At 56.2% G+C, this 52023-nt stretch overlaps 2 protein-coding genes across 4 annotated transcripts; one reads left to right on the forward strand and one right to left on the reverse strand.

The window, feature by feature from the left end:
* The first annotated feature begins 17709 nt into the window (after nt 1-17709).
* SCYL1 (SCY1 like pseudokinase 1) lies at nt 17710-28973 on the forward strand. Of its 2 annotated transcripts, none has more exons than XM_030331885.1 (18): nt 17710-17873; nt 18224-18364; nt 18556-18678; nt 18758-18984; nt 19326-19416; nt 19493-19648; nt 21996-22154; nt 23019-23126; nt 23899-24012; nt 25504-25659; nt 26208-26396; nt 26519-26594; nt 26874-27038; nt 27278-27420; nt 28067-28135; nt 28232-28441; nt 28530-28584; nt 28710-28973. In XM_030331885.1, exons 1-18 carry the CDS (start codon nt 17763-17765, stop codon nt 28832-28834), a joined length of 2418 nt encoding a protein of 805 aa, XP_030187745.1. In that variant the 5' UTR covers nt 17710-17762; the 3' UTR covers nt 28835-28973. The 2 variants fall into 2 exon arrangements, with proteins under 2 accessions (XP_030187745.1, XP_030187744.1); XM_030331884.1 differs by having other exon boundaries at nt 17711-17873; nt 28064-28135.
* Nucleotides 28946-46389, reverse strand: LTBP3 (latent transforming growth factor beta binding protein 3). 2 transcript variants are annotated; one of them, XM_030331882.1, is made up of 28 exons: nt 46062-46389; nt 42731-43060; nt 42395-42597; nt 42108-42213; nt 41795-41887; nt 41497-41619; nt 40835-40993; nt 40563-40748; nt 39969-39985; nt 39822-39894; nt 39546-39644; nt 37582-37707; nt 37361-37492; nt 37110-37238; nt 36749-36871; nt 36388-36510; nt 33350-33472; nt 32984-33103; nt 31981-32109; nt 31508-31675; nt 31247-31330; nt 30855-30983; nt 30613-30750; nt 30375-30515; nt 30063-30224; nt 29895-29975; nt 29659-29787; nt 28946-29493 (listed from the first exon to the last, which is right to left on the reverse strand). In XM_030331882.1, exons 1-28 carry the CDS (start codon nt 46387-46389, stop codon nt 29342-29344), a joined length of 3906 nt encoding a protein of 1301 aa, XP_030187742.1. In that variant the 3' UTR covers nt 28946-29341. The 2 variants fall into 2 exon arrangements, with proteins under 2 accessions (XP_030187742.1, XP_030187741.1); XM_030331881.1 differs by having other exon boundaries at nt 29659-29790.
* Between the last annotated feature and the right edge of the window lie 5634 nt (nt 46390-52023).

A 52023-nucleotide genomic window follows, 5' to 3' on the forward strand; every position in this document is an offset into this window, starting at 1 on the left:
TGAATTGGGCAGCTGGGGAAGTTCATGAAGATCCATTGGATTCACAGTGTAGGGCTTGGGGAAGGAAAGTACAGGACTGGGGGTTGGTCTAGCCCACTGGCTGACTTAGAAACTTTGGGAACTTTGAAAAATGACTTAAAGTTGTTTGGATATGGTAGTGTGTGGTTCTCTTTTGGAATTTTTTTCAGGTGATTTAATATAACTTAATACTACTGTAGGAGCTTCAGAGCAAAGGAAGTGGCTTAATGATCCTGAAGGGATTTCTTCTGATGGTAGCTTTTATATTCTCAAGTAAGATTCTATTTTCAGTTGTGTATAAGCAAGTTTTTTTCTTAGTGTAGGAAAAGTATTTTTCTTTTGTATGACTGCAAACAAGATGCTAAGGTATGCTTCAAAATTGCTGTAAATTGTGTATTTTAATCATAACTGATACAGAGGGTGGGTCTTTGTGGATGAGGGAGGGGAAACCTTTTTTTTTCTGTAGACTTTTTTCAGATAACTTCTTCTGAGTCATAACCAGCCTGGCAATATGATGGCCTAGATGGAGAGGGAACAGCTCCTTGGTGAATGATAAGTAAAGGCAGAAAAGATTCTATTTCATACCTCCATTGGGGAAAAAGCATAACCTTGAGATCCTTACTACTGATGAACGCATGGTCTGCATATGCAAAAAAAAAAAAAAAAATTAACCAAATGAAACTACCAATTTAAAGTTAATGGAAACTACCATTTAAAAGTTCTGGCCTATCAAGCTATACCCACACACAAAAATGAATTGATGAGAAATAATATAATGAATTGATGAGAAATGCAACGAAGATCAAGTGTCCATCTCAAAATGCTGCTTTTACAAAAGCAGAATAAAGAAATGAAATGAAAATAATACTACATTAATCGTGGAATAAAAGAAGCTGAAATAATTCAGAGTGGGATCAAGTGGATTGAGAGGAGGAGGCTGTGCTGTTTGCCAATCTTTCGTTTGCCTCAGACAGGTTTCTCTTCATTATCAGAAGAGTTGCTTCATTTCATCTGGGAGCAGAAAACAGCAGGCAGCTGTGAACAGATAAGTTTAACTTGCACCTGCAGTATTGCATGTTAGGGATAAGTGCTTATTTTAAATAAGGGCTGTGGATGTCTTGAGTATTGAACATGGCCGTTTTTCCTGATCCCTTCCCTAGGGGATTCCAGGATTGTGAGGAATTTTCCCATCTAGCCTTTGTAAAGTTAGACAGGACTTGTACCTGTGGGCTTCCATGATGGGATCGCACACCTCACTCAGGCAAGTAATTCCTAAAAGCCTTGAGGGTGGTGCCTTTATATAATAAGGCGGCGTTTGATAAAACTAAGAAAACTTGTTTAGCATTGAATCGCTTAAATCCTACAAAAGGATAGCATAATGTGTTAAGAATCGGATGCTGTTAATCTTGCTAAAATTTAATTGTGTTGTGATGTACGTTGTGCAGAAAACATAAAATCGTTCAAAATAAAACCATTTTAATATAGAGAATGTATGCTTTTAGAAAGCTGTCTCCTCATTTAAATAAAGTATTGTTTGTTTGTAGTTAGTGTTGGGCAATCTTGGGGGGATTCTTCTCTAATCTTTCAGAAACTTTGTCTGCGAAACACACTTTAATGGACAAGATCAGGAATTGAGCGGAAGAACGAATTTAACTTTAAGGCAGGAAAAACATTTTATCCTTCGTAAAGTGATGAGCATTTAATAATTCCAGGCACATGGCAATAGAGGCCCTCTAAATAAGGAATAAATACCTCTTAGACAGGTGGGAGAGTATGATCAGAATAACAGGTAACTACACCAACACTGTTTCTAGAAAGTCAGGGGTCTATAAATTGACAGTGGTAGAGTAATACAATACTGTCCAGATTCCAGAGTTTGCATGTTAACTTTTAAATGCTTATAATCATCTCATCTGGTGTTAGCCAACATTTATACAACTGGCCTTTCATATAGGTATGGGGGGGGGCATGTGGGTTTTTAAAGAATTTTCCTTTGCAGAGGCTTCATTTCATCCTTCATGAAGCTGTTCAGGATTTTGACTTGCATATAAGCGCTTGGCTCTGCCTTCTGTTCTCCTAGTGAGTGTGTGAGACCTTGCAGTGTATCCGCATAATACTCAAGTAAATTTTTTTTCCCCTGTTTTGGAGGGAAGGGAGGAGGGGGTGGGGCTTACTTGTTTTAGCTTTTTTTTTACAGACCACACAGAGAATGCAGTTGTCTTGACCTCAGGTCTGTCTGTTCTGTTGGCAAGTAATGCAGTACTGTTCTGATCTGCTGCTATTAGAATGCATTGTGAAACGACTGGAGTATGATTAAAAGTTGTGTTCCCCCCCAATGCTTGGAGTAGTGATTGTTGAAGGAAAATCCAGCTGAGTGATAAAGGCTGAGTGTTGAGGAAATTTCTGCAGCTTTAAGCATTCGTGTTTGTGATTGAAGTCAAGTACCTTTTGCTGTGCTTCTTTAGGTAAAATGCTTTTTGTTCACTTCTGGTAGGGGGCGGTGGGGAGGGCACTGAAGCCTTTAGTCTTTTCCAGATGCAACCTTAAAATCAGTGACAAGAAATAAATTCCAAACAAGCAACAGTCTTCAAGAAATGTAACTGGCAAGTGGAAATGTTTATCAGTTCAGTGGTCTTAGTGCATTGTCTTTGTGTGGGTTTCTCTCTCCCCTCCCTTGGTCTTAATTCTTATACGCAGGAACATTCAAAACAGCAGACGTATGCGAAGGGCCAGAGAAGCCAGACCAGTAAGGAAAAAAAAATAGCTTATTTACTTTAAATAAACATTCCATTTAAAATGTGGGGATTGGGAACCACTAGTTCTTTCAGATGGTATTCTTCAGACATGTAGAAGGAGCTTCCAGTTGAATTCACCAGTGGACAAAATGAGGACAACAGGTGAACAAGCTTTTTTCTATATTTACGTACCAAGTCGGATCCATGATGAGTAAATAATTTAGTGTTAAATAGTTTCAGCTTTATGCTGGAATGAATAGCATGTGAGCAAGCTGTTTGTTGGCCTGGGGGTGGAGGGGTGAGGTGGGCGCTAAGCCTTTTTTTAAGATTTTTCAGGTATCCTTCCCTAAAGGCACCGAAGGCTTAAAGTAGGACAACCATGGAGCCTTCCTGTGGCAAGAGAGACAACAATGCGCTCTTATACTAAGGTCAATAAAAACGGTGTCGGCCTCATAACCCCATCTTCTGTTAGAAACGAGGACTCGCCTCCACGCCCTTGGCAGACATGCACTGAGGCTCTTTTTGGAGAATGGAGCATCTAAAGGAATGCTTTGAGTACCTTGTATACTCTTGGGCCTGTCTGACCTTTGATTGTGCTGCTTTTACAGCAGCTCTTTAAAAAGCCCAAACGTCCAGTGACGGTTGAAGGGGAGGGAAAGGGGAAAGCGGGCAACCACTTTTCCCTAGCTTTTCCAGAAGCCTGTTAAAAAGCAAGGTCTCCCCACAAGTGACTTCTCTGCCACATCGCCACTCCCTGCCTTTGGCCTAGCGCAGACCCTTCACCCCTCACCTCGATGCCGCCAGTAGCTTGGATCCTTCAGGCCATGATCCATAATCGGTTTCAAGGTAACAGTGGTGCTGAGCTGTTCCTTCCGGTGGGTTGCACTACTAGAAGAGGCCATTAATTTGCCTGCAAATAGTTAACGTTATTAAAACCACAACTAAAAGCTCAAAGATAATTTTAAATCTATAACCCCATTATCCAGTGATTAAAACACTTAAACCAGTGAATGGAGAATAATGTTTTAAGACTGTCATGTTGGGTGGGAGAATCTACCTTGTAAACTGAAGAAGCATCGGCGTTTTAGTCTCGAGGACTGTTGGGTGGGATTGCAAAAATTCTCTGCTAAGACTTTTTCAGGTGAACATAACAGACTTGGCCAAGCTAGCATCTTAGCTGAAGCAGATTCTCCAGTGTTCTTCAGTAGGGTTGTAAAGGTTTTTCTTTTCCTGAGAAAACAAGTTTTGTTTTCTCAGGTTTTGCTTTTTGGCCTTTTCCTAGCTTAAAAAAAAAAAAAAGCAAAAGATGCTGGTGGTTGGCACTCCTGGTTTCCAGGACAGGGTTCAAATCCCTGCGGCGTCTTTGCTTGACTCTGACCTCTGTCTTCAGAACTCTTTCCGTTTTCCTTCTCTCTAGTTCTAGGCTTTTGGGGTTGGGGAAGGTGGGAGAGACTTTGTTAAACTCGTCAGAAACCAAAATCAGTTCGTGTTTGTGTGGGATCCTTATGATAACTTGTCTCTGATTTTCAGGTAGTCCCCGTGCATCTAGTACATGAAGAAACCTCACTATTGAAAGCTGAAAATTTCTTACTAATAAAAATAAAAAGGAAAACTTTTAATATGTGTGATTCTTCTGTCTATGAACCAAACTTCTGTGCGTGAGCAGCTGAGAGAAGATGGGGCGTTTTGTGGGGGTTTGTCCACCTTGTTACTGGCTCGTGTGAAAGATAAGCATAATCTTCGAGTAGGGGAGTGACTTGGGGGAAGTGGTAGAGAGTCCACCACCTAAAAGGACCCAGTAACGTCCCCACAGAAGCAGCAGCAGCTTCGTCCTGCAGCAGTTGGGGAGCTGGGCCAGTTGGGGAGCTGGGCCCGGCCCGGGTGTAGAGAAACAGCTGGGAGTGAGGAAGGAGAGCTCTCAGTTGCTTCAGTGAAATAACACTTGCAGGCCTAGGGGCGCTTTGTGCGTTTAATAAGAAGTAGCTCTGTGGCCATCTGTTACTCCTGATAACACCCTTAATCAGTTGTTGGTGCCCCCAGACAAGTTGGTCACGGAGTCCCCTTGTTTTGTGGAACGGCCTGGATAGGTGGTCTTCAGGTCTTCCCTTTTCAGTTAAAGTGAAAATACTGAAATACCACCTTCCCCAGCCCCCCAATGAAATACCCTCATGGTGTTAACCTGGCTGCTAAGTCCCTTCCACTCCCAACTGACCTATTGCCTGAAGGGGTGGGAGAGGCTCATTCCACCCAGCCAAGCCTAGGAGAGTGGGGGACCCTGGTCTACAGAAGATGCTACACCCAGCCGAGGCCTCCCATCCTGGTTCACCTGATGGCCACAGATCAGTCCAGTGGAGGGGCCTCAGTGAACTGAATTTTTTTTTTGCTACGTTACAACTCTGGAAGATGTTACTCGTGTTAAAAATGGAAAAGCAGGCTTTGGGTCGCTTTGCCAACCAATGTGGCAGGGCTGGGATTTGACCCCTGGTCAGTCTCAAGGCTGACTCTGTTGCTGTTATTTCCGTGCGTATGTCACTGTCCGCAGCAGACCAACCTCCAAGCCACCCAGCCCGTGCAGGCCCTGGGCACAGGGACTTCCTCTTCCCTTGAAGTGATCTCGTAAGAGGCAGATGGCAGGGAGAAGCAGAACCATGGTCTCCTGGACTTGATTGCCTATTCTGAATGGACGCCGTCTTAGGGTCTTTTGGAGAAAGGTCTTCGTTTTTTCCAGAGTTGGAAGCCTCCCCGGAAAGACTTCATTGCAAAGTAGTAAGAGAGAGAGAGAGAGAGAGAGGCCTGTATTCACTAGGGGCTACACGGTTCCTGGTGCCGAGCATGCTTAGGGTTGGCCAGGACTGGAAAGGTAAAGGCCAGACACAGAGTCAGGGACAGGAAGGTACAAAAGTAGGCCTGAAGCCACTGCTACCCTCTGAGTACGAAAGGGGAATGGAGAGCAGGCCAACATAAAGTTCCCCCAAAGATTACGTCCAACTTAAGAGGCTAGGTCTTGATATTATAGACAAACCCTAGGCATTTACACAACCCTCCAGCTAGACAACGTGCTCTCCTACCATGTTTTTTTTGTTTTGCATTTCATCACCCTGATCCTCCCGGGTGTCTTTAAAACAAACCTGAATTCAAGCGGTAGCTCCACATTTCCTGGCCTCACCAAGCTTCCCCTCAGGCCTCCCAGTCCCAGCCCAGTTGCTATGGATCCAGGCTGCAGATTTCCGACTTCAGTATAGGGACGACGGCTAGGAGAGTGAGGGGACTTGGGGGGATGGGACAGGGCGTGGGGGAGAGCTGTGCGAGTGTCTCTCCCGGTTGTTGATTCGGAAACCCACAAAGTCCAGGAGATGTGGGTCAAGTCCTGGCTCCTGGCCCTGGCAGGTTGGCAAACATGGGGTGTCACTTGCCCTCTCCGGGCCTTTGTTTTCCCACCAGTTAAATGGGGTTAAATAAAATGGGTTAATGCCCTGTCTGCCTGCCTGCTGTGGTAAGGACTACACAAATTTGATGGAACTGGAAATGAGTGGGCTTTTGCTTCCCTCTAGTGGGTGAATGCGGCATTGCATGCACTGTCCTTGGAATGCTTCATAACCCGATTGAATGTTCAATGAACATTTTCACTGCTAAGTAGTATTCCATTGCGTGGCTATTTGAGTTATTACCACTTTGTTGAAGTTAGGAATAAAGCTTCTATAAACATTTGCGTACAAGTATTTGTGGATAGGGGCGCCTGGGTGGCTCAGTCGGTTAAGCGTCCGACTTCAGCTCAGGTCATGATCTCACGGTCTGTGAGTTCGAGCCCCGTGTCAGGCTCTGTGCTGACAGCTCAGAGCCTGGAGCCTGTTTCCGATTCTGTGTCTCCCTCTCTCTCTGCCCCTCCCCTGTTCACGCTCTGTCTCTCTCTGTCTCAAAAATAAATAAACGTTAAAAAAAATTTTTTTTTTAAATATTTGTGGATATATGCTTTCCTTTTTCTTGGTATGTTGCATAGGTGTATGCACGGTTTTCATGAAATTTCCAAACTGTTTTCCAAAGTGGTTGTACCATTTTGCATTCCCACCAACAGTGTGTGAGAGGTCTTATTATTCTTCATCCTCGTAATCCTTTGGTATCGTCTCATCTTTAAATTTTAGCCATTTTAGTGAATATATAGTGGTTGCTCATTGCTTGTTTTGTTTGTTTTAGTTCCATTATAGTTCACATACAGTGTTATATTCATTTCAGGTGAACAATATAGTGATTCCACAATTCTATACATTACTCAGTGCTTGTCATGGTAAGCATACTCTTTTAACCCCTTTCACGTATTTCATCCGTCCCCTACCCCCCTCCCTCTGATAACCATCAGTTTGTTCTCTGTAGTTAAGAATCTGGTTTGTCTCTTTTCTTTGTTTTGTTTCTTAAGTTTCACATATGAATGAAATTTGACTGGCTTATTTCACTTAGCAGTATACTCTTTAGATCTATCCATGTTGCTGCAAATGGCAGGATTTCATTTTTTCATTTTTTCTTTTTTAAGTTTATTTGAGAGAGAAAAGAGAGGGTGTGGGAGGGGCAGAGACAGAGAGGGAGAGAGAGAATCTCAGGCTCTGCACTGTCAGCAAGGAACCTGATGCGGGGCTCAAACTCACCAACCATGACATCATGACCTGAGCCCAAATCAAGAGTCAGACGCTTAACCTATGGAGCTATCCACATGTCCCAGGATTTCATTTTTTCAATTGTTGTTTTAAATTGGGTTTTATATGGGGCGCCTGGGTGGCTTAGTCGGCTAAGCGTCCGACTTCAGATCAGGTCATAATCTCACAGTCCGTGAGTTCGAGTCCCTCGTCGGGCTCTGTGCTGACAGCTCAGAGCCTGGAGCCTGCTTCAGATTCTGTGTCTCCCTCTCTGCCCCTCCTCTGCTCACGCTCTGTCTCTGTCTCTCCAAAATAAATAAAAGTGTGACAAAAAATAAATTGGGTTTTATAATCGCTAATGATGTTAAGCATCTTTTCATTGTGCTTACTCACCATTTATACACATTTTTTTGTTAAGTGTTTATTCATTTTTTTTTTGCCAGTGTAGTTGTTGGGATGTTTATCTTTTTATTGTTGAGTTGTAAGACCTTTTACAAGTACGAGATACGAGTCCTTTGTCCATGTATATTTTGAATATATTTCACCCAGTATGTGCCTGGCCTTTTCATTTTTTTGTAACTGTCTTTGAAGAGTAGAAGTTTTAAACCTGGCTGTTTTTTTAAATGTTTATTTATTTATTTTGACAGAGAGATAGAGGGTTAGCAGTGGAGGGGCAGAGAGAGGGGGACAGAGAATCCCAAGCAGGCTCCACACTGTTAGCACAGAGCCCGACGTAGGGCTCGAGCTCGGGGACGGTGAGATCGTGACCTGAGCCGAAATCAAAAGTCAGACACTCGACCGAGTGAGCCACCCAGGCACCCCACTACATTTTTTTTCCTAACGTTTATTTATTTTTGAGAGAAAGAGCACGAGCCAGAGCCAGGGAGGGGCAGAGAGAGAGGGGGACAGAGGATCTGCGGTGGGTTCTGCACGCTGACAACAGCGAGACCCGTGACCCGAGCTGAAGTCAAACACTCAACTGACTGAGCCTCCCAGGCGCCCCAGAAGTTTTAAATCTTGAATGAACCATTGACGTACGGAATAACATAAAGGAATTTAAAAATAACTGTTGAGAGAGAGAAGCCAGTTTTTGAAAAGTACACGCAGTCTGGCTCCATTTCTAAACAATTCTCAAAAGATAAAAACTAACCTGAAATAACAGCAGATTAGAAGTCACAAAGGGGCGGGCGCCTGGGTGGCCCAGTCGGTCGAGTGTCTGACTTCAGCTCTGGTCATGATCTTACAGTTCATGAGCCTGAGCCCTCCTGACTCAAGCCCCGCGTAGGGCTCTGCCCTGACAGCTCAGAGCCTGGAGCCTGTTTTGGATTCTCTGTCTCCCTCTCTCTCTCTCTCTCTCTCTGTCCCTCCCCTGCTTGCGCTCAATCTCCCCCCCCCATCTCAAAAATAAACATTAAAAAAAGAAGGAGTTACAAAGGGACACAAAGAAAGTTTGAAGATGATGAACGTGCTTGTTGCCTTGACCATAGCGTTGGTTTCGTAGACGCGCACTGATGTCAAAATTCATCAAATTGTACGCCTCAAACGGTTTGATTATTGTCCATCAATAAAGCTGCACTTCTTGGGGGGTGGGGGGCAGGGCCGGCAGCGGAGAAGAGGAAGAAGCTGGAAGCCGATGGTTAAGGTCCTAGAACACCAGAGAGGCTAGGGCGCTGGCCCGGGGAGCAGGTGGTGAAACCTGATTCTGGCCACAACGTCAGTGAGGAAAGACCCGAGGTCTGGGGACCGGGGACGTTGAGGCAACGAGATACTTAGGCTGGGACCGAGGGAGAGAATGGCTGTGAGGAAGGCCTTTGGTTTCCGGTTTCGGGGCTGGGGGGTGGGGTGCAGGGGACAAGGTGACTGCCTTCCGCGAGACAGCCGGAGGGGGGCAGGCAGGAGCGCTTGAGAGGTTCCCGGGCAGGTGACGACAGTGAGGTGAGCGTTGGATTCGCATCCGAAAGGCCCGTGGGATGGCCGAGCGGACGCGTTCGGGGTGATCAGATCGGATGCACTTGGGGTGCTCAGAAATAGGCCGCGGTGAGATCCGCCGGCTCCCAGGGACCACCCAGATGGTGGCCCGGAGGGAAAGGAAGAGGTTCGGCTGCGGACTCGGGAGGTGCGCGGGCGGGGAAGGCCTCCCTGGGGCATGATCGGACCTCACCTTCTGTCCCTCCGCCAGAAGCTTCGACGTGTGACGCCTCCCCCTCGGAGAGTCTCAAACCCCCATTTCAGCTCTGGGCTGGACACGCCCACGTGGGTGCCCCCCTCCCTGCACAAGGGCCTCCTTGCCTGCTCCCGTGTCTCCCTCTGGCGTCTCCAGCCACGTCCCCGCAGGCCCAACCTGTCCCCTCCCTCTCTCTCTCTCTCCCTCTCTCTCTCTGAATTAAATAAACATTAAAAAAATAAACAAACAAACAAACAAATAAATAAAGTTGTCCTGGTCTCCGAGCCTCCTGGAGCCCTGTGTTCTGGTCCCCCGCGCCCTCCCCGCCCCCGCGCCCTGCCTCGGCACTGGCTGTGTGACCTGATGCCAGGCTGTGGTTCACCCCGCCACCCTGTCACGTCCTGCACTAGTCCTGCCCATTCACTCCTAACAGAAACACACACGCTACCGACAGTCAGTAGCTGGCATCTGAAGCCTGGCAGCTTGCACACACCCATTCACACTCTCTGCGCACGCTCGCCAGCCAACTGTGGCCCCCGGCCGGCGACGGAGCAGGCACAGGCCCCGGGCTCAGGGAGCCCGCGCCGTCAGCTCTGACTCGAGCCCAGGTACAAGCTGAGGTGCCCAGGGGTCAGGAAAAGGGCCTCATGGGCCCGGTGGGAGGTAGGCCTCCTGGAGGAGAAAGCCTCTGAGTTAAGCCTCGATGAAATGTTGGGGCTCACGCATGCGAGGACAGGAGGAAAATCACCCCGAGGCAGGAGGCCGGAGGCTGGCTGGCTGTGGGGTCATCCCCTCGACTCCAGACGGTCCTCTGGGCTGACCTGCTCCACACCCCCCTCCGCTGTGGGTCCTTCCAGCTCCCCACCCTCCCCCACCTCCACCTTCTCCTGATTCCTTTGTCTCTCTTTCCGCTGCTTCGACACGTGTACTATTTCTAATCTTTTGTTATCCCCTTGCATTTGGAAGCAGGGCACTTAACAGCACCGCTAACGGCCCGGGCTCTGTACCCGCCCCCCCAACAGAAGAATCCCAGCCACCCCTGCCTCTTGGCCACCTTGTTTTTCCGTCTCCCCACGTGCATGCTAATCGGCTGTCCCTTATGGGTAGGGATTATTATTTCACCTGACCGACTCCTGTGCCAGTGTCTCTGGCTTTCTCGAATCCTGTTCCGCCCTTCTGGGCCCAAGGCCCTCCTTCCTAACGCCCTTCTGGAAATTCTTCCAGCAAGGGTTTCTGAGGGGTCGCTATTCGGCGTCTACGTGAGAGAGATCTATTTGGCTCTCTCTTTTCATTCCTGACTCTCTACCCCCCAACACAGTCTCTGCACTGCCCACGGCCCCCAGTCAGGCCCGACCAGGCTGCCCTCACCAGACACGCCCCAGCCCCTTCTGACTGTACTCTAGATGATTCTTTTATTCCTTCTGGTCCTTTCCCGGAGGACCTTGCCTGATCTGCCCGCTTCCTGACCTGATCTTGCTCATCTCAAACCCAGCGCTCTTTCCAAGTCTCCCCACAGGAATCACCTATCGGGAAAGATTCTTGTCTACAGGCAAGCGTCATCAGATAAGCCAAAAGCAGAGAAGTGGGCCCGTTGTCGCACACCCGGGTCTGCTCTGGGTACACGTGCGGGTCTTCTGGGTTGGGTGAGACGCCGCACGGTGGACGTGCTGGGCGAAGATTCCGCCGTATTTTGGCTTTACTCTTTGAGGCAGGTGGCATGTCTTATTTTTTTTTTAAGGTTTATTTATTTATTTTGGGAGTGGGGGAGGGACAGAGAGAGAGGGAGACACAGAATCCGAAGCAGGCTCCAGGCTCCGAGCCGTCAGCACAGAGCCCGACGTGGGGCTCGAACTCACAGACCGCGAGATCATGACCTGAGCGGAAGTGGGACACGTAACCGACTGAGCCACCCAGGCGCCCCAGGAGTGTGTTGTTTTTAATTTCCACAGATTTGTTTCCCAAATTTCTTGTTATGATTGATTTCTAATTTCGTTCACCTGTGTTCAGAGAACATACTTTGTATTATTTCTGTGCTTTTAAATTTATGGAGGCCATTTTTTGCCTTAGCACGTGGTTTATCTTGAACACCACTCCATGTGTATTTGAGAAGAATGTATATTCTGCTTAGATGGGTCTCTTTCGTTTTCAAGGACTTTTGTAATTACATTGGGCCCACCTGGATAATCTAGGATACTCAAGGTTAGCTGATTTTTTTTTTAATTTTTTTTTTTAACGTTTATTTTTGAGACAGAGAGAGACAGAGCATGAACAGGGGAGGGGCAGAGAGAGAGGGAGACACAGAATCTGAAACAGGCTCCAGGCTCTGAGCCGTCAGCCCAGAGCCCGACGCGGTGCTCGAACTCACGGACCGTGAGATCATGACCCGAGCCGAAGTCAGACACTTAACCGGCCGAGCCACCCAGGCGCCCCTCAAGGTTAGCTGATTAATGAACTTAATTCTCTCTGCAGCATTAATTTCCCCTTTTTCATGTAATATTCACAGGGTTTGAGGACTAGGATACGGACATTAGGAGGGGGAGAGGGTGGGGTCATTATGCTGCTTAACACAACAGGCGAGAACCACGAGCAGCTTCCTTTTTGGGTATCGTGTTTGCCGAAACCAAAAACAAAAACCCACGTAACCATTTCGGGGAATGGCAATAGTAAGGACGCAAAGTAACTTTTGCCTTGAAGTTATTCTCATGTTTTTTGCAGACAGTGGAGTGTCTCCTTTAATTCTCAGTATTCAGACTTAGGACAAAGCACAAGTCAAATCCTTTCTAAAATTAAAATTTGATTACTGTCGCACAAGAGCCATTATTGTTTCACAGCAGCTTTTCTGTTTCGTGACCTAGATATAAAATAAGTAGAAAGAACACAAGCGACAGGTTCTTCATATGGGAAAATGTCAAGAATGAAAGCACGAGTCATTGGCAAGAAGCTCCTGCGACCTCACGGCGGGTTGAACGACAAATATTTTCCCCTGAAGTCTTTGGATCCCTGTTAGCTAAGCTTAAAGTTTCTCTTTTATTGGAGGGACAGATACCCCTATAGGCAAAAGCCAGAAGAAGGACTTTCCGAAGCACACATACGTAATATCAACATTTATTATGTATATGTGTGTATGTATACGTGTATACATATGTAAATATATAATTTTCTGTTTATAAAAGCACCTCACGCCCATAAAAACTTCAAAGATCACATCACAGAAATATTATGTTGAGCTGTATAAAATTTCCAATATTTCACTATTTTTTGTTCTTTTTTTTTATGTTTTTATTTATTTTTGAGAGAGAAAGAGAGAGCAGGGGAGGGGCAGAGAGAGGGAGACAGATGATCCGAAGTGGGCTCTGTGCTGAGAGCGGAGAGCCCCTTGTGGGGCTCAGACTCACCAACCTTGAGATCATGGCCTGAGCCAAAGTTGGACGCTTAACCAGCTGTGCTACCCAGACGCCCCACCTTCGCTATTTTTTTGACCTACACGATCAGCGATTTCATACTGCTCAACATAATAATATAGCAAGGAGAATTCCCTGTAATCTCCGTGCCCTGGAGGGAACCTCTGGCATTTGGTGTGTATCTTTCCAGGCTGGAGAGTATGTCTGTGCATGTTCACGGTTGGCGGGGTTATTACCACAATGCCATAACATGAATAACATCGCAACCTGCTTTCTAAACACTTTGTAGAGCAAAGCAAATCCTAGGGCCGCTGCTGCTGCTTCCCTTCTCTGGTGCCTCCGTTTCCTTATCTGCGAAAATGGAACTAATGGTTCTGTGCCGGGTGTTTATTGCTTCTGGGCTCCAAATTCATCATGTTTGTCCGCTCTGTGGAAATGGGTCTGGGCCCTTTATTTTCCTTTGCCAGATGGAACAATGCTGAGTTTTGCCACCAGAGGGCGCCAGCAGCCGTTTCTTGAGGAAGAGGCTTTACTTCCTGGTGGTGATGCGGCAGGGCTAACTTCTCCAGCTCAGCTCCTGCCACGGGGACAGCTTTTCCAGCAGCCGGCTCCTTCAGCAGAGGCAGCCAGAACCGCTGCTTCCCCTAGCACCCCACTCCCACCCTGGGAGTAGTGGAGGGCCTCTTCCCCAGCACCCTAAAGGATGGCTTTCCAGTAAGTTCCATGGGGCCTGTGCTGTGCTTCAGCAACTTCACTTATCCAATGAGCCACGGCCCGGCCATTCCGTCTCCAACGAGGTCTGGATCTCAGACCTGGGGCTGGATGGGAGCCCTTCTGGCTAGGGGAGGAAGTGCTCTGTCTCAGCCCTGGGGATGAGGGCTGCTCCTTACATCTGCTAGTCTGGTCGTGTTTAGAGTTCCTTTTACTTTTTAAAAGAGTTTTAATGTTTATTTATTTTTGACACAGAGAGAGGCAGAGCATGAGCAGGGGAGGGGCAGAGAGAGAGAGGGAGACACAGAATCCGAAGCAGGCTCCAGGCTCTGAGCTTTCGCACAGAACCCGATGCGGGGCTCGAACTCACAGACTGAGAGATCATGATCTGAGCCGAAGTCGGATGCTCAACCGACTGAGCCACCCAGGCGCCCGAGTTCCCTTTACTTCTTACTAGCCGATCCCTTGTTACTCCAATCCCCTGTTCTAGTTAATAATTCTTTATATTAAACTTTCCCTGTTCAAATTACTTTGTGGTTTCCCTCAGCCTGAACCCGATCGCACGTATTGTTATGAGGATTGGAAGGAGGGAGAGGGCTGAGCTCAGTGTGTAACACGCAGGGAGGACTCAGAAAACAGCGGTTACGTCATCATCATCGTCGTCCCTGTCATTGTCATTATCGCGTCTCCACTTCAATACCTACAGAGTAGCCTCTGCCTTATTGGCCATGGCCATGGTTCCGTAGTACGGATGGAGTGTGGAATCCCTCAACTCCTGATGGACATTGGGATTATTCCACTCTTCCGTTATTACGAACAGCCCTATGATCCACAGAAGAGCTGTCCGCCCCTGAACACTCAGCCTACATATGCTTTGCACTGAAGCAATTACATATAGTGACTCCACTTCTCACAACGCGCTATTCTATTCGCTTCCAAAACTTGAGTGGCTTAAAACAACACACATTTATTACCTTACAGTTCTGGATGTCAGGAATCCGAAATGAAGGTGTTGGCAGGGCCGTGTCCCTTCTGAGGGCTGCCGGGGAGACTCTGTCTCTCCCAGCTTCTAGAGGCTGCCTGCATTCTGTGGCTGATGGCTACCCACTCCCCCCACCTTGGCTCCACCCTCTTGTCCCCACCCCCACCCAGGCACACCTCCTACTACTCACTGTGATCCTCCTGCCTCCCACTTAGAAGGACCCCTGTGACAACATCAGGCCCATGCGGATGATCCAGGATAAACGCCCCATCTCAAGATCCTTGACTTGATCCCAACAGTGACGTCCCTTTTCCCGCATAAGGTAACATAGTCACAGGGTCCAGGGATTAAGAGGTGGACACCTGTGAGCGGGCTTCATTCAGCCTACCTCACCCATGGAGTAAATACTATTACTCTACCCATTTTACAGATGGAAAAGCTGAGGCACAAAGAGAGTAGGTAACTTGCCCAAGGTCACACAGCTCAGAAGCAGGAGAGCTGGGGTACAGGCAGTCTGGCTCCATAATCCAGGTTTTCTCAACTACACAACTTTGCATAAATCATTGCATACTAGAATGAGGGTTTGTGTCGCATACATTTCTAGAAGCAGAATTACTGGGGCACAGTGTAACAGGTGTTGCCACGTTGTCCTTCACCACAGCCGTGTCACTTAATTCGCCCCAGCAGCTCCTAAAAGCCAGAAGTTCTCCTCAACCCGACTCTAGAAGCTTTGAAGGCAGACTATCGCTTGAGTACACAAAACCAAAGGATTTTTACAACTTCGTATCAACTGAGTAACTGAAAAATGTTTCTCTTTAATGAAAGGAGAGGAATATTACTCTCCCAATAATAAACAAAAAATTACAGTGGGAACAAAGAACCCTCAGCTTCGTGGAGAAAATAAAAATAATTTGTTACCTTGACGTATCGCAGGACCAAAAATACTGTCCTAACATTGACTGTGATTCCAGCTTTATTTCCCTCTGCTCCGCCTTGTCAGAGGCATCGTGTTTGAGGGTTTAATTTGCCTGCTTTGGTGGAGTTTTTGTGTTTCCTCTCCAGTGTCATCTTCCGAAGGTCTCTGGTTAATAAATCACTTCCATCCTTGAGCCTTTCCCATTTCTCTCTTCTTATGTTGTATTCAAGCCACAAGTCTTGTCGACAACTTCCTTTCCCAGGCCTTCCGTTTCCCTTGGTGGCGTGCTATTTATCTGGGGCCAAGTACGTCTCCTAACCACAGTGGCGAACGCTTAGTTACTTTTCTAGTCTCCATTCTCTAGATGAGGAAAAGGCACGGAGTGGTTTGTTCAAGACCCCATAAAATGGGATTTAACCCACGACATCCACCCCGAGGTTCTTCTTGCTTGACCTCTTACTGTAGCTCCTCTGGAGCAGCTGGCCTTCTGGTGGTCTGCAGAACCCATGCCTACCTGCCCCAGGACGTCTACAGGTCGCCGGACACTCGCAGGGCTGCTCGGACTTGTCCTGGCTGGCGAGGGAGGCAGCCAGCAGCCCAGAGCGCAGGCTGCCATTTCCTACTGCGTCGGCTTTCAGAGTTTCAGGGTGCTCATCTGCACGTGAGAACACCAGTCCCCCCTCACAGGGCAGTGATGGGCAACCGGCGTTACCCCCATTTTATAGGTGATGACACGGAGGCTCACGACGTGAGGGCAGGGCGGGCACAAGGTGAGAACTTGGGAAAGGGACACCGTCTCCTTCCTAAGATGCCAGCGTCCCTGTGCTGAGTTGCACTGAAGAAGCAGGGTTCGTTAACAGAGAATTTGTAGGGACCTTCCCTTTTCTGATTCTTCATTTGTAACTAAGCTTTCTGGTGTAGCCCTGCCCAGCCTGTTCCAGACTTGGCCCCTACCTCCCTGCTGTCTTTCCGTGCACTAGGGACACCCAGATCTCCCCCAGCCCAGGGGTCTTCCCTTTCTGCACCTGTTACATCTCCAGGCGAGGCCCCTTGCATTGCACAGACCAAACATTTGCCAAGAGAATGTGCCGCGGACTACATGCCATCACGTGAACCCTGTGTTCTTAAAGGCCCTTCACCCATGCCTCCAAAGTGTCACCGCTCCATCATTTCACACCCCAAACACACAGCTCAGGCTCTGGCTCACCTCTCCAGTACGATAAAGTTCTAGACTCTCCACTCTGGCATTCGAGACCTCTGCTGGCTCCCCTCCAGTGATAGTAAGCCCCCTACCTCCTAATAGTGCAAATTCCATATTTACAATGTTGTCTTGTCTTCCTGTAGAAGGTACACAGGAAGATCTCCAGTTGTTATTTCTATTCTGCTCTGAGCACCCAACACCCTGTCCAACCCTCCTTCTGCATGACTGTCCTTCCAGGTACTTGGAGAAGAAAAGGGAGACAATGAGACTCTTCTGAGTGGCACTGGGGAGCTGGGAAAAGGCATTGGCTTTGTAGACCAGAGAGCCAGGTCTGATGGCAGCAGCCCCTCCTGGCCCTCTGGCCTCTTCTGGACTTGCTGGGCTGTTCCTTCTCCACTCTTCTCTCCTCCCGGGGTTACAGCTTCTTCCCTCCCTGCTACAGGGTTCCTGGGCCTCCCCTGGACCTTTGCTTCACTCCACACCCCCCTCCCTCCATCGATTCTCAGGAGCTCTGTCTCCTTGTGCTTCTCCCCTGGTCACTAGGCCATTCCACAAACACTGATGCCTCACTGTATACTGGAGCCCCCCACTGGCTGGTGGGAGACAGCATCTGGCTTGGGGATATCGCTCCTCCTCCATGCCTTTTCTCCATCCCGTTCCTTCCCAAGTTCTCATCCCCATAATAACGCTGGGAGGTGGACTCTACTACCACCCACATTTTAGATATAAGGACACAGAGGCTCAGATTTGCGTGATCTGCCAGGGCCGCGCACCTAGTAACCGGCGGCGCCTGGCCACTGAGCGTTTGGCCCGGCTGCTCTAGAGCTGGTCTCCGCGCAGCTTAGGCCCCGCCCGCCCCGTCCCATGCCACGCCCCGTGCCCGCCCCACACCACGCCCCTTTATATGCTCCGCCCACCGCTCAGGCCCCGCCCTCGCCCCGCCCCGCCCGGCTCGGCCGCCAGAGGACCCGGAGCTGAGGCGCCCCGGCCTGCGGCGGCGGCGGGGACGATGTGGTTCTTTGCCCGGGACCCGGTCCGGGACTTCCCGTTCGAGCTCAGCCCGGACCCCCCCGAGGGCGGCCCGCCTGGGCCCTGGGTCCTGCACCGCGGCCGCAAGAAGGTGAGCGCGGCCCCGCTCCGCAGGCCGCGGCCGACCTCGGCCTCGCCTAGTCAGCGCCGCCGGCCCCGCCGCGTCGCGCCCCGCCTGACGTGGCTGCGGAGCCTCCGGGGCAACCGGCCGGGGGAGGGGGACGGGCAGTGCCGACGTGGCGGGCGGAAGGACCGAGGGACGACCGGCGGACGGAACCGGGGTCACGTGGGCCCGGCTCAGTCCCTAAAGGCTGACCTGGGGAGATGACCCGGCGGCGGCCCTTTTCTCCCGCCACTTGTCAGCTCGGGGGCCCATCTCCGAACTGGAGTGGTCGCCTGGGCCCGGCCCACATCCCTGAGGTCCCTCTGTCCTACCCCCAGGCCACAGGCAGCCCGGTGTCCATCTTCGTGTACGACGTGAAGCCCGGTGCCGAAGAGCAGACCCAGGTGGCCAAAGCTGCCTTCAAGCGCCTCAAAACTCTCCGGCACCCCAACATTCTGGCCTACATCGATGGGCTGGAGGTACCTGCTGCCCAGGCTGTCCCATCCGTGCCCCTCACTTTCTCCCAGGCTCCCAGCCTTGTCTTCTGCCTTCCTGCCCCTCAACTTCCACCCCTCCTGCCTCTGCACCCCTAGATTTGATTTCCCCTTCTCCACCTCTCTCCCTGTGCCTCTCATCTCCCCTTCCTCTCCGGCCATGTCCCCTTCTTCAGACAGACAAGTGCCTCCATGTAGTGACAGAGGCAGTGACCCCACTGGGAATGTACCTCAAGGAGCGAGCGGAGGCCGGTGGCCTGAAGGATCTGGAGCTCTCCTGGGGGCTACACCAGATTGTGGTGAGGTGGGGGACAGTGGTGATGAGGGCAGGGTGGGGGACTCCAGTTGCTGGAGTGCGATGGCTCCTTCTGCCCCCAGAAAGCCCTCAGCTTCCTGGTCAATGACTGCAGCCTCATTCACAACAACGTCTGCATGGCCGCTGTGTTCGTGGACCGGGCCGGCGAGTGGAAGCTGGGGGGCCTGGACTACATGTACTCTGCCCAGGGCAATGGCGGGGGACCCCCCCGGAAGGGGGTCCCTGAACTTGAGCAGTATGACCCCCCGGAGCTGGCTGATGGCAGTGGCAGAGCAGTCAGAGAGAAATGGTGGGTGACTGGGGGCGGCGTGCCCCAACCTGCCCTATTCTGGAAGCTCCAGCAGCCTCGGGACCCCTCAACCAGCTGGCACTTCCCTGTCGCCCGCTGCCCAGCTGGGGAGGGACCTAGGGTCCTCAGGGAGGTAGGGCAGGAGAAACAAAGACGTATGAGCTGGGGTGGATGTCCTTGCTTTTCTGAGCCTCAGCCTCTTTATCTGTCAAATGGGACTAATGAGCCCTGCTTCTCAGGGCTGATGGGATGATCAGCTTAGTGTCTGGTGCCCAAGGCGGGTTGGAGGTCTGTGCTAGCAGGTGGCAGGGCCTTGAGCGGCTCTGGTCACACTGCCTCAGGTCAGCCGACATGTGGCGCTTGGGCTGCCTCATCTGGGAAGTCTTCAACGGGCCCCTACCTCGGGCAGCCGCCCTGCGCAACCCTGGAAAGGTGAGTGTCCGACCCAATTCCAGCCCCTGTCTGCCAGCCAACCAGCCCTGCCCTGACACTGGCCCTTCTCCTGCAGATCCCCAAATCGCTGGTGCCCCATTACTGCGAGCTAGTTGGAGCCAACCCCAAAGTGCGTCCCAACCCAGCCCGCTTCCTGCAGAACTGCCGGGCGCCCGGTGGCTTCATGAACAACCGCTTTGTGGAGACCAACCTCTTTTTGGAGGAGATTCAGGTGAGCCCCCCACCCCGCCCTGGGCTTTGGTCCTGTGTCCTTCATCCCAGTCCTCCCTCCTCACTTTGTGGGTTTCCTTATAATTAGACCCTGGGGGACAAGCATGGACTAGGGAGCCAGGCTCTCTGGGTCTGAACCCTGGCTCCAGCTCTCATTTACTGTGACTTGTCAGACGCTCTTTCTACACTAGTACCTGCTTCAGAGGAACTCGGTGAGGATTCAGTGAGTGGGAAGCACATAATATAATGTCTGCCACACAGTAGGTACTTAGTGACTGCCCCTGGCACTCCAGTAACTCCCCCTGTACATACTGGCCTTGGCCCTGATGGGTGCCATGCCTGGTGCTGCGCTGTGCTATGGGCAGCGGGGCCAGGAGGAAGAGTCAGACCCAGATCCCTGCCCTCAAGGATCTAGCAGGGAGTAAATGGACCAGGTCCCAACCCTTAGGGACTCTCACTGGGAGAGAGGGACAGAAAATCATAAATGAGGAAATGTGTGCTCCCAGGATAGGGACAAGTACCAGGAAGGAGAATAGTGGGTCAGGGTGCTCAGGGAGAGGTTCTCTCAGGGGTGACATTTGAACTGAGACCCGAAGAGTGGGAAGGTGGGAGCCATGGCGATGGGAATTGGGGAGGAGTGTTCCAGGCAGAGGGAACACCGAATGGAAAGATGTGAGGAAGGACTCCTTGGCTTAATCTCCTTGAACTTGAGTTTCCATATCTGTGTAATGGGGATAATGATAGTTTCTGCTGGCCTGTAGGTTGTTGTAGGGAATGCGGGGGGGAGGCTCGGCCCTGGATACCTGCTCTGACCCAGCTGAGTGTGGGGCACACGGAAAGGTGACTGAGAATCTGGAGGGGGAGAGGAGTGAGACACTTACCTGACCTTGATGGAGCTGGTCGGGCAGGGAGGGCCTTCAGAGCAGGAGAACCTGAGCGTCATCCTGAGGGAAAAGCGCTAGAGGTTCTGGGCCCTGTGCCTCCTGGGCAGGTGGGGGCAGCAGGGACTTTGTCACCTGGAGTCCTCACGTCTCTGACTCTGCCAGGCCACCCTTCTTACAATGTGCTCCATAGGAAATGGGCTGTTTCTGGCCAAGCCCAAGGAGAATGTGGGAGGGCAGGGCCTTGGGGCCCCTCTTCCTGTCATTGGGCTGGCCAGTGGAGAGCGCCCAGCTATGCGACCTTGAATGCGGTTCGGTCTTCTCTAGGCGTTGGCGCCCCATGAACCTGACTGTCAGAGCACCAGGTCTGCCTCCCACGCTCGACTGAGGTACTCAAGTGCTAACCAGGTCCTCCTCATTCCCAGCCAGAGGTCAGCTCTTCTGGGCCAGGCATCTGCTTGGGGAATGAGGGCACAGTAGAAAACACAGGAACTTTGGAAGCATATAGAACTAGGGTATAATCCCTAGCCAGTCACTCTCGGCTGGTGACCTCGAGCCTCAGCCTCCTTGCATATACATGAGGGAATGACAACATCTCTTCACAGGGTGCAGCACAGGGTAGGTGACAGCCCACGGAGTCAAACTCTTCCCTGTCTGCTGCTTAGCTGTGTGACTTTTGACAGATTCCTTGACCTCTCTGTGCCTTAGCTTTCTTGTTGGATTAAATGTGGATTAAGTTGGCACCTATCCGGTAAAGTTGTGGGGGATCATTTAACCTGTGTAAAGGTTTTAGTATGTAACTCTGCCTGGCATAGTCCTCAGGAGATGTGAGTTACGGGGATTGTGGCCTCAGAGGCAGATTAGGGGGACCACTGAGCTGACGGCCTGGCCTGTCTGGCTCAGTGGGAGGACCAGGTCTCGGGGTTAACTATACCTGATCCCTGCCTTCCGCACAGCTTGCCACGAATACCACCCTGGCCAGGGTCACGTGGATGGACTAAGCCCCCTCCCCTCTCTGAGCCTTAGTTTTCTCATTGGTGTGCTGGGGTTAATGGCACTCACACCTTGGGTTGTTGTTTGTGAGGAGTAGAGGTGATGCCAACAAAGGTCTGATGGCCCAAGTGGCTGCTTTCCCAGCAACAGGTCAGGGGTAGTGACGAGAATGACAGTCACTGACTAGGCGCCCACGGTGCGCCAGGCACTGTGCTCGCAGCTTTCACGTGCATTTTCCGGTTGAATCTGCAGAACAACTCAGTATAGTTATTATCCCGCTTCACAGCTGGAGGAACTTGCCCAAGGTCACATGGTTGCTAAATGAGGGAGTTGGGATTTGAACCCAGCCAGTGGGGCTCCAGAGCCCGTAGAGTTCAATTCTCTTTCAGGCTGGGGGCGACCCTCTGTCCCGGCCCATAGCTGAGGCTGATCTAGGCTGATCTCCTCCCCGTATCCTGTCCTTGATACCCCCAGATCAAAGAGCCGGCTGAGAAGCAAAAGTTCTTCCAAGAGCTGAGCAAGAGCCTGGACTCTTTCCCCGAGGATTTCTGCCGGCACAAGGTGCTGCCCCAGCTGCTGACCGCCTTCGAGTTTGGCAATGCAGGAGCCGTTGTGCTCACACCCCTGTTCAAGGTGAGCAAGGCCCGTGGGGCCCAGGGACTGGCCGGGTGGGTCTGAATGGCAAAGGAGAGGGCTCTGGGGGAGGGGCAGTCCGGTCAGGGAAGATCCACACACATGAGGGACTTCTTGCTGATGTCCCCTTGGTCCAGCAATCCAGGACCACTTGATCAGCTGTCAGGGAGGCTGGGTGGACTCCTTGTCCTTGAGGAGGCGAAACCCTGGGCCTCTAAAATTCTTTTTCCAAAGACCCTTTGCTTGAGAGCCCACAGACCTTCTTCCATTTCCCCAACACAGTGCCCTTGGTCTCACGTGTGCACTGTGTTTCCAAGGCCCAGGAGACCACCTGCTCACCACCCCACTTTCCCTCTTCCCTCCTGACCACTGGCACTCAGTTCTCTTGACTTCTAGGGGCTGGATCCTCCCCCCACTCCCTTAGACCCCAGCCCACCCTTACCTGGGCACCTGCTCTTCCCCACTCTGCCCACCCTGGGAGAACACTTTCTCCCGAAGGGGCTTGGCATGGGGCAAGAGGGAAGACAGCAAGCAAATCCTTATGGCTGGGAGCCTCCAGAAATCATAGGCAGAATTCTGTGTGTATGAGTGTGCATGTGGTACATTGGTGCCTGATTATAGGGAGGGGCACAGAGCTTTCATTAGTCTCCTAAGAGGGGCCTGGACTCGAAAAGTTAAGGGCAGGGCTGCCTGAGATGGAGTATGGGCAGAGGGGCTGCTGAAGAAGTGCCTGACGCCCTCTACCATCACCCCGTTCCCACCCTGGGAGATCAGCAGGGAGTCCAAGGAAGGTAAATGAGCCCAGTAAAGTCACCCGGCTTCTGTGCATATAGCCGAGCCCCCTCTTCCTGCTTTTTCCCAAAGGTGGGCAAGTTCCTCAACGCTGAGGAGTATCAGCAGAAGATCATCCCTGTTGTGGTCAAGATGTTCTCATCCACTGACCGGGCCATGCGTATCCGCCTCCTACAGCAGGTAGGGGCTGTGGTCAGACCCTATACCCCTCCACCCCACCCAGACCCCACCTTGGCTGCTGGGGAGACCCTTGTCTCACTTCCAGCCCCAGGCTGGTGGCCCGAGCCCCTGCCCTGGCACCCCAGAAACCTTTCCCCAAACACGCACAGATGAGGGACTGGTAAGACTAGGCTCTCAGGAAGTTGAGACCATCACAAGGTTCATCGGCACCTTTGGGAAGGCACAGCCTGCCCAGACTGCAGGGCCCCAGCTGTCCGCCTCCCCCAGTCTCTTGGCTTGATCACTTTAGCTGTTCATAGAGTGGGGATAGTGTCTCCCCTGCCAATCCCTGGGCAGCTGGGAGCATCAGACAGGATCCTTGGGATCAAGGGTGGGGGCCTCTTATGAGCCAGCAAGTACCTAGAGGCTCCCAGGTATCATTCCCTCCCCAGCTGCCAAACACGTGAGCCTACCTCACGCCACTTTCTGGCTGGGGTTTATAACCCCTTTTATAGAAGAGACAGTAGAGGCTCTGAGAAGGGATGTGATGCAGGACCGGAGGCCAGGCCCTCCAGCTGCCAGTCCTTGGTTCTTCCCAGCACCCTCCTGGCCTCTCTTCATCACTCTGCGCGGTCCGAAGGCCGGAGATAGGCCAGATGCGAGGTAGGGGGCTCAGGAGATGCACCTGGCTAGCCGGTGCCTGCCAGGTGGAAAAACAAAGCCACGAGATGAGCTGGTGGCTGTGATCAGGGTTGGGGGTGCTGACTGTGTTCTCCCCCTCACTGGGCCACAGATGGAACAGTTTATCCAATACCTCGATGAGCCAACAGTCAACACCCAGATCTTTCCCCACGTTGTGCACGGTTTCCTGGACACCAACCCTGCCATCCGGGAGCAGACAGTCAAGGTGGGCATGCCCTGGTTTTGAAGGCTCAGAGAGGGCTCACTTGAGAGCACAGCGGCCTTGGTTTTGGCCTATGGGTCTGAGCAGGTTAAGGGAGGAGTAGGCACGACCCTGCATGTAGGGCCGGGCTCTGGGAGCAGCTCAGCAGCTGGTGAGGGAAGCAGGTTGGGATCGGCTTATAGTCCTCCGTTCAGCAGACACTGGCTGAGCACCTCTCGTGCCTGGCTGGCCCTGTGCCCCATGCTGGGATGCACTATGTCTCATGGAGCATCTTTTTGAGGTGACAGGGAGTGGGCTTGGCAGACAGTACACAGAATTAGGAAAGGTGCATTATGTTAGAAAGTGACAGTGTGAAGAGAAGGGTTTGCAGTTTTAAAAACAGCGATCAGGGAAGAATTTGCTAAGGAGGTATCATTTAAGGAAAGGAGGCTTGGGATCAAGGTAGGTGGAGATCTGGAGGAAACGGGTTCCCTGCAGAAGGAACATGTGCAGAGGTCCTGAGGCCAGTGTAGAAGTAGCAGTAAGAGGTTTAGCATGGCTGAAGGGGCGTGGTTGTGAGAGGTGGAGTCTGAGAGGTAATGGTGGCTCAGATCTGAGAGGTGGCAGTGGGGGACAGACGGGGCCACATTCCGAAGGTGGGGCCGACAGTATGTGCTGATGGATGGCTGCAGAGCCAAGTGTGGCTCCGAGGTTTCTGGCCTGGGCACCTGGAAGGTTAAGTTGCCATTTACTGAGAAACTGGGAGCCTCAGGTTTGCGGGAGGAGGTTGGTCTAGTTAGGCAGGTACAGATGTCTATTCAGCCGCTGGTTATATATGTGTGAAGTTCAGAGAAGAAGTCTGGGCCGGAGCTGCTCATCTGGGCTTTGTCAGCTAACAAGGGCATTCAAAGCCACGAAAGGGGTAAGGTCGCCTAGGGTGATGTGGAAAGAGAAGAGGCCTGGTGAGCACCTGTGGGGGTCTGAACCGTAAGATCTCGGCCACAGGAGACCGAGAAGGAGCAGCTGATGAGGTCGGAGGAGAGTGAGGAGAGGGCAGGGTCCTGGAGGACCAGAGATGGCAGTTTCAAGGAGGAAGGAGAACTCAGGAGTGTCAGAGCTACTGAGGGGTCACAGCTGGTTTGGACGGAGAATCGGCCACTGGATTTAGCAACACAAAGGTCCCTGGTCACCTCCTGGAGCCAGTTGGTAGAGAGTGGGTGGGGGGCGGTGTTTCTGTAGAAGCGTGAGTAGAGTGCACGCAAGAGAGAACGGAGGGAGAAGGACGGGAGACAGGGGTGTGCACAAACTTCAGAGGTTTTGCTGTAAAGGGGACAGAGAAGCGTCCCCTTCCACGGCATTCTGGGTAGGGGCCAGGACCAGGTTGGGGGGTAGGTTTGGGAGGTTCCCTCAGCACCCAGTGCCACTATTGGCCCACCCACCCTCCCCGGAAGCCACCTCTGCATGTGGTCTTTTGGCCGGCTGTGGCCCACAGTTTCCACACTCCTGCACCCACAGTCCATGCTGCTCCTGGCCCCAAAGCTGAACGAGGCCAACCTCAATGTGGAGCTGATGAAGCACTTCGCGCGGCTGCAGGCCAAGGATGAGCAGGGCCCCATCCGCTGCAATACCACCGTCTGCCTGGGCAAAATCGGTTCCTACCTCAGTGCCAGTGTGAGTGCCCTACATGGATCCTGGGGGTTCTCTCACTGTCCCCGGGGCCACAGTGTCCTCCAGGGCCAGGCCTCCTTGTGCAGGGGCTGCCATCCTCCCAGAGACCTAGGCCCTGGGTGCTCCCAGCCCAGATGTGAGAGGGTAGATCGAGGCATGTATCAGGTCGCCCAGCCAGTAGGTGGTGGATCTGGGAACTGAACCCAGGCTTGCTTGGCCCCCTTGGCCTGTGTGCACTCCCTCAGCCAGGGTTTGTAAACGCAGATGTCTGCAGCGCCCAGACAGTTAACAGGAATGAATGAATGGTGACGGTGGCCCAGGCCTCGGCTTCAGCCCCTGTTGTCCTGAGGCAGCATGAAAAGGGTGATCTGGAGGGAGAAGCCCAGATCGAGTTTTCAGGAAGAATTCTCCTCGTTTGTTAGTGATTAGCTCACATTTTTCAGATTCTGGGGGAGCCCGTGGATGGCCTCTGCTCCGGGAAGTAGATCTGGGAGTTCTGGGTCCCAGTACTGATCCTGAACTCAGGAGCCCTCTCTCCTGCCCCACCCCAGACCCGACACAGGGTCCTCACCTCTGCCTTCAGCCGGGCCACCAAAGACCCATTTGCACCTTCGCGGGTGGCGGGTGTCCTGGGCTTTGCTGCCACCCACAACCTCTACTCGATGAATGACTGTGCCCACAAGATCCTGCCTGTGCTCTGTGGCCTCACCGTGGATCCTGAGAAATCCGTGCGAGACCAGGTGAGGCACAGCTGGGCCCGGGCCCTGGAGCGGAGGCTCCAGGGGGGCGTTTGGGCCCTAGCTGGCCCCGCGGACTCATGGGAACCCTGGAGTCCCCAGCTTTGCCCCTTCCTACCCCGTAGGCCTTCAAGGCCATTCGAAGCTTCCTGTCCAAACTGGAGTCTGTGTCAGAGGACCCAACCCAGCTAGCGGAAGTGGGTGAGTGGCCCCCAGTCGTGTGCCCTCTTCTTCCATCACATCCTTGACTGTTACCTGTCAGAGCCCCCTTCCATGTCACTGGAGTCTCTGAAAGCTAGAACGACCTCGGAGAGCAGACCCGACACCACTGCTCCCCACCCCTCCCATCTTAGAGATGGGGGAGCACAGGCCTGGAGAAGGGGGGCCACTACAGGTTGCTCTGTGTCCGTTACTGCGCTCCTGTCACCTTCCCCATGAGAGCCTGAGGTGACTATACTTGTCTCTTTTGACACTGCCCAGAGAAGGATGTCCATGCCGCCTCCAGCCCTGGAATGGGAGGAGCCGCAGCCAGCTGGGCAGGCTGGGCTGTCACAGGGGTCTCCTCGCTCACGTCCAAGCTGATCCGTGCACACCCAGCAGCTGCCCCGGCTGAGACCAACGTCCCCCAGAGACCCACGCCCGAGGGTGAGTGTGCCCCAGAGTGGCCGCATCAGTGACTGAGAGCGCTTGAAGGTGCTGGCACCTAGGAGCTATGACTGTCTGGCTTCTCCTGGGGTGGCAGTGGGGACGTAGGGGACGGGCGGGGTCTAGTCCCTTCACGAGCTGCTCTCTGCACCTTCCCCCTGACCCCAGAAACCTCTGCCCTGTTTTGAGACCTTCCTGGGGCCCAGTATCCGGGACCTCAGTGAGCCTCTGCTCCTCAGGACTTCCTGCCCCGGCCCCCGCCGTCGTCCCTGCCACATCCACAACCTCAGGCCACTGGGAGACGCAAGAGGAGGGCACGGACACAGCGGAGGACAGCAGTGTTGCCGACAGATGGGATGATGAAGACTGGGGCAGCCTGGAGGTGAGTGGGGCTGAGGGGGCCTCCCCAGGCGACTCCCAGGTAACTCCAGGTCAAAGGTTAAGGCTGCCTTCAAGGAGCTCAGGTGGGCTTGGCTGGTCACGCCTGTCCTCATCTGCACAGCATCCCTGCTGAGTAGGTGTCACGAGTGGCCCTTGTGGGTAAGAGTTGGCAGCTGTCCCCCACTAAGTCCCAGGGGCCCCTGGGAGCGGGGATGGAAATGGTGGCGGTTTTGGGGGCAGCCCATTTGTCTTCCTCACTCTCTTCTCCCTGTCCTCCAGTAGCTCCAGGGGTCAGTAAGGAGAGGCCACCCCCAGGCCCTGTGGGGGATGGGCTGAGGATGGAGTGGGGCTACCCTGATGGGAATGGGGGCAGACCTTGGGGCCCGATTTCCCCATCTGCTGACAACAGTCTCGGGTCTGAGGCTGTGGGGCACGGTGTGGAACATCTAGATCTCATTCCCCAGCCTCAGAGGAGTGATGGCATGTCCACTCTATAGATGGGAAGCAAGGCTTGAGGAGCAAGTGAGATGGAATGCCAAAGAAGAAAGGGTGGAGCCCGTGGCTGGGAAGGGGCAGGCAGGCTTCCTTGCCCTTTGGGTGGGGGCTGGAGCGCCTATGGTCGCGCTCTCCTTCCCACACTGCAGCAGGAGGCCGAATCGGTGTTGGCCCAGCAGGAGGACTGGAGTACTGGGGGCCGAGCTAGCCGTGCCGGGCAGGTAAGCAGGGTGGGACAGTGGTGTTCCTATGGGGGAGGGGGAGGCCAGCCATTTGGCACCCCCCACCATTGGGCACTACCTCCCCATCTTCTGCAGACCAGCAACCTGGACCCAAAATCCGAGTCAGACTGGAGCAGCTGGGAAGCCGAGGGCTCGTGGGAGCAGGGCTGGCAGGAGCCAAGTCCCCCGGAGCCACCGCCTGAGGGCACACGGCTGGCCAGCGAGTATAACTGGGGTGGCTCGGAGCCCAGTGACAAAGGTGATCCCTTTGCTGCTGTGTCGTCACGCCGGGAGACCAGCGCTCAGGTACTTGGCACCTTTTCCCATGAGGGTTCAGACCGGGGTGGACCTCAGCCGGGAGTCCACCTCCACTCCAACCACACTTCCCTTTCAGCCGAGACCTGATTCATGGGGCGATGACAACTGGGAGGGTCTGGAGACTGAGAGCCGTGAGTGCTTCCCCTTCTCGTCCGGGCAGACAGACTGGGGGCAGGGGCAGGCTGGGAAGCTGAGGCCCCAGTGGTCCTGAAGCCCTCTGCCCACCTCCTCCTCCTCCTCCTCCTCCTGCTCCCAGGGCAAGGGAAGGCCGAGCTGGCTCGGAAGAAGCGCGAGGAGCGTCGGCGGGAGATGGAAGCCAAACGCGCTGAAAAGAAGGCAGCCAAGGGCCCCATGAAGCTGGGCACTCGGAAGCTGGACTGAACTTGCCATATGGGCGCTCGCAGCCGCGGAGAGCAGGCCCCGCGGATGTATTTATTGTACAAACCATGCCAGCCCGGCCAGCCCGGCCAGGCACATCTCACGTGTACATAATCAGAGCCACAATAAATTCTATTTCACACCCCTGTGCTGGGCTCAGTGTAGCCCCTCCCAGGAGGCTTGGGTATGGCGCTGCCCTGCGAAGTCCACGCCTACCACAGACGGGAACATCAATTCGCTTGGACAAGCCGAGAGTGCAGAGGCATGATTTGATTTATCAGTTTCCAGGAAACGCCCTCTGGGAGGAAGGACCTCAGTGCCTGAGAGTCCCAAACTCCACCTGCGAACTGGGCGGCGCCTGTAAGGGCGCCCTCAGAACTCGGGGCGCAGGAAGGGGTCTAAGACCCCCGGAGAGTTCCTGGGTCCGAGCCCCGAGTGGGAACACAGGTGAGAGACTGAGTTCACCCCGAGGGTCAGGCGGGAACCCCTCGCTGATGGCTGAGGGCCTCGTTAGCGGCGGCGCTGGGGCACACAGGCCCCGTGTGGGCGGCTGCGTGCGAAGCCAGCTTTGCAGACGCAGCGGAAGGACCCGCTTGTGTTCACGCAGCGCTCACTCTTGCACAGCAGCCCACGCTGGTTCAGTTCTCGGCACTCATCGATGTCTGCAGGTGGGGGGACAGGTGCGAGCTTCGCCAGGGCGCCAGAGCACGCAGCCCCCTTAGCGTGTGGCCCCGTGCCTCCCCCGGGCTGCCAGCCTTGGCCCCGGCCCCTCCACCAACTTCTGGTCTTGGCCTGGGGGCCGGTCCCACCCCCGCGGTCCGGCTCACCGACACAACGCGCACGAGAGGCGTCGAGCTGGAAGCCGCCCGGACACTCGCACACGGCGCCGCCGGGCCTCGGCACGCAGCGGCCACTCACGCAGCGGCACTCGTCCGAGTCCTCCTCCGAGCTGTCCTCTTCTGTGCCGGTGGGGAAAATGCAGACATCAACCTTCACCTCTGCCAGCAGATGGTTGGGGACCCCCCGCCCCCACACCCTCCCTGTGCCCTCCCGTTATACTCACCTCGAGGGGGCTTTCCTAGCAGCAGGGGGCTCGCGTCCCAGAAGGAATTGCTCTCACTCTGTGACGTTGGGCACTGGGACCCTGGGAGGAGCGGGGGCGGTCAGCCACGCGAAAGCAGCACCCTGGCTCCTGCCCCAGCACTCCGCAAACCCCTCTGGGGAGGCTCACCAGCGCTGCGTGGCGGGCAAGGGCGGCACTGGGCTCCCCAACCGCGGCCCTGACGACAGCAGCAGTCGTCGAAGGTGAGGGCTGGCCCGGCCAGGGGTCCTGCGCACATGCCATCTTCTCCGCGCTGGGCCCAGCACACGTCCCGTCGCTCCGGGGCACGCTCTACCAGGGGAGACCTGGCTTCAGCTGGGGGGCCCGAAACGGGGACACTAGGTCCCTGCTCCAACCAAGCCTCGTGGGGAGCCGCGACCCCGGGGGCTCCACCCGGCAGCCCAGGCCCTGGAATTGGCCCAAGACAACTCTTGCCCTCACCGGCTGGGCTCTCGGGGAGCTGGCAATCGCGGCCGGAGGGCCCGGGCACCCAGGGCGGGCGGCACTCGCAGCGGTAGGAGCCCGGCAGGTTGACGCAGCGGCCAGGGCGGCACGCTGCCGGGTCCTGACACTCGTCTACGTCTAGGGGGTAGCGAGGGCATGGATGGGAGTGGCGGTCACAGCTTGGCCCAGTCCCCGCTCCCCTCCTGTTTCCCCAGCCGGCAGGCCCGGGCCTCACCCATCTCCTCCGGGCTCAGACACTGCCGCTGCGCCGGGCTGTACTCGGCGGGGGGCGTGCAGGCACAGCGGTAGCCGCCGCGCGTGTTCTCACACACTCCGTTCCGGCAGTTGGACTCGTCCAAGCACTCGTCCACGTCTGCGGGGAGGAAAAGCACGAGTGGAGGGAACCAGCCCGAAGTCGGGTGGTTGTGCGTGTCTCCCGGCTGCTGGCCCACGGCCACTGGGACCATCTGCGCTCACCCACGCACTCCAGTAGGTTCCCGTCGTAGTAGAAGCCTTGCTTGCAATAGCACTCGTAGCCGGGCTGCGTATTCACGCACTTGCCCTCCTTGCAGATCTCTGCCCCGAACAGTATGCACTCGTCGATGTCTGCGGAGTGACAAGCCGTGGGCGCCCTGCGGCCTCTACCTCCCGGGCGGCTCAGGCCCGCCGCCAGGGAAGTGTGGGCGGGGCTTACCGCGGGGGCGGAGCAAACTCAGTGGGAGAGGCTTTTCCGGAGGCGGACGAGGGCGTGATAGGGGCGGGGCAGACGATGACGGTGTGGGCGGGGCCTACCCCAGTTAGCACTACCGACCTCGGTGGGCGGGGAGGGGAGGGGTGTGTCCGGTGGGCGGAGCCGTGTCGGGGCTTACCACGGTGGGCCGGGATGCCATAGTTGACAATGTTGTTGTCTTGGGTGTAGCCCTTCCCGTCTGGGCAGAGACTGTGGAACTCAGCTGCGGGGAGAGAGCGGCCGTGGGGAAGAAAGGAGGCGGGACTGAGCGCGTGCGTGCTTCTGTCGGGGCTCTCCACCTCATTTCCCACCTATCCAGGGAGGGGCCATTTCTCCCCGTCCGTTTCCAAATGAAGAAACTGAGACTCTGGCAAGGGGAAAGGCCTGCCCGGCTCCTGACCTGAGCTGTACACTGGGCAGGGATAGATCTCGCAGTGGTCTCCCCAGCCAGCCCCCAGCGAGCAGCAGCACTCCTGCTGGGTGACATTGGTGGCCAGTACACTGTCGCAGAACACGGTGTCATCGAAGTTAAGGTAGCACTCCTTCTTGTGGTGGGGCTGCTCCACCTCTGAGGGGAGGGGAGGGCAGCTCAGGGTCCTGCAGACGGTCTTGCTGTCCACGCTGCCCACCGACCTCATGCCCCGGCTGCCCCACACTCCCTCGCTCCCCTCAGCCGCCCCGTCAGAGCCAAGCTCCATCCTCAATGTGAGGTTCAGGGCTCTCCTGTGCGGTCCAGGTCCACCGGACTCTCGGGCAAAAGGGATTTCTTCCCGTTCCCCAGATTCCAGAGGGTGAGACCAGGAAAAGTCTCTGAACCGCAGCTGCAGCTCAGGGGAGTTGTCTAGTCTGAGGAGGAGCCTGGAGGACACTCACCCTCACAGCCGTGCTGGTCCTGGGTGGGCGTGAAGCCCTCGTCACAGACGCAAACATAGGAGCCCTGCAGGTTCTCGCAGGCCCCGTGGGGAAGGCACAGGCCGGGGTCCTGGCTGCATTCATCTATGTCTGTGGGGAGTGAGGGAAGCAGGAAGAGTAGCTTCAAGGAAACCAGTCGCTTCTTGCGGGGGGGCGGGGGGGGAGATGTGCCTCCAGGGACTCACACAAGTTCAGAACCCGAACTTCCACTTTGATCTCAAAGTGCACACAATAGGGAGTGCGCTCTTGCCTGTCTGTGCATGTGGGTAGATGTGTGCACATTCACTGTATTCTTCCCAAAACCTGCAGTGGCTGTTACCGGCAACAGAATGGAGCCCTCACTCTCAGCTTGGCATTCAAGGCCTTTGAGTTTGGTCTCCTGGTACCTTTCAATTTCATCACCCTGTATTCTAAACACCGGCACTCCCGAGTCTATGTTCAGGGCACTGTCCCCTAAAATCACAACTAGCTCCTTCCAGATCTCCGTGCTCTGACATACATTGTTCTTCGGGCTGGGAATGCCATCCCATGCTTCTCTCTACTTAGGGAACCTATTTATGCTTTAGAGGACCATATATATGTTCCAAGTTCCAATTCCACTGTCACATCTCCGTTGCAATTAATCACCCCTCCAGACCTCTTTTGGCTCCCAGCACTCTGAACAGTAAGAATCAATTTACACGTCAGCCTCCCCCAGTGGGAGTCCTGGATCACTGCTCTATTCCTAGCACGTAGTATAGAAGCTGGCAAATAGTAGGTTCTCTGGAAACTCCTGTCCACTAATGCATGGAAAGGTCACCATGCAACTACGTCATTATTACTGTTGCTATTGTGGGTGGAGTGGAAGGGTGAGTGAGCGGGTGGATGGACAGATGGATGGAAAGACAGGTCAACAGGGTGTCTAGGAGATTACTGTCATTCCCTGCCACTCCTCCTGAGGAACTCTCAGCCAATACCTCCATACCTTGGCACTTCCTGCCGCCTACCAGCCGGTGCCCCTGAGGACAAAGACATCGGTAGGAGCCATTGGTGTTGATGCAGTCACCCCCAATGCAGGCGGCAGGGAAGTCACACTCATCAATATCTGTAGGGGATCAAAGAGGTGGAGAATCTCATGAGCTGACCCTACTCAGCCTGAGGCTGCCGAGGCTCCCCCTCCACACTCAATCTGTGGGTCAGGTCTACACTCCACGCCCAATCTTGGATAGGGATGCGGGCTGGACATGGGAGTGCCTGACCTGTTTACAGGTAGCTCCGAACTTGGAGCCTGGGCTTAGAAGTCCCAGGATAGGGAGGAACAAGTTAATCTCCAGCTCTAGGCCCCACTCACCCTCGCATCGGCTCCGGTCTCTTGATAGATGGTAGCCGGAGAGGCATTGACATTGGAAGGAGCCTGGCGTGTTGGTGCAGATGCCATTGTCACACACATCCCCGGCCTCACACTCATCCACATCTGCAGGGCACAAGGCGGGGTCAGAGGGCCAGCATGGGGATGGTCTCGGGCGTCTGCCACCCTTTTCCCGCTCGTGCCTATGGCGTGGAGCACCAGAGTGGAGGCCAGGGGAGCTGAAGGGAAGCACGGGACCCTAACCCGCCCTCCATGTGGCACACCATGCCCTAGTGACCAGGCCAGGTGCTGCCAAGGACCCTGGGCCATGTCCGATTCCAAAGAGCTCAAGCCTCACCAACCTTCATCCGTCCTCTCCAAAAAGGGCACCCTCCCCATCCCCTTTTCCCATACTGCCCCAGCTGCTCTCCCCTTCCCCTACCTGCCATGGCTCCCTTTCTTCCCATGTGAATAAGCTCCTGTATTCTCTGTCCTTCTCACACAATAGTTTCTTCTCCTTGTGCAGTGAAGGAGCTTGGCTTTCCCCTGAGAGCATGCTTCTCTGCAGTCATTTCTGCCAGAAGCTGGCTCTTGGCCACACCTCCAACCCCCGTCCAAACCAAGCTCCGCCTCCGAGGTGCACCTGACCCCATGCCAGCCTTCACCTTCTCTACTGCTGTCGGCACTCACCTTCCTAGTCTCTCTCCCTCTATCTTGCTCCCCATCCTAGAAGTGTTCAGCATCCATGTGGCCAGCTGGCCCCAGCCTCTGACCTCACACCCTTGAGCAGTTTCTGTGACCTTCACCTCAGTGGCAGCCACTCACTCTCAGGACAGGGGCTGGGATCTGCCCCACCTTGGACATCTCAGCTGCTGCTTCCTTCCCACTGCCTCTGCTATTCTCAAGTCCCCTACCTCGCCTTCTTTCGCAGGGGCCCACGAACATCTCTCCTTCCTCCTCACCGGTCTGGCAGGCCATGCCTGCCTCTGGGTCTCCAGATCCTGGGTGCTGAGAGGGGTGCAGGCAGCTGCCAGACTGTGCACCCTGGGCCACAGCCACTCCCTCTGGCCTCTGGGCCCGCCCCATCCTCAGTGTGGCCAAGGCTACCCTCCCCCACCTCCCAAGCCTGGACCTTTGGAAAGCCCCTAGACAGCTCCCATGTCCTTGGGCAGTCCCAAACCTCTACTGGTCATTACAAGTCTCCCACTGGACTCAGGCTCTTCACTGTACGTGAGAGAATTGAGAGGAATCTCTTTTAACCTCCTGCAAATCATGATATCCGTTCCCCTCTGGCTCCCATTAGGGCAAGAGATGTCCCTTTCCCTGTCCATGGCCCCTCCCCCAGCTGCCCTTGTCATCCCCTCGCCCATTTTCATGGCATCTCCTCCGCCTACAACCCTACACCCCATTCTGGCAGCCCCAGGTCTCGCTCCGCCTCACTTGCTAGCTGCCACCTCCTAACCCCCTCGTGCCACAGAAACCACCCTAACAAGGTCACCGGGAGCTTTCTCATCTTACCTCTTAGTTCTTATTTTACAAGAACCTCTCTGTTGCATTTGCTTTATCCTCCTCTGCCCTGGGAGCCTCTCCTCCCCCAGTTTCTCAGCTGGTGCTCCTTGGGCCTCCTTCCATCCCTCCTCCCCATCTCCCACTCCTAGACCCCTGCCTTCCGCTGATGTGGTATTGCCCACAAGGCTCTGTGAGGCTCCCCTCACTGGACCCACCCCCCTTGGCTGAGCAGACGCACCCTCAGGCTCCACGGCCCCCGACGTCCACAGTTCTAGGAGTGTGTGTGTTGGGGGGGGGGGTGTTTGGCCCAAGGCTTCCAACCTGTATGGCCCACCTTTTGCTGTCATCTCCAGCCCAGAGGCCCGCAGAAACCACCCACTCAACTTGTCCAGCATGAAACTTGGGTGTCTTCCTTCTCAAATATGCACCACGTCTAGAGACCCTATCCCAGTGAACAGCACCACCTGCAGAGTCACCCAAACCAGACCCCTGGAGGGTTCCTTGTTCCCCTCCCCCACCCCACCTGGGCATACAGTTAAGCCCCGGGGAATCTGCTTTAATATTTCTCTAATATCACATAATCTCATGACCATCCTGAGGCAACTTCTCTCATCACATCCACCACTATCTGTGTCCGGAGCCATCAGTAGACCTCCAGCTACTCTCCACACCCAGCATCAGGAAACTTTCTACAGCAAATGGTGAATCTTGTCCCCCTTCCCCTTAAAATGCTTCAGGTGCCTTATAGCGCCCTCAGGATGAAGCTTAACCTCCCGGGCAGGGCTTAGAGGGGCCTTCCAGGGGCTGAGGCCCAGGGCCTCGGGTCCTGCCCCTCACCAGCCAGCCTCAGCCCCCACTCTCTGCTTCTACCTTACCGTTCCCTGCACATGCAGAGCTGTTTTTCACCTCTGCGTCCGCTGGTGCTGACTTCCTTTGCTTGGCTAATTTCTGTTGGTTCTTTAAGACAATTCAGGTCTCCCCTCCTCCCAGCCCTGCACCCACATTCCATCCAGGCCCACGGCCTTGCACTCTCCAGACTTCTTGGTGCATAAGAAACATTAGTGCCAGGGCGCCTGGGTGGCTGTCGGTTAGGTTAAGTGACCGACTGACTCTTGGTTTCCGCTCAGGTCATGATCTTCCGGTCGTAGGATAGACTCCACACTGTGTGTGCAGTCTGCTTAAGATCCTCTCTCTCTTTCTCCCTCTGCCCCTCTCCCCTCTCTCTAAAAAAAGAAAAAGAAACAGTGCAGAGGGACTACTAACGCCCCTCCCCATTCTTTTATAGGTTTTTCTTTTCTTTAAATTTAAGGAACCTGCTTTGCAAAAGCAGCTAGAGCCTTGCCTGCTAAGACCCTTCCTACACAGAAATCCTGGTGGTCTCTCCATGGGCTAGGTTCGCTGAGAAAATGAGTGACTAGATCCGTGAACTGGAGGGTGCATTATCTATCTCCTGCCCACTGTGGACAGACTCGGTCCCCAGTTTGCGCGCGGCGTGGGTGCGGGGGGCGTTGACTGGCAGGGCTGGGGCTCACCCAGGCAACTGCGGCCATCCGGCGCAGGCGCGTAGCCCTGGGCGCACGTGCAGCGGAAGGAGCCTGGGAGGTTCTCGCACCAGCCGGGTGAGCAGGGGCTGCCCTCGGCGCACTCGTTCACGTCTGCGGCAGAGGAGACTCACCTCGGTCGCCACCCCACTGGGCCTGGCACTGTGTCGGGGTGGGGGTCTCCCCCGCCCAGTATGGGGGGCGCCGCCTGCGAGGCGACTCTCACGAACATAAGCCCTGCCCCTGCCCTAACAGGACCCCGAAACTCCCCGGTCGCGGGGGACCCCTCCCGGATGGGCCCCGCCCATTTGCCTTCGAAGCCGCCCGTCCGGCATCTAGGCCCCGCCCTCACCGCGGCAGGCCCCGCCCCCCTGGCTGCGGTAGCCGGGCTGACAGGCAATGCACTTGAAGCTCCCGGGTTTGTTCTCGCATTTGCCATCCGGGCAGGAGCTAGGGTCTCGGCACTCGTCGATGTCTGCGTGGGTGAGGCGAGAAGGAGGCAGACCCATTTGGGGACATCGTGACCGACCAGGCCCTCAGTATCCTTGGCAGGACCTCCCTCCGTCACGGATCAACGGGGCCCACTGGGACCTCAGGGCTCCCGCACCCCAACCTCTGAGGCGCCCAGAGCTGGAGTCCAGGCCCCCTGCCCCCACGCCAGGCCGAGGGACAGCGGAGGACCCCCTGTCGGCCCGGATGGGGTCTTCCCCCACCTTCGCACACGGGCGGTCGTGAGGCTTTGAGCCGGTAGCCGGGGTAACAGTTGCACTTGTAGTGACCGGGGAAGTTGAGGCAGAAGCCGCCGTCGCCGCACAGGTGGGGCTTGGCGCACTCGTTCAGGTCTGCGCGGGAGGAAGAGGGCGCGAGGGGGGCGCCAGGGGCGGCAGAGGCGGTTACGCGGCGGCCGGGACGAGGGCCCCCCATCCCCCCAGTCTCCGCGCCGCCCCGGCCCGGCCGCGCTCACCCACGCACGAGCGCCCCCCGGCGCCCACGTGCAGGCGGTAGCCGCGGTTGCAGTGGCAGTTGTAGGAGCCGCCCGTGTTCATGCAGATGCCCCTCCCGGCGCCGCACGGCTCCGCCTCGCACTCGTTCACGTCTGGGGAGGACGCGCGGGCGGCGAGACGTCAGAGGGATATGGGGACCCGAGGCCGCCCCCTGGCCGCCCGCCCGGCCGCCCGCGCTCACCCACGCAGTAGCGGTGCTGCGGGTGCGACCGGTAGCCCGGATTGCAATGGCAGGAGTAGTCCGAGGGGCCCGGGACGCACTCGCCGTGGCCACAGATGTTCTGGTTCAGTCGGCACTCGTCTGTCTCTGGGGGGGGGGGGGGGGCGGGGAGCATGGGGCTGAGCAGGGAGCACTCACTTTCTGCCACGTTCCCCGGGCGGACCTCCATACCCCATTCTTAATAACCCAGATACCTGAGCCTGGTCACACCATGACCTCAGGCCCCTGTGCACTCATACGCCAATCCTAGGATTTCCTATACCTCTATCCCAGATAACCCCAGCATCACGACCCCAGATAGCAACCCCGGGTCCCTGACATCCCTCTCCTCAACTCCAGGATCCCTGATATTTCTATTTCTACTCACTATATTCTGTCTCCCCGTCACCCCAAACCCGATCACGTCCCCTCAGGGCCTCAGTCATCCCAATGCCCCTACCCAAGGGGCTCTAAGACCCTCCCCTCCAGTCACCTCAATATTTAAAATCCCGCAGCATTTGTTACTCCCATATCCTCTAGCCCAGTGACCCCAACACCCTTGCCTTAGGGACCCGGGTCCCCCATTCCAGAATGGTTGATTTCCTTCCCTTCCCAAGGCAGGCAGGAGCTCTTTCCTGGGAATCTGGCTTGCCCCTTTGTGGATATGTAGGCAGTCAGATCCAGAACCCCCCTTCACTTTCTTTGTCAACAGTCTCACTGAACTCCCTCACTCCCCCTCTCCCTTCCCCCCCACCTGCAGCCCAGGCCTTGACCCTGAACCCTGCCCCACCCAAACACACCTGGTGAGCTGCTCTTTTTGCCTAGAGTATCTCTCCCTACACCTAACACCCTCTCCTCTGAGAAGCCTCCCCAGATGCCTCTTCCCCCACATTCCCACAACCCCCAGGGCTGTCACTGCATTGTCCTAGCCTGTACAGACCTCCTGGGCAGCCACCTTCTGCCTGAGCCATCACTCCCCCCTCCCCCAGCCCATCTAGCCTCCTAGATTTCAATGGGGCCGGTGGCTCCCTTGTAGCTTTGGAGTCCACACAGACTTGGGCTTGAACCTGGCTCAGATGTGTGATCTGCGGGCAAGATACTGAACCCGAGCGTCTGTTTTCTCATCTGGAAGATGAAGCTACCAGTGTTCACTTTCAGAGTATGAGAAGGTTAAGTGATGTTTAGTACGTAAAACTCTCCGGTCGGTGCCTGGCACAAGGCAATTGCTCAGCCATAGCTAGCAATTATCATGATGCCCCAAACCCTACAGACACTTCCCACAGCCTTTGGGATCAAACCCAAGCCTCTGAACAAGGCTCCACGCGTCGGCCCTCCCTTGGCTCAGAAACACGGGGCTGTGTGGTTTTCCCTCCTCCACCAGCGTTTCCATGTCTCCGTGCCTTTGCCTAAACTTCACTTGGAATGTCCCGTTTTCCCAACCTGCACACCCATTTCTTCCCCACTTCTTCTCATTAATTTCCAACACTCTTTAAAGCCCTGCTAGCCTTCTCTCATTGCCACCCTACATATTATCATAATCCCCAGACTTCTCTGATATACTTTTTCATGGCATTTATGAGACATCCTGGATTTTTAGTTAACTGATCTGTTTTCTGTTTCCTGTGCAAGAACAGGGAATTTTTGCCTTTTGCTTACTACTGTATCCCCAGCACCTAAACCGTGTCTGGCACATAACAGGTACTCAATAAGTATTTGTTGAATGAATGAATAAGCACCGTCAGACTGGGCTGACCACCACAATACCCGGATCCTTCAAGGGTGCACGCCAAGGCTTCCCCAGAGCCCAGCCCAGGGCCAGGCACACAGGAAGCCTGGGTGGAGGGTTAGTGCTCAGGAATGATGGGGGGAGGGGGCGGTAAGGGAGGACTGAAATTAAGCCAGGGACCTGGCCTCTCCAGGACATGGCCTACGTGGGCAGGTCTTACCTGTGACCTGGGTAGGAGCAATCTCCACTGCACTGCGGGAAGGGGGCAGGTCTGGCAGGAACCAACGCACGGTGGGAGGCGAGGGCCTGGAGATCAACTCTGTAGGTGACAGTGTTCGCCGTCAGGGGGTGTGGAGGATGGGAGAGCCGCCCCTCTCCAGGCAGGCCAGTGGCTGGGACTTCACACCCATCTTCACTATCCCCGGATGGCTAAGCTGTCAACCACCCCCCAGTGACAGTCCTTGAGGACTGGTTCCTCCAGCACCGCCCAGCTCACCAGGGTAGGGCCTGGCAGGAGATGTGGTGGCGGTCAGGTGGCTCTGCTGTGCCGACTGTTCCTCCATCACTGGCTGTGAGTGACAGCAGCATGAGCCCTCTGTCTCCTTAGCTTCCCCGCTCCTCCCACCTGGGCTCTCATACTCACTGAGTCCGTGCTCACCCCTAGAAGGGAGGAAGATGGGGCCATTAGCGCAGGGCTGGGAAAAGAGAGTTAAGACTGGGATTGGCAGTCGGTATTTGTGGTTAGGGTCTCTAAGAGTTCAGCAGTCATGTCTCTGGGTCAGGTGTCGAGAGTTAGATCCTGGAGCCAGGGGGCGTTTGCATCACAGGCCAGGGGAGCGGGTATGGGGAGCGATGGTTGGTCAAGGTCCTTGGGTTATCGAGCAAGACTCAGGAGGTTACAGCTAGGGCCAAATCCTTGGGTCAGGAGACAGAAGGTCAGATCTAGGGACAGCATTCGGACTGGATCAGTGCCCTGGTTTGGAAATCAAAGGGGTTCCAGGGTCAGAGGAATAGATCCGGAGGGCAGTGGATGGTCAGATCCTGTCCATCAGGGGGTCAAATCCTGGGGTGACAACCTTGGTTCGGGACGAGAGGGTCGATTCTGGGGGTCAGTGATGAGGTCAAGGATGAGGAGCTAGGGGTTAGACTCTGAGGTCACATCTGTGGGTGGGGAGCCAGGGGATCGAGTCTTAAGGCATTCATCATCTGTCAGGGAACAGAAAGGCTCAGGCCAGACCTCGTTCTTCCTCCGCGTCCTCAGGTGGCGGTGCCCGGCTGGGGCTCTCAGGATGCTGCTGGGGCTTGGGTGGCCCGTCAGGGTGCAGGAAAAGGGAAAAATCACTTTCGCCTTGAATGGTGAGGGTCTGGTGGGAAGTGAGGATGTGGTAGCCCTTCCCAGCTGGACAGATCTCCTTGAAGGCAGCTGCGGCCAGAGGGAGGGGCAGAGAAGTGAGTGTTTCCTGGACGGGCACAGAGCCGGCCCCTTCGCCCCACATGCCCCACGCTCACCAGTGCCATCAGCCGGGCAGCGCTGGCACCTCGCGCCCCAGGCCTTGCCCACGCTGCAGCAGCAGAGCTGGCGGGTGAGGCGCGTGGTCAGCGGGTGCTGGCACTGGTGCTCGGGGCTCACCAGGCGGAAGCACAGGCTCTTCTCCTCTGGCTTGTCCGCTGCGGGGGCCAGTGGCAGGCATGGTCACCTGGGCCTGATCGCCGCCCATGTCCCTCTTCCAAGCTGCTCCAGGCCTTGCCTCTCTGGCCCAGACAACCCTTGATCCTCCTGTGGCCTCTGACCTCAGGTGACCCCGAACTCACGTGATCCCCGAACCCGTGTTTCTCTGACCTCATGTGACCCCTGAAATCTCTGTGACCGCTGGCCCCATTGACCCCTGATTCTAGCTGCTGTATGTAGGGCTTTATCCCTCCTACCCACCAGGACCATGATCTCCTACAACCCTACTCTATATAGTCCCTGACCCCATGTGACCTCTGACCAGATCTCAAGTGACTCCTGACCCCACTTATCCCTGATCCTATCGGCTCTGGGCCTCGATCCTCCTGCAATCAACCCTTGACCACACGGTGACCTCTGTGACCTCTCTGATCCTTGCCGCTTGCTGCTTGGAGGTCCATGCCTGTGACTTCCCAGGGACCTGAGCCCCCCCCATTCTCACCAATGCACTGCGTTCGGGAGGGGCCCAAGCTATGGCCGGGTGGGCAGACGCAGCGATAGGAGCCGGGGCTGTTGAGGCAGTCACCATGGCGACACATGCCGGGCATCGCGCACTCGTTGATGTCTGTGGTAAGCAGGAATGTGATCCCTCTAGTCTGGGGCCATAGGGTGACAGCAAGCTACTCCGAACACCTCAGGGTCCTGCCCCAGCCCCGCCTGCTCCCTCAGTCACCTCGGGGCCTCCCCCAGTGACAACTGGCTTGCCCCGCCAGCCCACAGAATCTCCTGGCTGGCCGTACCCTGGCAATGGGTGCTGTTGAGTCTCTTGTAGCCCTGAGGGCAGTCAGCGCCCACCTCCCCACGTACAGGTCCTGGTTTCTGCACCCCTGTGTCTGCAGAGAGAGGAGACGGTGGCAGGGGAGGACACTGGGGGTCCTGCAGGGGAGGGGGGAAAGGAGGGCCATGGGGAGGAGCAGAGTGGGATGGGTGAGAGGAATCTGGTGGGCAGGGAGAGGCTCGGGCGGCACCGGCTGGGTCCTCCCCTGCAGGGGAGGGAGAGGCATGCGGAAGTCCACCCTGCAGTGACAGGGGTCCCGGAGCCCAGGCACTCACACTGCAGCTGGGGGCACTTATGGCACTTGCTCTGGCCCCAGGCGGTGCCGATGCTCCCACAGCAGTCTTCCTGCTTGGTGAGGCCGGGGAGGGGGTTGCTGCCGCACTAGGGGAAGTTGGGACTGGGGTCACAGGGCGCCCAGCCCCACCCAGCCTCCCTCCCCAGGCCCTTCTCCTCCCTCCTCAGCAGCCCGTGGGCCCCCGTTTTGCGCAGTCCCCGTTTAGTTGGGACAGGACAACCCTGGGAGACCGAAGGTCCGGTCCAGCTGGACTGTGGATTCACTCACGGGCTGCTTGGGCAGTGTGTCCTGGAAGCAGCGGCCCAAGGGCTTCTGGGTGGGTGGCCGGGGGTGCTGGGGCTTGGGGTGCGGCAGCAGGTGCTGCGAGGGGGCTGGGCCCTCGGCGTTCGGCCCCTCGATGCGGTGAACTTGGACCGAGGCATCGGGAGGATGGTGCACGCGCACGTTCACCACGGGGGGCGGGGCCTGCACTGGGGGGGGGCGGGGCACGGTGGCTTCAGGGCTGCCCCGCACCACCGGTTGCGGGTGCGGTCGCTCATTCCGTTCCCGCCACCCTAGTGTCCGCCCACTTCGGCCACCCCGGGTCTGCCCGTGGTCCGGTACCTTCCGCTGAGATCTGTCCCGGCCCGAGGGGCACCAGGAAGGCTGCATGCTGGGCAGGGGGCCCCTCCCCGGGCCCGGGCGGATCAGCGATCACCTGGACCGCGTAGATGGCATGCTTGCTGGCTACAGACTCGCTTTCTGGAGCCAGGGGCGGAAGCGCGCCTGTGGACAGGGCCCCGGCCCGGCCAAGCCCGGGGCCTGCGCCGCCGGTGACCCCGCCAGCTCCTCCAGCGGGCACCTGGCAGAAGCGACCGGTGAAGTCCGGGGGACACAGGCACTGGTTTCGGGAGGAACACTGGCCGCCGTTCATGCAGGGCAGAGGGCACACCACTGGGGAGGGGAGGTGGATCAGGAACCGGGCCCACCGGCCCTCCCAGCCCCCAGGCCTGCTCCCTCACCCACAGCCTGCCTCTTTCCCCTCCTCCCTACTTCCTTGCCACCCACTGGCCCCGTCCTTGAGAAGCTGGCTTTCGGAACACATAGAAACTGCCCTATAGGTCTTCCAACATCCTACTGCCCACGTTGGCTTCTGGAGGCTTAAGTCCTGTACTTAAATCCTAGCTAGGAGGCCACGTGCCAGCTGTGTGGCCCTGAGCCGCGTGCCTCAGTGTCCTCGTCTGTAGGGATGTTTGTTGTGTCTATGAAATGAGGTCACGCCTGTACAAACACTCAGTGCCTTGCACGCTGAGTGTTTAATAAGTAGTAGCAAATGATGAGGACGATCGTGGTGATGGAGCAGATTTTCTCTCCTCTGGATTTCCCTCCAAACGTTCCTGGGAATGTGATCTCTATGTGGCACTTCCTCCTTTTCTAAATTCTCCCCGTTCAGACCTCAGCCCTCTCCCGGGTTCGCCCTCTCCCTCCCTCCCTTTGCCTTGCCATGCCAGGACCCACATCTCTAGCTGCTACCTCTCTGGGACCTCTCTTGGGCACCTCCACCCAGGGGACACTGTCTGAAATCAGCATCCTGCCCCCACCCCTCCCTCTGGACCACCCGCTGGGGAATCCCTGCCGGCCAAGGTCATTCTACTGAGCCTCAGAGGCCGCATCTCTCCTGCTCCACTCCACCCAGTTCCGGCCTCTCTACAGTCTCATGAACCCATGTCCCTCCCCGCCATGCCCTCTGCCCCTCTGGTGCCTTGTGTCTTGCCACCCATCCTCCTCCTCGGCTTCCTGCCCCTCTCTCTCTCCTGCCTGTCAACAGCCCAGCACCCCCAGAGAAACGAGCCTCAGGCAAAGCCCTGGCGTATCACATCCCTGCTCGCTCCTTGCTTCCTTGCACAAACATTTAAGGCTCTCCATGGCCCAGAACGAACCTTCTTTTCGTCCATCCCCCTCTGCTCTTTCCACGTGCACCCCATGCCTCAGGACTCCTCTCCCTCCTCCTACAAATGGGTCACATCTCCTGCCTCCATGGCTTCATTTATGCCACCCTCCCTCAGGGCCCTGTCCCTCCACCTCTACATAGTCAAATATTATCCTTCCAGCCTCAGTTTCTCCTCCTGGGAGCTTTTCCATGTATCCCCGCCACACCTCTGTTCTCTCTCCCGAGTTGTCACCCTCTGTCCTGCTCTGCCTGGCACTTAACTTGGTTATATTTATGTCTGTCTCTCACAACACGAAGAGTGTTTTGGAGGGTAGGGCTGGGTCTGCCTCAGCTCTGGGTCCCAGAGGAGGTTCAGGGGGAATGACTGAAGGACTGAGTGGCAGGCTGGGACCTATGTCTTTCTGTCACACACACACTCACATCTCACATCCAGCCTTGGGGCCCTGAGCTCACGCACCAGAACGAGCCCCTCTCCTGCCTGCCCCATGGCTGCCCTCACTTCCCAGGATGGAAAGCTGGGGGTAATGCTCTTCTGGACACCTGCAGGGCCTCAGAGCGCCAACCCACATCCATGGCCGTCAGGGCCTGGCTAAGAGCATCCCGGCCCAGCCCATCCTGCCAGGACTCTCAGGGCAGAAGGGGTGTGTCCTGGGCTGGGGGAGGCAGGATCCTCTCCTTCCTGCCTCCCAGTGAGTCACCCATAGCGGTGAGGGTGACCTCTCAATGACACCCGCCCACTGTGGCCTGGGCTCTGAGCCTGGGGGATGTGGGCAGCACAGATGGAGACAGCAGCCTGGGCAGGATGGCCAGGGGGTCTGGGAGGCTGGGCCCATATACACTCACATGCACGGTCATCTCCTCTGTCTGTCTCTCTCTCTCTGTCACACACACACACACACACACACACACACGCATTCATTTTGGCACCAACACAAGCTCACAGAAACACTCCCATAGTGACTGGAGACATACACCCAGGACAACACAAAGGAACATGTAATTAATCACAGAGTGTCACTGCAAAGCCCATGCATGCACACGCACACACGCACATCTCATGAGACTCTGAGCCACATCAGTGGAGTTCCTTGGGCCTGTGAGTCGGTATGTTGAGTATAGGAATGTGTAAGAGGGGCCGTTTCGCTGGTGCCATCCTGGGCCCGGCCTAATTACCCTGTCCAGGAGGGTAATTACTGCTGGGACACCTCCCCCAGCCTGGCCCACAGGGCCTCGCGGGGAGGAGAGCCGAGCCCCAGGCCTTGCCCTTTGAAGAGAGATGCTGAGGAAGGGGTAGGCTCCAAGTGGAACTGGGGAGCCATGAGGGATTGTTGGGGAGGGGAGACTCTGAGGCAGAGCTCCTGAGATCTTACGGGGGAGGCATAGATGGGGTGCCAGGGAAAAGATGGACTGAGGACCCCAAACAGCCCCCACCTCCAGGCCTGCACTCCACCTGTTAGGCCTCAGCACCCCTCCCCTCCAAGACCTTGCCAACATCTAACTTCTTCACCCCCAGCCCTGACCTTGGCTCCTCCCCCCAGAGCATGCAGGTGTCTACCCCCGGCAGGCCCTACTTTAGACGTCTTGAAAAGATTTCTCCTGTTTCTTCCAGCAATTCTGTTTCTTAGGGGAGAATTTGTCCCTTCTCTGAGACCTCCTTGGCCCCAGCTCACATCCCTCAAAAGCCCCTGTGTGATGACCCTGACTCCCTCTCAGAACCCAGCACCTTCCCGGCGGCCTGTATCATGCGGGACCCCAGCATGACTGCACACCTTAGGCCTCAACCCTGCCCCAAAGCTGTGAAGTCCCGGTCCACGCGGCCCTCCAGCTGTGGCCGCAGGACTCCAGCCTCCCAAGCCCCTCGTGTCCCCCCCGGCCCCAGGCCCCCAGAGCTCTGCACTCCGCACCCTGAGCCCCCAGTGTCACAGACCCTACCCCACCAGGTATCCCGTATTTGTCCTGCTGTCTGCCTTCCCGCGTCCCCCACCAGGGCCCCCGGGCCCTCACCCACGCGGAAGCCGGAGCCCGTGAGCGTATCGGTGCTGTGGCCGTTCTCTCCGATGAGCGTCATGTTGGAGCCCTGCTGACAACTGTCCCGACACTGGCCCTTGAGACAGGTCCGCTTGCAGATCACCGGCGCAAAGACCACCTTGAAGCGCTCCCGGGCCAGCGCCCCGCCCCCGCCGGCGCCCCGCTCGCCCGCCGGCCCCCCCTCGGCCCCGCCGCCCGGGCCCAGCAGCAGCAGCAGCAGCAGCAGCAGCGCCAGCAGCCCCGCCGCCCCCGCCCCGCGCATCTCAGGGGCCAGGCCGCCAGCAGCCCCGCGGGGCCCGGGCATCCGGGGCCGCAGGACCCGGGGGGCGCGCCCGGGCCGGGGCTATGGTCGCGGCGCCCCCCGGGGGGGGGTGAGGGGGGTGGGGTAGCAAGCCGGGAGCCCCGGGAGAGGCGGGGGGGGGGGGAGAGGGCAGCGAGGGAGAGGAACAGAGGAAGCGCGCGGGGAGGGGACGGCAGGCGCGGCCGGGGGCCCGGTGCGAGGCCAAAAGATGGAGGCTGGACCGCGGGGAGCCCAGAAACTTCCAGAGCCCCGGGAAGGAGCCCAGCCACGAGCCGGGGCCGGGGGCCTGCGAAGGCCCCGAAGTGAGGCGGCCGCGCGGAGGCCGAGCGGGTTGAGGCGGAGAGGAGGAGCGAGGGGAGAGGAAGGCCGGGCGGCCGGCCCGCTCCGCGCCTCCCCCGGCCGGGCTGGGCTCCCGCGGCCGCCGGGAAGCAGGGAGCGCGCGGGGCGGACGCAGGGAGAAGTGAGCAGTTGTTTTCCCTGGCTGCGGCGCGGCGGCGGCGGCGAAGGGGGCTGGGACGCTGGCCCCGGGCCAGGGAGACAGTTTTTTTCTTTTTTTCTTTTTTTTTTTTTTCAGTTTCAAGCGTCGCCGCTGCCGCCCGGTGGAGCGAGGGCGTGCGGGCGGGCGGAGGCCGGGGTGGGTGGGGGGCGGTCCCCACCCCAGATGCCCGCCCCGCCGGAACCCGCCGCCGCCGCGCTGGGCGCCTGCCAGAGGGCCCTCACCTGGGCCGCCGGCCGGGCCGCCGGATTCCTCCGGGCGGGGCGGCGAGGCCGCGTCAGAGCGGGAAACCGAGGCTGGGGGAGGAATTCGGGGCCCGGCCGGGTCACGCGGCCGCCGGGGCGGCCAGGTGGGGCTGGAACCCAGGCCTCTCAGCCCTTTCCCAGCCTCCCTTGCGCACGTGGGGGGCTCACCACCCCAGAGTCACTTCTCATTAGTGCCGCTGCACTCGCCTCCGAGGAGGGGGCTCCAGGAGAGGGCACCCTTGGGCCAGGGGCTCCGAGAGCCGGAAGAGGGGCCGAAAGAACGAAGCTGGAGGCCCGGCTTCCCTGCCAACACCCCCTCCCCCCCCGAATGGCTTCCTGGTGCCCACCCTGCCCCCACCCCCTTCGCCTTGTCTGGCCGGGCTGGCGGGGCTGGCTCTGGGCCTCAGACACTCTGGAATCGCCAAGGTCTGAGCTCAGGGCCTGGCCCCCTTCCCAGGCTAACAGCCGGGAGGAGGGGGGTGCTGCTTGAGGGCCCAGGGGGCTGGGGAGGGGCACAGCAGGGCCCCAGGGCAGGGGTTGGCAGGGGCTGGGGAGGGGCCTTGGGTTTGGTAAAGCTTCAGAGGAGCCAGGCCTGTCCACTGGTCTGGAAAGGAGAAGCCCTGGAGGCCTGCTGTGTCCTGGGGCCCCAACTGTGGCGACAGGGCCCGGCCAGGAGACCCCAGGATTCAGTGTCTGACTCACAGAACTCAGCAGGGGGTGGGTGTGACCAGGGTATCCTGAGCAGCTCACTGCCAGGTCAGAGCAGCACCAAACCCTCTCCTGTTGGGCCCTGGGGGTGGCAGTCTGACCGGGGGAGGGGGTTCAGGGACTTGCCTTTAGGAACACCTGTCCAAGGAACTCATGGTTTTTACTGTGAGGGTGGATTTATTTGGGTAGCTTTGGAGGGACTGAGGGAAACCCTTAAGTGTAGACCCTGCCTGAAGTGCCCAGTGGGCTCTGACCTGTTCATACAGCCTGGTGTTGCAGGGACGGGATGAGGCCGTGTCCTCAAGGGATCCCTACTGCTGGAGTCCCAAAGTGGATACGAGAGACAGCCCCACCCTCCCTCGGGGCTCAGATCACACCCTGAGGCAGGGAATAATAGTGAGCGCTTACCACCTGCCAGGTTCAGGGCTGAGCGGTCGTAGTCATTTTTTCCTCCTACTCATTTGAACCTGACCCTCCTCTGTTGAGAACAGGCTGTGGCTCCCCTTGGAACACAGCACAAACAGATCAGGGTTGGGGTCTTAATCTCCCCAAGCCCCAGTTTTCTCACCTGCGAAATGGGGCTCTGTTCATTCAACCAACCGAGAATCCACCAGGTACCAAGCTCTTGCTAAGGTATGGGACCCATCCCTGCCTCACCTGGAGCCTCTGTAGCGGAGGAGACTGACAGGCGACAAGTCAATTCACACGTGACTGTGGCTACAATAGAGGCCTGCCGCTGCTGTGGTGGGACCTGGAGGTCCAGGAAGCCCCTCTGACAAAGGGACTTCTAAGCCGAAAGCTGGAAGAGGAACAGGAGTTCATGGGGGTACGTGTGAAGCCAGCCAAGCGGGAGGGAAGCCTGCAGGAGGCCTGAGGGATTGAGGGCGCAGGGATGGACAGAGGGCATGCGGGGCTGGGGGATGGGAGGGGGATGGACAGAGGGCATGCGGGGCTGGGGGATGGGAGGGGGATGGACAGAGGGCATGCGGGGCTGGGGGATGGGAGGGGAGAGAGATTCAGTTCTTCTAGGAACTCAAAGAAGGCAAGCAAAACAACAGGGCGCAACGTGGGAGAGGATATGGATGTGGGAGGCCACCCAGTGGAATTTGGTTTTTTTCATTTCAGTGGGACTGTATCAGGGCAAGAGGGGGTGTTGCTGCCATCACCCCAGAAGAAATGCTACATCCTGGGCACAGTGGAGATGTATTTGGGAGGTGGAATCTAGGCACTGGGTGAGTGGCCGGTACCCGACAGGCAGGTGGCACGAATGGCTCAGGGAGTCTGGCCTGAGCCCGAGGGTGGGTGAGGAAGGTGGCGGAGAGGGAGATGCTGGGAAGAGCCTGGGGTTCTGTTTGAGCCCTTGCTGAGTTTGAGATGCTTGTGTCATCCAGATAGAGACATCTCAACCCAGCGGTCTAGAGCTCAGACAGAACGTCTGGCCCGAAGACACAGACTTGGGGTCCGTAGCATACAGGGGCATCGATGGCCATGGGAAAGGATGGGCTCAGCCTGGGAGAGAAGAGGGCCCTGGGTCAACCAGGGAGGTCCCCACTCCCAGGTCAGGGAGAGGAGGCAGAGTCGGAAGTGACTCACAAAGAGCAGCAGGAGGGAGCACGGAGGAAAGATTGAGAGCAGTGTTTGGGAGGAGTGTGTGGCCAGCAGTGTCCCCTGCAGCCTGTGGGCAGGGGCCCCTGGGAGGTTTCAGCACATGAGGTTGGTCATGGAGCAAGGAGGACAAAGAGGCAGAGTGGACCAGCAGGGTAGACTTTGACAGTCCAGCTCTTGGGGCCTGCCCCTGTCTAGCCTCATCTCCTGCGTCGCTATACCCAGCGCCCCATCTCCCTAGAACCTACCAGCATGCCTCCCTGCCTCCTGGATAGAGTTCTCCTGTAAGTCCAAGGAGACCATGAGCTTTTCGGTCATTCCAGATCGTTTCTGCTGCCCAACGGGTCCCCCCACTGCCACTTCTGCCCTCGTCCCTCTTCTACCTGGTGCCAGAGCTGCCTTTTTTGTTGTTGTTGTGAGTTTATTTCGAGAGAGAGAGAGAGAGAGAGAGAGAGTGCGAGCCGAGTAGGGACAGAGAGAAAGGGCAGAGAGAGAATCCCAAGCAGGCTCCGCACCGTCAGTGCAGAGCCCTACACGGGGCTCGAACCCGCAAACTGTGAGATCATGACCCCAGCGGAAATCAAGAGTCCGATGCCCTGCGTTGGGCTCTGTGCTCTCAGCACGGAGCGTGCTTGTGATTCTCTCTCCCTCCTGCTCACACATGCGTGTGTGCTTTCTCTCTCTCTCTCTCTCTCTCTCAAAATAAATAAATACATAAACTTAAAAAAAAAAAAACGAACAAACCTGATTCCAACTATGCTACTCCCCTGCCTAAAAATCCCCCAGTGGCTTCCCTTTGCTTCCTGGCCCCCAAGGTCCTCTGTGCCTCAGAGGTGCTGAGTTCTTGACTCTGCAGGGAATGAGGGTGGGGTCAATCCTTTTTGTCTAGGGTTCTTGCCTCTAGGAAGCATTTCTTTACATCTTTCTCTAAAACAGCCACCTCTGGCCCTCTGGGTCCCATCACCTGTTTGTTTCCTGGTGCTGGTATTCATCACAGCCTGAAACATTCTTCTCCTCCTCCTCCTCCTCCTCCTCCTCCTCCTTCTTCTTCTTTTCATGTTTATTTATTTTGAGAGAGAGCACGCACAAGCATGAGCAGGGTAGGGGCAGAGAGAGAGGGAGAGAGAATCCCAAGCAGGCTCTGCGATAGCAGCTCAGAGCCCGACTCGGTGAGATCATGACCTGAGCAAAAATCAAGAGTTGGACGCTCAAGCCACTGAGCCACCCAGTCACCCTTGGAACATTCTTCTTTATAGGTGTGTTTACTTTTTTTTTTAAGTTTTTTCTTAATGTTTATTTATTTTTGACAGAGAGAGAGAGAGAGAACGCGAGTGGGGGAGGGACAGAGAGAGAGGGAGACATAGAATCTGAAGCAAGCTCCAGGCTCGTCAGCACAGAGCCCGACGTGGTGATGCCCAACCGTGAGATCATGACCTGAGCCGAAGTCGGACGCTTAACCGACTGAGCCATCGAGGTGCCCCTATAGGTGTGTTTACTTCTTTATTTTCTGTCTCCCAGCCATCCCAGGAAGGCACACCTTTGTCTCCAGATCCTAGCACAGGGCCTGGCACACAGAAGGTGCTGAAGTTTGTTGACTGGCTAGGTGGAGTGAGCCACAAGAGCACCCATCATTTACCACGCACTTTATACCTTTACATTATTACATCCTCCTAGTGACCCCGGGAAGGGGGTACTGAGGCTTTGAAAGATGAAACAGTTAGACTCAGGTCATCAGGTGAGTCAAGTGTGGGAATGGAACTCAAGGCTGCCTGATCCGAAACATACACAAGTACTCTTGGGAGGGAGGAGTGAGAAGGGTCCCACAAATGTCCTAAAGATAGGTGCGTGGGGCCCTGAGGGCAATGACGAGCTCCACTGGGATGGGACAAACATGAGGCAGGGGACCCAGGCCCAGGAAATGTTCAGACCTGCTTAAATTTAGGGGCGGCTCTGTGTGGAGGGAGTTCTTGAGGCCCAGAGAAGGCAAGGGACTTGGCCAAGTTTACACCGCCGGTCAACAGCAGAGCCAGGACTCAAACCCAGGGCTCCCAATGCCTCATTAGGGGAATTGGCGGGACAGGAGAGAGGCAGCGTGCGTAAGGAAGTTATATTTCAGGAGGCAGCAGAGCACAGCGGTGGTTTTCTGGCCTTAGATTTTCCTGGCTACATCCTGTACCAACTATGGGAATTGGGAAAACTCGTCAACTTCTCTATGTCTCAATTGCCTCACTGTTAAACAGGGATGCAAATGAGCTGGCATTTAGGAACCCCTTAGTGGGTGCTGGCCACGTGGTAAGTACTCAGTATATGTTAACTCCTGTCATTGTGATCTGGGTCTGGGAACCATGATGGGAAGGTGCTTGTGGGGAGGTGGGGTACAACCACTAGAAGAGGGGCTCTGTGCCACCTTCAGAGTTCTGAATGTCTTTAGGAAGCTTCTAGGCTCTGAAGACATGACTCTGGGGGGTAGGGGAGTGGGGGGCTACGCATCAGTTCTGAAGGTGAGGGTGGAAAGTTTCAGAGGCCTGGAGAGGACGATTCTTCCCTGAAGCATCTCTCTCCCAAGACACTTTGGCGAGAGTG

This window comes from Lynx canadensis, chromosome D1 (assembly GCF_007474595.2).
Source record: "Lynx canadensis isolate LIC74 chromosome D1, mLynCan4.pri.v2, whole genome shotgun sequence".
Classification (NCBI taxonomy): Eukaryota; Metazoa; Chordata; class Mammalia; order Carnivora; family Felidae; genus Lynx; species Lynx canadensis.

Bases quoted from the DNA above. Each gene is read 5' to 3' on its own strand.
- SCYL1 (XM_030331884.1), top strand. From the start codon at position 17,763: ATGTGGTTCTTTGCCCGGGACCCGGTCCGGGACTTCCCGTTCGAGCTC. The intron at 19,417-19,492 runs GTGAGTGTCCGA...CTTCTCCTGCAG, and splicing joins CCCTGCGCAACCCTGGAAAG to ATCCCCAAATCGCTGGTGCC. The intron at 26,595-26,873 runs GTGAGTGGCCCC...GACACTGCCCAG, and splicing joins AACCCAGCTAGCGGAAGTGG to AGAAGGATGTCCATGCCGCC.
- LTBP3 (XM_030331881.1), bottom strand. From the start codon at position 46,389: ATGCCCGGGCCCCGCGGGGCTGCTGGCGGCCTGGCCCCTGAGATGCGC. The intron at 40,749-40,834 runs GTGAGCGTGGGG...CTCTGGCCGCAG, and splicing joins CTGCCCGGCTGATGGCACTG to CTGCCTTCAAGGAGATCTGT. The intron at 31,331-31,507 runs GTCAGGAGCCGG...CTCTCCCCGCAG, and splicing joins CTGCCCAGTGTACAGCTCAG to CTGAGTTCCACAGTCTCTGC.